At 48.9% G+C, this 71883-nt stretch overlaps 2 protein-coding genes and 1 long non-coding RNA gene across 8 annotated transcripts; all 3 read left to right on the top strand.

The window, feature by feature from the left end:
* The first annotated feature begins 19671 nt into the window (after window positions 1-19671).
* On the top strand, window positions 19672-19900 carry LOC122385993. The gene is made up of 2 exons (XR_006257310.1): window positions 19672-19721; window positions 19848-19900. It is a non-coding gene; the product is annotated as an uncharacterized LOC122385993 (long non-coding RNA).
* Window positions 19901-27255: 7355 nt separating this feature from the next.
* LOC122385992 (uncharacterized protein K02A2.6-like) lies at window positions 27256-29361 on the top strand. Its single transcript, XM_043374753.1, has 2 exons — window positions 27256-28160; window positions 28465-29361. The coding sequence occupies exons 1-2, from the start codon at window positions 27542-27544 to the stop codon at window positions 28767-28769; spliced, it is 924 nt and encodes a 307-aa protein (XP_043230688.1). The 5' UTR covers window positions 27256-27541; the 3' UTR covers window positions 28770-29361.
* Window positions 29362-43902: 14541 nt separating this feature from the next.
* LOC122385981 (FGFR1 oncogene partner 2 homolog) lies at window positions 43903-49656 on the top strand. Of its 6 annotated transcripts, none has more exons than XM_043374743.1 (6): window positions 43903-43960; window positions 45059-45213; window positions 46341-46448; window positions 46744-46914; window positions 47675-47815; window positions 48162-49656. In XM_043374743.1, exons 2-6 carry the CDS (start codon window positions 45079-45081, stop codon window positions 48774-48776), a joined length of 1170 nt encoding a protein of 389 aa, XP_043230678.1. In that variant the 5' UTR covers window positions 43903-43960; window positions 45059-45078; the 3' UTR covers window positions 48777-49656. The 6 variants fall into 6 exon arrangements, with proteins under 6 accessions (XP_043230678.1, XP_043230674.1, XP_043230675.1 ...); XM_043374739.1 differs by having other exon boundaries at window positions 43927-43976; XM_043374740.1 differs by having other exon boundaries at window positions 43955-43980.
* Window positions 49657-71883: the final 22227 nt, after the last annotated feature.

The following is a 71883-nucleotide window of genomic DNA, read 5'->3' as shown; positions in this document are numbered from 1 at the left end:
CTTTTGTAACTCACAGGTTGTACCTTTTGTGATTCCTCCGTACCTCCATGAACTACCGTGACTGGATCATTGTTATCAGAAAAAAAATGTAAGAAACAAACCTGTTTCAGATAATATTGTCTTTGCCCTAGGTACAGTCGTGTACAGGTTGATGGTCCCCTACTCTTTATCCACCGGGTTCCTATGGCTCAGCATTGGCAGCAGCCGCCTGGTACCGGTAGGCTGTGCCACATGACCCGAGAGTGAAGCGGCACAGCCTACCCACACTGTATGACACCGGCTCGGGTCGCCTGGTAGAGCGATTTGACCGGACGCTGCGTTACACCGGCTGGGGGGAAGGGGGGGGGGGGTAAGGGTCAGGCCTGTCTATTTGGCTCGGCTCGGTGGATGAGGCGGGCTGGAGTGTGGTGTGGGGCGGGGGTGATGTGAGGAGGGAGTAAGCGGACCTGGGGCTGGGTGTGAGTGGTCACTTGTCGCGTAGAACCGATCGTAATCCACCCTCCGAAAATTCGCTTTAGAGATATTCACAAAATCTCCCAAGTGGGGTGCGGAAGGACAGGTAAGGGTCCATACGGTCTCCTCATGAATTGCAGCAAAGAAAGAAAACAGACCTGTCACCAAATAATCTTTCTGAAAAGTGGATTAATCGCATAGCCTCGGACACAGAAATAAACATCCAGCACGCGAAGCGTCTCGAACCGGGCCTCTCACTACCGGTCAGTTTGACAGTCTAGCACTCCTACGCTGAGCTACACCGGATGGTGGCCACGGCTGGGGCAAAGTCTGGCCGGGCGGGCGGCGGGGCCGGGAGGTCGGCAACAAAGTCAATGAATGTTTTTTGTGGTTTCGGGTGCCGGTCGCTCTAGCTTGGTGAAATGATGATGGATCATTGGCAAAACTTTCAACGTGGAGTCCCGGTTCGAGCCTCATCGGGGCTCCGGCTACTTTTCCGAGTTAGGATCTGGTTTGATTTTAGTGGTTGCGAGCCATTTATACGGTTTTATATCTACATGTCGATTGTCGATTGATTGATTCATTCATTCATTCGTTCATTTAATACATGTCGACATTTAGCATACGAATTGACATCCAGGATCAATCCGATCAATCTACCATTTTCATAAGCGTATTGCCTAAATATCATGCATATATGTGGCACAAGACCTATGGTTGCCTCGATACCGTGCCAAATCACGTTTTGCACAATGCACAAGTAAATTATATTCGCTGGGTCTTCCGTGCATTGTGCTTAGCAAAAACAGGAATGCAATTGTTAAGCGACGCAAAATGTGCAATGCAGCAAGTGACCACACACACCCGCCCAGCCCCCATGGTCCACCAACACGCCCCACACCACTCGCCAGCCCACGCCAACCACCGAGACGAGCCCCTCCCCCCCGCGCTGGTCTGACGCGACAGCTGGTCTACAAAGCGCTCCACCCGGCGACCCGAGCCGATGTCAAACAGCGTGGGTAGACTGTGCCGCTTCACTCTCGGGTCATGCGGCACAGCCTACCGGTACCAGGCGGCTGCTGCCAATGCTGAGCCATAGGAACCCGGTGGATAAAGAGTAGGGGACCATCAACCTGTACACGACTGTACGACTCGCGCTTCAACCTATAGTAAAAAAAACAAAATCAAGGGATCGAATCAGTACCTGACGGTGTGTTACCGGCTACCACGTAAACAAATGATTATTTGCAAGCATGTACAAACATAAAATAGTGCAGCTTGAAACTAAGTCTGGCTTTTATACAGAATCCATCATGGTCATGGAGAGAGCATTTCTCAGTTGAAAATACGTCTAAACTACCAACACATTTCATACAAATACGTTTGGCTATTTCTCGGTTGAGCAATACATCATTAGAACCGTTTGCGCTGACAGGATTCAGCTCCCGGCCAAACAATAAAGCACAGAAACTGGCTCCGTGTGATGTATAGTCGTCTGAGTGTCGACACATAACGGCGCCATCTCTAAGGAGTCGGGACTCGACTGCAACACAACTCCTTATGGAGTCATTCGTCAAAGGACGAGATGTCGTTAGTCCGCGAACTCGCGTTTCCTAAAAAATAGCTTCATTATTACTCCGCAATAGAATGCTTTGACTGTTTGAGGCGGGAAAAACGTTAAATAAAAAGCATTATTTCAACTGGAAATCACTGAAATTCAGAATGTGTTGAGTGTAGTTACTTAGTCTAGCGGGAATCTGGGGTTTAGAAAAAAATGAAAAGATATTTGGAAACTTTGTGCCATACACACACAAAAAAAAAAAAATACACCAGCAGCCGGCGGATTCAGGGAGCAATCCGGACAAACTAGTATGTAAGTATTCACGGCAGTGTCTTCAGGTCATTCGCTGTTTTCCTCTCGTGAAAATAAGCCCAATTTACGTACTGAAAGCACGTGTTGGTGCTTCCACAGCGGCTAATGTATACGTTAGTGAATTGATGGGACCGCCAACCGTTCGTACCCTGACTGAACGAGCTTCGCGGAAACAAATATCAAGGGTGTTGCCTGTGACGGGGGAAAGCACATAGCATCCAATATTCAAGTGATAGGTCATTTACTGACTTCCCAGGTCAGGTCAATGACGATTTTTACCCCGCCGGAGGGGGGGGGGAGGGCTACCAACCATTTGTCATCTCGACCCTAACTGAGCTCGAACTTCGCAAATAAGGTACTGTACCGGGTGGCCCAGAAAAAACGTTCCCAACTTTGAATCAATATTTCTCAGAAAGTGATAAAGATGCAACACTGAAACTTCCAATAGTCAATGCGGCATATATTTTCAGTGAATGGTATGATTTTTATGTTATTCGGTCAATTAATTTTTAAACGGTTCGTGTTTCTAGCATGTCATGTAAAAATTACTTTTTTGCTCAGATGTTTACTAAAAATGTGAGTGAACGGGTCACTTCCATCTCGGCACCAGGACCTGCAGCCATGACTGCTACTGGCAACTAGTCTCACTCTCATTGATGGTTCAGGCCTCAGGGTGACACATTCCGTCTAGATTTTTCTTTATTCCTTCGATTTACTGTTTGATCTTCTTGAAGGGAGGGCGATGAGCAGTAACCCATGCACCGTGCCACTCCTTCTGCTCGAAACAGGACTTAGCGTTGAAACGAATGGCATCCATTAACACCATTTTGGCTCATTGTTTGAATATTTGGCACATAAGTGGGATACAAAAATATCTAAAATAACATCATACGTGCTGGTTTCATTCACGTGTTCTATTTTTCTATTTTTTCTAACATAGTACGCCTAAGCCAATCATCACTTCCGTTCAACATCGGCAAAAAAGCAAAAACGTCTTACTTAATTCAACATAAGATTGCTGGCTTGAAAATGATGGTACAGTGTTACAATTTGGCATGCCAATGCGCAAAGAAGTGATGCAAACTTGATGAAAATTTTGGCTCGTTATTTGCACTCAAATTTGAGATATACCGGGTGGGCCAGAAAAAACGTTCCCAATTTTAAATCAATATTTCTCAGAAAGTGATAAAGATACAACATTGAAACTTCCAATAGTCAATGCGGCATACATTTTCAGCAAATGGTATGATTTTTATGTTATTCGGTCGATTAATTTTTAAACGGTTCGTGTTTCTAGCATGTCATGTAAAAATCACTTTTTTGCTCAGATATTTACTAAAAATGTGAGCGAACGGGCCACTTCCATCTCTGCACCACGGCCTGCAGCCATGACTGCTACTGGCAACTAGCCTCATTGATGGTTCAGGCCTCAGGGTGACACATTCCCTCTCGCTTTTTTCCTTTTTCGGTCGATTTACTATTTGCTCTTCTTGAAGGGAGGGCGATCAGCAGTAGCCCATGCACCGTGCCGCTCCTTCTCTTCGAAACAGGACTTGTGTTGAAACGAATGACATCCATTAAAGCAATTTTGGCTTAGCATTTGAATATTTGGCACATAAGTGGGACAAAAATATTTAAAATAACAGCACACGTGCTGGTATCATTCACGTGTTCTATTTTTCTATTTTTATTCTAACATGGTACGTCTAAGCCAATCATCACTACCGTTCAACAACGGCAAAAAAAGCAAAAACGTCTTACATGATTCAACATAAGATTGCTGGCTTGAAAATGATGGTACAGTGTTATAACTTGGCATATCAATGCGCAAAGAAGTGACGCAAACTTGATGAAAATTTTGGCTCGTTATTTGCACTCGAATTTGAGATATAGGCCTCCAAAGTTCGGAACGTTTTTTTTGGGCCACCCGGTATATTGTTACGAGATTTAGCGAACAATTCGCTCAGGTCAACAAATGACGTCTGAGGTCAAGTCAAAGACCCAAAGTTATGTGTCCAGTCTTTGGCAAAATAGTCGCAGAGCAACGCTTTCGGCACCATATCGTTTTTCATCTTCAGCCATGATAAATGATATAATCATAAATCCACTTTGGCTTTTTGTTTAGGAAAAGTCAGTTTGGGTCTACGTCAGATCAAAGGCTCACTGAGTGGCTATGAAGCGAAGCCGATAAAAAAGTTGGCTGCGGATGGTCGAGTTGCAACTATTTTTAATGGGGCGCTAATTCTGAGTGACTGAACTTAGTTTGGTCAGCAGCTGTTGCTAAAATATATCAAACGACTTCACAGAATAAGTGGCATCATATGACGTCACGCAATATCCAAACCGGAAATCAAATCATCGGAGCTTGCAAATAGGACATCAATTTATGATGCCAGAGATGGGGTTAGATCGGTTTCGGAGCAAAATAAGCAGTTTCGTTGTCCCTGCCATTGACTTATAATAGTCAGGTCAAGCGACAGATTTGAATTCAGTAACTGACTCTTAACCTTCGCCCCAGTGGGGGGGGGGGGGCATATGTTACCACCCTGTCGCGTTTTTTGCGTGTGAATAAAAAACCGCGGCGCGTAGCGCCGCGCCGCTTGGGGTAGCTTTTGGTACATCAATTTTGGACAATGTGTGAAATTTTTGACCCCAGGTCATGTCAGGTCAGGTCACCAGGTCAAGTTAACTGACCAAGCCTAAAAAAAGTTTGCAATCATGTCCAGCCTGCAGTGTTTGTCAGAAAGGTTTTAAACTTGGTGGATTGCATGCTGTTATGAGCGCCTACAATTTGTATATCTCGGATTTTTTATATCCGTGACCTAAGGTCAGGTCAGTGGCGTGACCTTTCCATTACAAGTCAATGGAGAAAAATGAAAATGCCTCTAGATCCGTGTGTACGCATCGGAACAGTCCAAATATTTCAGAAATCAGAATCACAATGATTTAGTCCACTCGTGATGACCAAGGTGTCATTTTTGCTGATAGCCTCTAGACAGGTCATCCGAGGTCACTTGAGGCTACAAACAGTTTTGTGCCAATAACTCGCGATTGAAAAGGGATAGAACGCTGGGGATGGTCTCATTGTGTTTGTCTTGTTGAGACGCATCGACTGATATGCAACATGACCTTTTCCGGTAAGGTCATGACCTTGACCTGAGGTCAAATTTTTAAGTTGACCTTTCAAGGTCAACTTATAGTTCATTCGACGCGTCTCGGCGAGGGAAACACGATTCTGGCAATAGAAATGTCGTGGCTTTTTGTAGTCGAAAGTTATTGTCGAAAAACACTTTTCGTAAAAACAGCTATTTTTGGAGTTTTTGCCCTCTGGAGGCTAAACCGTTAACCTGAGGTCAATATTGATAGAAACCTTTTCAAAAGAAGAGTTCAAAAGCTATCGTTTGCTGTTCCATGCGTTTTTCTAGCTACCATAGTTCCTGAGATAGCGGCATGTTTTCTGAAAAATATAATGACAATTGGCAAATTTTGACCTTTGATGACCTCTGGTGACCCCAATATTGCTCTAATGTGAAAAATGACCTAAATACTTTCAAACGTACTGAGACCGCCACTGGGGCGCGGGTTAAAAAAAATCCAGCAAAGCGGATTATAAACAAGCAAGCCTTTGTTACGTCATTAAAGTTTCATTTCCCTGTCAGAAACTCCCTGATGCCGAGAGCAGAGCAAAGCTGTAGTGCATTTCGATCAGATAAAGGTTCACACATGACCTCATAGGTCTGCGACCTGACCTAACCTGAAAATGTAATTGGAGTCAAATGATCTGGCTTGAACCAAAGGCACTATATTTCAAATTTCAGACCTCTCTCTGTTACGCCGAACGAGACTACAACTGAAATGATCGACTCCGCTATCTGTGGTCTCTTTGGAGCAAGGGCGCACACAAGGGGGGGGGGCACACGGGCCCGTGCCCCCCCCCATTCGAGTTGGGGGGCCCAACTCGAAGGAAGGGGCCTATTTGAGGCGGCCGAAGGCCGCCTCAAATGGGCCTCTAACTAATCCTTAGATCACCGAAGACCGTGTACAAGGGGCCCTCAAATGGCCTTAAAGGGCCCTCAGATGGTCTCAAAAGGCCCTCAGATGGCCTCGAAGGGCCCTCAGTTAGCGTCATAGGGCCCTCATCTGGTGTCAAAGGGCCCTTAGATGGTGTGAAAGGGCCCTCAGATGACCTCAAAGGACTCTGAGATGGCCTTAAAGGGCCCTCAGATAGCCTCAAATGGCCCTCAGAACGTCAAACGGACGTCAGAAGGCCTTAAAGGGTGTCAAAGGTCCCTGAGCTGGCGTCAGAGGGCCATGCCCTTGCGTCAAACGGCTCTCCGAAGGCTCTAAAGAGTCCTTTGCTGGTGACAGAGGGCCCCCAGCTGGCGCCAAATGGCCATCAGAAGGTCTCAAACGGTCCTCAGCTGGCGTCAAGGGGCCCTTAGAAAGCCTCAAGGGGCCCTTAGAAGACCTCAAGGGCCCTCAGAAAGCCTTAAAGAGCGTCAAAGGGCCTTGAGTTAGCGTCAGAGGGCCCCCCAGCTAATGCCAGAGGGCCCTGAGCTAGCGTCAAACTTAAAGTGCCCTTAGCTGGTGTCAGAGGGCCCCAGTTGGTGTCAGAGGGTCATCCATTGGCGTCTAATGGCCATCAGAAGGCCCAAAAACACGATCCTCAGCTGGCGTCCAACGGTCCTCAGCTGACGTCAAGAGGCCCTCAAAAGGCATCAAAGGCCCCTCGACTGCTCAAAGGGCCCTTAGAAGGCCTCAATGGGAACTCAAGAGACGTTAAACGGCCCTCAAAAGGCTTGAAAGGGCCCCCTGCTGATGGCAAAGGGCTCGCACCTGAGTCAATAAGAGCCTTGTCAAAAAACGGACCTGAGAAACCTTGCCGGCCCTTCTGCGGGACTCCTACACTTACCTGAGTGGCCCCCGTTTACTGAGGGGCCCTGGTTATTGATGGGGTTCCTCGTTACTTAAGGGGCGCCTGGTTACCAGAGGGGCCCATGGTTACCTGGTGGGCCCCTGATCAATTGAAAACCCCTGGTCATCTGAAACGCCCCTGATTACCTATAGGGTCCCTAATCACTTGGATTCAGTGACATAGCAAGGGAGCGAGGGGGTACGTGCCCGTTCTCGGGTTTAGGGTTCCTTCGAAACCGAGGGGCCCTGCGGTGCCAGTTGGTAGCAGAGGGCTCGCGCTGGCCGCACTTCAACTCGGAAGGACACCACAAGGCTTGTGGGGGCACGTTATTGGCTCCTATGTAGCCACAATTATCTTCATGAAGGCCCAATGCCGGTTTCTGAGAGACCTCGCCGGCCGCTCAGGGCCCTAGTAACGGCCAACGAGGGATTGGCTGCTATGGCTCCACATCCGTCTGTGATAGACAGATAGACACACGGTCCACACCAGTGTTTCTAAAGGCACCCACAACGGCAACTGCGAGGCCCCTCGCCCCACCTCCAAGGGACCCCCACCAGCGCATCTTAACCCTATTCCTGGCGGGGGCCTCAGGAGCCCCCCCCCTGAGGTTTTTTGGTTATTTCTCCCAAACGCGTTGAGCTAGGAAGCTCAAATTTTCTGACTTTTCCTAAAAGGCTTCTACGCAACATGTCTGAAAATTTTGAGTTGATCTGACCTCAGGTCAGGTCACCAGAGGCGGTTTGGTGACCCTACCTCAGAAAAGTTTGCAATCACGCCAGAGCTAGAGTTTTTGACCGATCAATTTCTTCTCTTCAGGCTTTAGTTAGGGTACCAGTATGTGCAATTTGTATATCTCCGAATTTTGATATCGGTGACCTAAGGTCAGGTCAGTTTCGCGACCTCCCCATTATAAGTCAATGGGGGAAAAATCAACTCCCTGTTTTTACCACTAAAACGGGTCGGAATGGCCCCATATACCATACATGACTTCATATACGATCAACCTTCACTACCTTGAGGTCTGTTTTGATGTTGGGCAGCTGTGAGGTCATGTGACGTCATCAAAGGTCACCAAAGGTTTTTGGCCAATAACTCCGTACAGGAACAAGATACAGACGCGTGGATGGTCTCATTGTGTTCAGCTCGTCAAGACGCATCGAATGATATACATGATGACCTCGAGGTCATGTGACCTGAGGTCAACCTTTGACCTTGACCTTGCGAGGTCAACATATATATCATTCGATGCGGATTGACGAGAGGATCACGATGATGCCCTTAGTTTGTTCCTATTTTGACTAATTCGAAAGTTATTCGAGAAAAACTCTCTCCATATCTAGCGCCGCCATTTTGACTTTTTCGACCCCTGTGACGTCATCTTTGACCTGACCTGAAAATGACCTTAGTAAAAATTGTAGATCTTGACCGTGCGTATCCGATGCCGTTTACCGTTTGTCGCTATCTTGCTTCGTTCTCGAGATCTCAGGGGGGGGGCCGAATCGGCCCCCCCCCGCCAGTTTCTTGTCCCGGCGGAGCCCGCCAGGAATAGGGTTAACCCTCGCCGGACCTATTGGTTTTCTACATACGCGCCGGCCGAGGGGGGGGGGCGGGTACGACCCCCCCCCTCGCCGTTTCGCCCCTGGTGGAGCTAGCGCGTCGCGGAAAAAACGAGCGTGTGCGCCGTTACGAGACGCAGAGATTGGTACCCGATTTTAAGGTCCTAGGTCAACCGGTGACCTCTGAGGTCAGGTCAAGTGCCCCAAGGTACGGTTCAGTTTTTTGGTGAATAACTTCGCAAAAAACGGCCGCAGAGCGCCGATTTTGGCAGCATCGTGTTCGTCTCGCTCAGGCGCGTCGAATGATATACTTTTTGTCCGGGTCAGGTCAATTTGGGGTGTTGACCTCAGGTCAAGGTCAGGTCAGCACCCCCAGGTCACGAAGTTGGTCGAAAGAGGTCATGTCGCATATCATTCGATTCGGCAGGTCTTCCTGAGTCCGTTGGTGGCTTTCCCGACTCGCTAGCTCAATTTGATCAAGAGTTATTGACGAAAAACTAATATGACCTTGATGACGTCATAAATGACGTCACGCAAGGTCAACATTGCAAAAGTGACGCATCTAACCTTGCAAGGAGTGCATCAAATCACGATTCTGTGTGCTTGAGATAGCTGGAGATCGTTCCCGGCGCCAGAATAGCAGTTTGAATTTTTCCCCATTGACTTATAATGGTGAGGTCACGAAAATGACCTGACCTCATATGACCTTTAGGAAAAATCCGAGATATACAAGTTGTGGGACTCATAATGGATACTAGATCCTGCAAGTTTCATTTCCCTGTGACATCTCCTCTGGCAGTGAGGGCGTTGCGAAGTTGCGACATCTGAAGACCGTGCAGAGGTTCACTTATGACGTCATAGGTCAGTGACCTGACCTGACCCAAAAATGCGGTTGGTGTCAAAAGATCCGGCTTGGATCAAAGATCAGGTATGCCAAGTTTCAGCTCTCTATCGCCAGCGTGTTCGGAGCTATCGCGAAAAAACCCTATGGGGGGGCGGCACCCGCCCCCCCCCCCTCGGCCGGCGAGGGTTAAGGGCCTACATCGGCGGCTCTGAGAGTCCCCACACCGACGCCTTTGAGGGCCACGTACCAGTGACTCTGAGGGCCTCTTACCAGCCTCCGAGTGCCCTTGCCAGCCTATGACGGGCCACTTTTCACTTGCAGGCCATTTTGCAGGGCCACACACATGCCAATGATGGCCCCACCAGTGTCTCTAAGCCCGCAACGGCGGCCCAACAGTGTCTCTAAGCCCGCAAGACCCCGCAACGGCGCCTGTGAGGACCCAACACCAGCGCATCTGACGGCCTTTCACTGGCACCTCTGAGCGCGCCACACACCGGTGACTCTGAGGAGCTCGCTCGCTTCGCTCGCTCGTAAAATACCATGTAAATTAGGCATTAGTGTACATTAGGCACACTCCTCGGGCATAAATGATACTTTTGCTTGCCGATTTTCCACATTTTCTCATGCAAAGACCGTTTTAAAGAGACCCGTCTGCCAGTGAGACTGGACCCACCGTGCCTTCCTCCTCCCATCGAAAGGTCCTGGATACAACCTTGCCTGAGCTGACCCCGGGCCCCCGGGTGACTCGCGGGCCCGGGGTCCGCGAAAAAAAAAACATGCTAAAAAAACATGCTAGCGTAAAAATATATATGTTTTGAAAATTAAGCTGGTACCGAAATAATTGTTTTACCTACCATGCATTGACAAACCAATTGCTCAAGCTTCAAACCAACCGAAATATAGCCCCGTGGGCCGTATTTTTTTTTGGGGGGGGGGGGCCTTCGGCATGGGGGGCCCAGTTCGAAGGTCGTGCCCCCCCCCCATTCAAAAATCCTGTGTGCGCGCCTGCTTTGGAGGGATGTTTCCGCTAGGCTCTAGTCTATAGGAAACCGCTATGACGAGTCGCCACAAAATCAGGACAGCTTTTTAGTGGTCTTCAAGGAACAGACCCCCTCAATCGCGAGAGTCGAGCCCGTATTCGAATGGGCATATCGTCTAGCCAAGCTCACTAACTCCTCCATCCCCCACAGGAAGAACTGCGCCTCTCGAGGCTCTACTCACTGATTGTTGGAGCTCTCGGCGTGGTGTCGCCGCTCGCGGTGCTGCACGATCCCCATCAGCTTCATCCAGGGGTTGTTGGGGCCCATGGCCGTGCTGGCACCCATGCCGCCTGACCACATGGCTCGCCGCCTGTTCTGATCCAGTGGGTGTCACAGCGCGTCACTCTCCGGCCGTCACTCGACCCATTCCTTCCACCAGAGACGTCGCATCACCACCGTCACCGCCGCCGGCGTCGCCGCCGCCCCCGGCCGAGCAGGCGCCCGCGGGCCGGCCGGCGCAGAGCCGCTACTGCCCCGGGCGGCGGCGGCAGCGGGCGCGCGCGGCCGCAGTCGCACGCACCGAACCGGAGCGCTGGAAGGCAGAGCAGCCGGAGTGCTGGCACGCACCGATCGGTGGGCAGCAGAGAGGGAGAGAGGGGAGGAGGGATAATGTGTCGGGCATTGCGAAATACGACGCTTTTGATGAGATGAGAGAGCAGCTAAGACGCGGATGCTGTCTGGAAGGCATGCAAATCGTACGTGAACTTCTTTTGTTCAAAAGTTGTAACGTGGAGGCTCATGATATAAAACGTTGTGAATTTTAGACCAGTTGCAAATCAATATTTGCTCTGTACGCCATAAGTATTCGTCCTGTATGTACAGGTCTCGCGGGTTTTAGCGGTAGATTTTGCACCTAGAAAATTTAGTGTACTTCAGGCTATATCTTCGTCGTCTTAAGCTTTTAAGTGTTGAAGATGCGATCGACTTGTTGGGTAACAAGCCGGCCATGATCGTGTAAAATGGCTTCATCGTAGATCGATTAGTTTCTGAGATATAACCGGAAATGTAAAAGTGCAAAACCTACCGCTTAATCTCGCGAGACCTGTACATACCTATGATCCAGCAGCCACTCATATCCAGAACTAAAGCTATTTTTATAACAACTGCATAAAGACAAAAAGAAATACCCTACCTACCTACCTACAGACAAACATACACAGACAGACACACACCGACGAACCAAGAAACAGACAGTCAAATGTCAGTCGAACCGACAAACAGATGGATTGGCGAGACCATCGTGACCAGATTTCGTGACCGCTAATTTTCTAGCCGTGTAACATCTCTGAATTCGTTCGGTCAACAGAGACTGAACAAGTGACATGTGACCGATCCGTCCGTCCACGGCGACCAATCAATGCGATTCTAGGGACTACACTGTTCGACTGGCTTCTTTTAGGAAATCCCTTTTACACCAACCAGTTTGCACATATGCCAAATACTTGCCTTTTGTAAATTTCGTATGCGCACTGGCTTCTCTTTGAAGAAAGATGAACAAAGTCGTCACAAAAAAACGGGATGACGTCTGTCTGTCTGTCTGTCTGTCTGTCTGTCTACTAGTGTCTGTCTGTCTGTCTGTCTGTCTGTCTGTCTGTCTGTCTGTCTGTCTGTCTGTCTGTCTGTCTGTCTGTCTGTCTGTCTGTCTGTCTGTCTGTCTGTCTGTCTGTCTGTCTGTCTGTCTGTCTGTCTGTCTGTCTGTCTGTCTGTCTGTCTGTCTGTCTATCTGTCTGTCTGCCTGCCTCTCTCTCTTTCTCTCTCTCTCTCTCTCTCTCTCTCTCTCTCTCTCTCTCTCTCTCTCTCTCTCTCTCTCTCTCTCTCTCTCTCTCTCTCTCTCTCTCTCTCTCTCTCTCTCTCTCTCTCTCTCCAAAATAACTTTGAATGTCCAAAAATCTCTCGGCAGTTGTTGCTCTCCACCACAGATGCGTGCGGTGCCTACAAATCTCTCACAGCCTATTGAGGATGATGTGGTGACACAGCTGGGGCGAACGCACGGCACATATGTGAACTCAAGTGTTGGTACCGGTATGAATGAGCCAAAAAGTGGCAGAGATACCACGAAATATATATGTATAATGTAGGTTATAATTAAATCATAAGCATCTTTTGATAGTTTTCTCCAAGTTATATTGAATAATAAATAGTTTGGCTTGTTTCTGCCAATATTTCTGTGTACCTATGCTAACCATTCATATCAGAGAATATCTAACGTAACGCTGCCCCGCTTGCCTCACCATCTTCCCAGTTTCAGAATCCTTTATAATCTGACAGTCTTTTTCAGACGACGAAAAAAGCGCACCTACCAGGGAGGAAGCAGCGCTCCGTCTGCGCCATGGCACTGGTTCACCACTAGGGGAGAGTGGGGTAATTTGGCCGCTTTTTTTAGAAAACGATATAACTTAAAATTGACGACACATTTCTGCATTTTCTCAACGCTGGCAGGTGTCACATTCATTTTACTTTACTGGACAGTGAACTTGAAATGATAGAGTGATTACTTATATTGAAATTGTGACGTATTACAAAGGTCTGCAAGGCGGCCAAATTGCCCCACTAGCAGGGTTACTTGGCCGGGGGTGTGGGGCAATTTGGCCGGTGTTAGTTTGCGGTCGGGATTTTCTGTTATATTGCGAGTCAGCTTCAGATTCAGCAATGACGTGTGTCCTATGATCCATTTGCCGCATTTTAGAGGTTGGCTCAGGGGTCACAGGGGTCAAAATAGCCCAAATAGCGGCTCTAGATGCGATCACAGTTTTTTACGAATAACTTTTGAAGTAAGCAAGCTAGGCCAAAACTTCGAGTACCATCGTAATTCTCTCGTCAGTCCGCATCGAAAGATATATGTGTTGACCTTGAGAAGCCAAGGTCAAAGGTTGAACTCAGGTCACGTTGCATCAGGTCGCTTGACCTCAAGGTCACGTGATTTCAAGGTCATCATGCATATCATTCGATGCGCCTTGGTGAGCTGAACAGAATGAGACCATTTGTGCGGCTGTACCATTTTTATGTAAGGATTTATTAGCAAAAAACGTTTGGTAGCCTTTGATGACGTCACATGCTCTTACAGTTGACCAATCGGAAGTAAGGCATCATAGTAGTCAAAGTTGGTCATGAATCATGTCATTTATGGTACAATTGACCATGAAAACTCGGCCGTCCCAGCATAGTGACCATGAGCGCACCGGCCAAGTTGCCCCGCTAGTCCCGGCCAAATTACCCCATATTGTCATTCTGAAATTTTTTGTCTATGAAGTCATCATTGCTTTACGGAATTAGATAAAATTGCTCTTGGAACCACTGAACACCCCCAAGAATGGCGCTATAATGTCTGAATTCGTTTTTAGCCCAAATACTACATATTATACAATTTTGTAAACAGAAGTAAAAGTTACCATTTTCTAATGAAATTAACGTTTTATTAATTTGGAATAAAACTACGAGGGGCAAAGTTTTGACATTTGTCCTCCAGTTATTTCTACCCATGACAAATGAATAGAGACTAGATTTATTTCACTCACTTTTATTAGACATCGTACAGGTGGGGGCGGCCAATTTACACCACCGGCCAAATTACCCCACTCTCCCCTACTACTGTTAACGCCAGACCCCTTGAGACCCTAATTTTTCGCGATTACTTTTAAATGCGTGAAGGAATTGCAACCAAGCTCAGGACATGGCCGTTTCAAGACAGGCCGAAACTTTTACAATTTAGATATTTTATCGCCATTTCAATATTTCAGGCACTTGTCATTGACTCGTAATGTTAAATTTCGAGCAAGATTTTCATCCGGTGTGTAGAGGCTATCACCAGTCAGTCTGTGATACGTTATGACGTCACAGCTAAGCCCCGCCTCTGTGGTCTTGGCCTGCGGCGGTTTCGGGCCGGCGCGCGGTCACTCTCGCTGTGGCGGGGAGCGGGGACGGGCGACGGTCGAGCGGTGCCGAAAGCCGGCGGAGTTGTGCGTAGCGTCTTGGCTGACAGTGCCCAGAGAGCGACATGATGACTAAGGAGTCATAAATGCTCAATGCGCATTGCTTCTACAATGCTGATATGTTCGCTGATATTTTTTTTTATAAGCTGCAAATGACGGGCAGATGGCATATAACTGACATAAGGTTAGGAAATATTCACCTGTATTTAAAGCCTATGGCGTTGCAGATAATGCGATAATGGGATGTCGGATGTCACCAAGTAGCTGCCGATTTGTACATCGCTATGCAACCATCGAACAACGCAATAATAAGTTAATTGCCTGAGCTTCACATCATACGGCTCGCTCGTATTTCAAACAGATACCCTACATCGAAAATCGTATTTGTTAGGAATCGTTAACGTTTGTTCGAAGCACGACTGAGTAGTAGGTTGAGGAGTGATGGTCCTCTTGGTCCTATATACAAGAGTCAACAAGAGCCTAACATTTACTTGACCGTCTGCTGCAATTGACTCATAGCACGTGAAGCGTCAGCGAAATTCATAGTCCTTCACAGATGGCAGGGGTGTCGTTTGTACAGAGGTCGCTGATGGGCACGGGTCAATGCCGCAGTCGTGGGCGGAGCCTAATGTCATATGACGTAGAAAGCCTCTATCCAGGATGGAAAAACAGTTAACATTACGAGTCAATGACAAGTGCCTGAAATATTGAAATGGCGATAAAATATCTAAATTGTAAAAGTTTCGGCCTGTCTTGAAACGGCCATGTCCTGAGCTTGGTTGAAATTCCTTCACGCATTTAAAAGTAATCGCGAAAAATTAGGGTCTCAAGGGGTCTGGCGTTAACAGTAGTGGACGTCAAACCGCGTGGGACGCGACTTTTTCGCAATAACTTTTGAATGCGTTGCCTCTCAACAACGAAACTTCGGCATTGGACGTTTCAGACCCCGGCCTAATTTTTATTACTAAGGTTTTTCAATGTCCGATCAATATTTAGGGCACTTCCCGTTCACTCGTAATGTTAAATTTTGCTCCTGAAACTCTCTCGGTGAGCAGAGGCTACTCCACAAGGGGCGGAGCCAAAGTGTGACGTTGGAGCTAAGCTCCGCCTGGGCTGGCCGTTGCCTGAGGCGCTACCTGACCCGAGACCGGTCAGTCGCGGTCCGTAGGGGTTGGTACGCGGTGCTTCCTGCCAACACACCCAGCCGCATGGCGTACGTTATTCATGCTTGTCCTAAGGGCTGCAAGAATGTATTTGCAATGCGCCTCTTGTCGGTATTTAACCCTCGCCCGTATAGGGGGGGGGGGGGTCGAACGGACCCCCCCATGGTTTTTCGCGAATAACTCGCGTAAAAAGCAGCCGATCGCGACGAAACTTTCAGTACCCTCGCGTTAATCAATTTGACACCTACCCTGAAAATTTCATGACCCTGACCCCAATGACCTTTGACCTGTGACCTACTTTTCGAGACCATGTTTGGCCGGAATCGCGATTCGGCGTATGTCGGCTCGCATTAGCCGCGCGTTTGCAGTCTTTTCGTGGTTTCAAGCGTTCAAACATGTGATATGATGTTGCACCCATGCATTAAGGGGGGGTCAAGGTCACCTGAAGGTCAGGTCAGGTCATTGACCTTTGGTGACCTCGGTTCACTTTTTCGAGTTTTACATGTTTCTAGGCCAGTTTTTGGAGCTGAATTCGAATTTAGCAACCATATGAACATTTACGAAGTAGTTTTGGTGCCTTCGTAACATGTTACGAAGCTGTCAGAGGCGGTTGACACCTACTAGGAATACCCGGCAGGACCCCTACTGGTTGACCTGACCTGACCTGACCCGACCTGGACTAAATGCATAAAGACATCATCTGTGATCAAAACTAACATGATATTCGTGATCAGCGCCCCGAAAAACCCCATAGCAGTCACACTTTACGACGTTCGAACAGGTCCCGATTTTCCTGACTTTTGGGTCATTGACCTGACCTGCAAGGTCAACCAATGACCTAGGACCTTAAAATTAGGTATCATCGGCTTCCTCTCGTCACGGGCAACACGCTCGTTTTTTCCGCGAAGCTCTAGCTCGATCAGGGGCGAAACGGCAAGGGGGGGGGGGTCCAACGGACCCCCCCCCCTTATACGTTCGCGGCTGGAAAAACACCAATACGGGCGAGGGTTAACCCTCGCATGTGTGCGGCGTTTGCCAGCTTCTAATGTGTAGGGGGGGGGGGGTCGGTTGGACCCCCCCTTGCCGTTTGGCCCCTGATCGAGCTAGAGCTTCGCGGAAAAAACGAGCGTGTTGCCCGTGACGAGAGGAAGCCGATGATACCCAATTTTAAGGTCCTAGGTCATTGGTTGACCTTCCAGGTCAGGTCAATGACCCAAAGTCGGGAAAATCGGGACCTGTTAGAAAGTCGTAAAGTGTGGCTGCTAAGGGGTTTTTCGGGGTGCTGATAACGAATATCGTGTTAGTTTTGATCACAGATGATGTCTTGAAGCATTTAGACCAGGTCGGGTCAGGTCAGGTCAGGTCAACCAGTAGGCGTCGTGACGGGTATTCGTAGTACGTGTCAACCGCCTCTGACAGCTTCGTAACATGTTACGAAGTCACCAAAACTACTTCGTAAATGTTCAAATGGTTGCTAAATTCGAATTCAGCTCCAAAAACTAGCCTAGAAACATGTAAAACTCGAAAAAGTGACCCGAGGTCACCCGAGGTCACCAAAGGTCAATGACCTGACCTGACCTTCAGGTGACCTTGACACACACGGGAGTAACAGAGTAACATCAAATCACATGTTTGAACGTTTGAAACCACGAGAAGCTTGCAAACACGCGGCTAGTGCGAGCCGACATACGCGAAATCGCGATTCCGGCCAAACATGGTCTCGGAAAAGAGGTCACAGGTCAAAGGTCATTTGGGTCAGGGTCATGAAATTTTCAGGGTAGGTGTAAAATTGATCAATGCGAGGGTACTGAAAGTTTCGTCGCGATCGGCCGCTTTTTACGCGAGTTATTCGCGAAAAACCATGGGGGGGTCCATCCGACCCCCCCCCCCCCTACACATGCGAGGGTTAACCGTGAAGGAAGCCGCGATAAACTGCTCATCAGCCGAGTGTTGACTGTTCGCACTTCTATCAATGAAATATTTTCTTCGACTCGCTAAGAATGTCACCCAGATAGGAAGACTAAACGCGTACGCCAAATATTACGATGATTTAAGAATAACAGAAAATGATTAAATGATTATTTAATAAGTTTGTCAACGTAATTACGTAAATGAGATACATAATAATATAATATATTTACACAGTCAAGTTAATTTTTTAAATTAAAATTTTAATTTTAGGTTCTTGTAGATATCAAACCGCCAGGAACGTTAGTACACTTCGTGTTATCCTGCCAAGCCCTAATACATATGCCCCAACTTAAATGTTTCCGTAATGCACCGGTACGCATAGTAGGACAGTGGCCCAATATAGGGGAAACCCGGGAGGTATGGGCCGGTTTTGTGAAAAGGTAATTTTCTTCCAGTGGGCAGTGGTTAGACCCGGTTTTTCACTCTGTGTACGTGGAATTGTCTTTCGCCTGCAAAGTGTGCCTGATATTAAGCATCTAGGATCAACTATTTTGTCTCGAGATAGCTTTTAATAAATCATGCGCTTTTTCGATCCATCAAAATACACCGGCAGGTATGGGCCATGGCCCGGGAGGTATGGGCCGGTGTCATGTTTCATATTATTTTCTCGGCATTGAGAACAATACTCGTTAATTGGATCTACCTTGAGCTCTCTTAGAGCCCAGAGAGCTTATGAACCGCATAAGCGGCCAACAGCTTACTTCATGGAGGCCACTTGGGCACATATTTGTAAGCGGATTTCCGCTTACATGTTATGCGAGCGGATACTGGGCCTACCAGAAGTGAAAGTCGCAACTCTAAATTCGTCCGGCGCTGCAATAATGTCCTTGGTTTGTTGTCGCGTGTTTAGTTCTATTTAGTTATGATACTGATTTGTAATGACTATTTTATTATTTAATATTGTTCGGTACCAATGTTTCTTTAGTTATGTGTCATATTTCTTATCCGAAGAGTTTTAGACTTCCTGTAATGATTTTGTCCAATGATGTAGTTGCGCGCCACGCGAGAGCCAATCAGGTAATCGTTTATTCTGACCAATGAGAGAGCAGCCGAATTTCCGTTGAGCCCCCGTGACGGGGTTGCCAGACTTGGCGATATGTCGCCAATTTGGCGAATTTTGAAAGTCATTGGCGATAGAAGCACGGCGTTTGGCGATAGGCGATAAAACGTCAAATATTGGCGAATTTCCAGAGTTCATCTCCAAATCACCGAATATTATTTTAAAAAATTAACAAAACAAAGCAAAAAACATCGTTACGAAATATTTCGTAATCTGATTAATTTAATCTTCCAACGTTTCATATCAGACACTCAAATATAAAACGTTCCTGATGAAAATATCTTCTGGGGAGTCGTGAGATGACGACATAGATGACGACTTCACTGACATCCAAAGGTGAACGGCCTGAACATTTCACATCGCTGAATAAACGGCAAATTGAATTACAGTACAATGCCAAAAAAAACACACACATTTTAGACCCCAACTCAATATCTCAGAGACAGGCAACCGGAAAAGGAAACCGCTTGGTCGTGACGTGCCCAGGCTAAATTCATGAGCAAATATGCAATAACAAAATTGTTTGTCCAATCGGTCACCCAGGTATTGAAGGTGTCCCACTTCTCCCCCGGCCCCGGCCCAGTTATCCCCACTCTCCCCTATCTTCTTCTATTTTATTTGGCGCTGGTTAAGGTACGCTGTTATGTAGATGAATATGAGAAACGAGATAGGTAAATCGTGAACTTGGAAACGAATCGTGTGAACACGGTTACACGAACGCCAACTTGCGCTGCTACGTATGCTTATACAGTGCATCCTATTTGGCGAATTTTGGCGAAATTCAAGGGGCGAATTTGGCGATAAGGACCGTTCTGGATCTGGCAACCCTGCCGGGCCCCGTCGCGTCCAGCGCGGGAATTGGGTGCGCCGCGACATGGCGAGGATCGAGATGTGATTGGATTGCGCCTGCTTGAACGGTGGGTTTCAACGTTCGTGATAACTACTGTTTATTTTATTTCACATTCTCTAATAACGGGTTTTGATATTTCGTGCCGGCTTTGTATGTGTCGGGATTGTGACAGTTGTTTGTCTTTTCTTTCTAGGGCGTTTCAGTTTGTTTGTTTGTCTGCTGGATACACGCTTGGTTGGCTCCGAGTTCGGCGTTTGCCTCTGACGCCAGCGGCCGGGGATAGACGCTTACATCTGGTGGCAGTGATTGGAGGAAGTAATTGTACAGCAAGGGGTCCTGACTCCTGATCGGTATGCCGGGTGTCGGGAAATGCGCGACTGACTAGCCCTCGAAGCTTCACCACAAAAGCATCAAGGCTGTCATCTGTTGTGAGTCTCAAAGACCGGAGCTGGACCTGTGCCTCGACTTTGTCGCCGGAGGGGAAAGCCAGTTCCAATCTCTTGCACGCGTCGCCTACCTTCTTCTTGCACTCGGTCGGGAAGGCATCGTAGGCGTCCCTCGCAATTCCGGACAAGCACAGAGGCAGCAGAGCTACTTTTTTATCGTCATCCCATCCTTGTAGGACTGCAAACGTGTCAAAGTCCGCGATGAAACGAGAGACACTGCCCTTACCGGCGAAAGACGGCAGACCGACCGATAGTGACTGCGTCGCCATGCTGAATGTCAAATTTGGCACAGTTCCAACGGAAAAAAAATCGGTGATGTAAGGGGAACCGCAGAGTCGTTAATACGGAAAGTAATTCAACAAGTTACGCTAAAATTAAATGCTCAAATTACTGCGAGAAAGGCGATGGAAAGGACGCTTTACAATGGAAAAAGAAATCGTAGAGCCAGTATTACCTCGTTACAGTGAGACCGGAACACTTTACCAGCAACCAACATCACACCTTCCCAAACCAAGCACATACATGACACACAGTATCAATGAAACACCCTTGTCACCACTCATATCCCCAACCACCAACTGTTTATGTCCACGTCGGCCCAGTTTGGCACACCTCAGCTTCAAATGTCCACGTGCGTCTTCATAAGGGGGGGGGGGGTAGTGCGCGCATTGTCACCGGAGAATACCACGCACGGCGTCCTCGGCAAGGGGGGGGGAAGCACCTGAGTCTCCGGGGGGTCAGAAGGTGCTCGTGTCCGCAACAGGGGGGAGTGCACTCGTCCCAGTCTCCATCGGGAGTGGCCGGTAGTCCTCGGACCGCGAGGCAGGATTACCCGCTCCAACAATGGTCAAAGGGCGATCGTTTAGATCGGGTGACACAAACGTTCAGGCACATCCCGCTATCGGATAAGTCCGAACTGGATAGGTCTCACCGGCGTGTAGACGTTGAGCAGTCAGCTGTCGCGCTCGGAGAATCTTATACTGACGCCAGGTGTAGGCCGTCGAGCTCGGAGAATCCTACTGACGCCAGATGCAGGCCGTCAAGCTTAGGCCGTCGAGCTCAGAGCATCCCACCGCTGCCACCAGATGTAAGCGTCTATCCCCGGCCGCTGGCGTCAGAGGCAAACGCCGAACTCGGAGCCAACCAAGCGTGTATCCAGCAGACAAACAAACAAACTGAAACGCCCTAGAAAGAAAAGACAAACGACTGTCACAATCCCGACACATACAAAGCCGGCACGAAATATCAAAACCCGTTATTAGAGAATGTGAAATAAAATAAACAGTAGTTATCACGAACGTTGAAACCCACCGTTCAAGCAGGCGCAATCCAATCACATCTCGATCCTCGCCATGTCGCGGCGCACCCAATTCCCGCGCTGGACGCGACGGGGGCTCAACGGAAATTCGGCTGCTCTCTCATTGGTCAGAATAAACGATTACCTGATTGGCTCTCGCGTGGCGCGCAACTACATCATTGGACAAAATCATTACAGGAAGTCTAAAACTCTTCGGATAAGAAATATGACACATAACTAAAGAAACATTGGTACCGAACAATATTACTGTGGACGTCAAACCGCGTGGGACGCGACTTTTTCGCAATAACTTTTGAATACGTTGCCTCTCAAGAACGAAACTTCGGCAATGGACGTTTCAGACCCCGGCCTAATTTTTATTACTAAGGTTTTTCAATGTCCGATCAATATTTAGGGCACTTCCCGTTCACTCGTAATGCTAAGTGAAATATCAGCCCGGATGGCGGCTATCGTCAGGCTGCTCGCGAAGCCCCGCCTACTAACTACGAATTCCCTGCCATCTACCGTTCAGACACGACTGCCATCTGTCGGTCGATCCTCACTCAGAACCGGTTCTGCATGCTGCGTGCGTCGGGTCTCAGATGGGCGGACATCTCGAAACCGAGATTGTTCAGTATGGCCTTTTACCAGGTTTTTTAATCCGAGAAAAAACGAGATTGTTCAGTATGGCCCTTTACCAAATTAACTATACGAATTATTGACTTAGCAGCAGGGATGCAGAGCCTTGAACATTTGAGTCAGCTCCAGCTCCGGCTCCGGCTCCGAGTAAAATGGCAATACGGCTCCGGCTCCGGCTCCCACTCAGGGCAAAATATGACGGCTCCGGCGGATCCGACTCCCCTCCGGCTATGCGTACCGGTGCATTACGGAAACATTTAAGTTGGGGCATATGTATTAGGGCTTGGCAGGATAACACGAAGTGTACTAACGTTCCTGGCGGTTTGATATCTACAAGAACCTAAAATTAAAATTTTAATTAAAAAAATTAACTTGACTGTGTAAATATATTATATTATTATGTATCTCATTTACGTAATTACGTTGACAAACTTATTAAATAATCATTTAATCATTTTCTGTTATTCTTAAATCATCGTAATATTTGGCGTACGCGTTTAGTCTTCCTATCTGGGTGACATTCTTAGCGAGTCGAAGAAAATATTTCATTGATAGAAGTGCGAACAGTCAACACTCGGCTGATGAGCAGTTTATCGCGGCTTCCTTCACGGTTAAATACCGACAAGAGGCGCATTGCAAATACATTCTTGCAGCCCTTAGGGCAAGCATGAATAACGTACGCCATGCGGCTGGGTGTGTTGGCAGGAAGCACCGCGTACCAACCCCTACGGACCGCGACTGACCGGTCTCGGGTCAGATAGCGCCTCAGGCAACGGCCAGCCCAGGCGGAGCTTAGCTCCAACGTCACACTTTGGCTCCGCCCCTTGTGGAGTAGCCTCTGCTCACCGAGAGAGTTTCAGGAGCAAAATTTAACATTACGAGTGAACGGGAAGTGCCCTAAATATTGATCGGACATTGAAAAACCTTAGTAATAAAAATTAGGCCGGGGTCTGAAACGTCCAATGCCGAAGTTTCGTTCTTGAGAGGCAACGCATTCAAAAGTTATTGCGAAAAAGTCGCGTCCCACGCGGTTTGACGTCCACAGTAAATAATAAAATAGTCATTACAAATCAGTATCATAACTAAATAGAACTAAACACGCGACAACAAACCAAGGACATTATTGCAGCGCCGGACGAATTTAGAGTTGCGACTTTCACTTCTGGTAGGCCCAGTATCCGCTCGCATAACATGTAAGCGGAAATCCGCTTACATATTTATTATGGTTAACTCAAACATGTTCCATAAGACAAACAATATTTTTCTGTTCAAATGCACTCTGTAGTTGTATTTTCGAGCATGCGCGACAAAAAAAAAACTTATTGAAGAGGACATTCAAAGAAAACATCATTTTATTGATGGATCCCTGGAGGTGGATGGCCCGCACCTCCCGGTTAGGACGCCAGAATGCGTGTAGCATCTCAGCTAATAATCTTACAAGAAAGCTTCAAACTGTCTATCCAGTCTTAATTTGCATGCTTTAACCCTCGCCTGCACATGCAATTTTCCCATCCACTCCCATCCCATTTCCCATCCCATCCAGAACGCACATGAGGGGGGGGGAGGGTTGCCACCCCCGCGCTATTTCGTTCCTGTCGGATATAGAGCTTCGCGGTAAAGAAAAAAAAAGATTCTTTGGGAAGAGACTAATCCGGTCCCGTTGGACGCCCCTGCCGTTCGGCCCCTGATTAACCCTCGCTGGCACAAGGGGGGTTGATGCAACCCCCCCTAAGGTTTTTCGCGAATAACTCGCGTAAAAAGCGGCCGATCGCAACGAAACTTTCAGTACCCTCGCATTGATCAATTTTACACCTACCCTGAAAATTTCATGACCCTGACCCAAATGACCTTCGACCTGTGACCTCTTTTCCGAGACCATGTTTGGCCGGAATCGCGATTCGGCGTATGTCGGCTCGCATTAGCCGCGCGTTTGCAAGCTTTTCGTGGTTTTAAACGTTCAAACATGTGATTTGATGTTGCTCCCATACATTAGGGCGGGTGTCAAGGTCACCTGAAGGTCAGGTCAGGTCATTGACCTTTGGTGACCTCGGGTGACCTCGGTTCACTTTTTCGAGTTTTAAATGTTTCTAGGCTAGTTTTTGGAGCTGAATTCGAATTTAGCAACTGTGCTGGTGTCCCCGCCTCCATTGTGCGTGGTGTGCCGGTGTGTGCCCGAGTTGAGTCCCTGGAGACGCCACTGCCGTGCCCTGCCCTCCGGCAGTCGGCCGGCCGGCTGGGTTCCTGGTCCCTTGGTGGTCAGTTGGAGCGGAGCACCAATACACGCCGGAACGTTACTACCGCGTCTCACATGGCGCAGCCGGCAGGATAGTGAACCGCGGTTTTAAGTGATAAGTGTTGCGGAACCGACGAGTGACGGCGATGTCTCATAACGGTGAGACTGTGGACGTTTCGCGGAGTGGTGTCGTGGCTCCAGCTGCAGGAGCTGGCCCGACGTGGGCCGGCCGGCACGCGCGACCGGACAGGCTGGACATCGCCAGCGACCGAGGCGAGTTATTTCACGTCTGGCGAGAGCGATGGGAAGATTATGTGCTGTTGTCTGGTCTGGAGCGGGCAGAGCCCCGCATCCAGATAGCCGCTCTCCGAGACTGCCTCACGGACGACACAATCAGAGTGCTTCGGAACCTGGAGCTAAGTGAACCCGATCGTACTGACGTGAGAAAGTCCATCGAGGCTCTAGAGAAATACGCGAACGGCCAAATCAATGAGGTCGTTGAGCGCAAAAAGTTCAACGAACGGGTACAGGAACAGGGCGAATCCTTTGATGACTTTTTAACGTCCCTTAGAGAACTCGCCCGCAGCTGCAATTTTTGCACTGAATGTCGCGATTCGCTTATAAGGGATAGAATCATTATGGGTCTGAGGTCTGCAGAGACCGTTCGATGTCTGTGTGCAACACCGGACCTGTCTCTGTCGGCCACTGTTACTGTTTGCAGGGCGCAGGAGGCGGCATCTCGCGACGCACGGGAGCTGCACGGCGGCACTGCGGACGGCCCGTCGGCCCTGCAGGTGTGGTCGCCCCGGGGCGCTGGCGGTCCGGCCGCCTGCACTGGCTGCGGTCGGCGGACGCACCGACCCGGCCAGCGGTGCCCCGCCCGCGGGCTGCGGTGTCGGGCCTGCCGGGGACCGGACCACTTCGCAGCTGTGTGCCGGTCGAGGACCGACGGCCGGCGGAGCCGCGAGGGGTCGTACGGACGGTACCGATCCCCGCCGCCCCGGGACCGGTATCGGTCCCCACCGCTCCGTGATCGGTACCTGTCATCTCCGCCGCGAGACCGGCCTCAGTCTCCGAGAGGTCGGCACATGTCGTCGCCGCCCCGAGAGGTGTACCGGTCACCATCTCCCCGCGATCGGCACCGTGCAACGACAGGGGATCGTCGCGCCTCTCGTAGTCGCCAACGGCAATCTCCAGACGGGTACGGCCGAGTCCGTTTCCGGCGGGATGGTGAAACGGCGAATCACGTGGACCGCCGAAGCCCCAGCACATCGGCTATCATCGCGTCTGCATCGGTACAGGGTGCCCCGAGGGTGCGGGTACGCGTAGAGGCGTACTACTCTGCTGATGTGGACGCGCTGCCCGACACCGGAGCGGACATCAGTGTTGGAGGTATCCAGTTCCTGGACGACATGAATGAGTTCCCTGAGAACCTTCTACCGCCCAACGAACACCCGAAAGCAGCTGACGGAGCCACCGTCAAGTCTATCGGCATTCTTCCCGTTCGTATCACCCTGGGTGACGTCACGGTTGATGACGACATACATATTCTTCCGCGCGTCACGGGTCTGCTGATGTCATGGAGGACCACCCGCCGGTTAAACATTATTCCAAAGGACTACCCGCGTCAAATGAACAGCGCGACCTCGACGCCCTACGTCAACAGCGCTGGTTCGAGACACCCGGCAGCTCCAGACGACAGCAGTACGACTGCTACCCCGGTCTTTGAAGATCAAGCGAGCTCGACCGGAGGGCCGCGCGGCACGGCCACGCCAGCGCCATCTACAACGCAACCCGACCGCTTTGTGGCGACATCTGTGCGGACGGAATCCGCACCGCGCTGTCGCCAAGCTGCACTGCCATCTACATCCCAGGTCAGGGAAGAGACACTAACTCCGAGCACTCACTGTACGACCAACGGTCAGATAGCCGCTCCCGAGCACCGAGAGGAGCAATGTGCCACGAAGATCCCAGACCTCGTGCAGGAATTCCCCACTGTGTTTGATGGCAACATTCGGTGCATGCCAGGAGAGGAGTACAAGATCCATCTCCGTGAAGATGCGGTGCCATTCTGCGTCACCGCGCCACGACGGGTACCACTGTCGTATCGTGACCCACTGAAAGAGGAGCTGAAACGGCTTGAGGACCAAGACATCATCTTCCCGGTGACGACTCCGACTGACTGGTGCGCACCGATCGTTGTCAGCGCTAAAAAGGGAGGCGGCATCCGGCTTTGCGTGGATCTTTCGATGCTGAACAAACACATCCGTCGAGAACGCTATCAATCACCGACTCCAGCAGAAGAAGTAGCATCCATTGTCGGAAAGAGGGCCAAATGGTTCACAGTGGTTGATGCTGCCAAGGGATACCACCAGTGCCCGCTTGCGGAAGAAAGCAGGTTACTGACAACTTTCATCACACCGTTCGGGAGATTTGCCTTCAAACGCGCCCCGTATGGTGTCTCGTCGATCTCCGAGCATTACAACCGGAGGATGGACGAGGCACTGCAGGGAATGCCCGATAACTACCGGAAAGTGGTAGATGACGTCATCATCTTCAGCAGCACACTGGAAGAGCACATCCAGCACGTTCGGGAGTTTCTGTCTCGATGCGAGGAACGAGGCATTTCCCTCAACCTGGGAAAGCTCCAACTGGCTCAACGCTCCGCAAAGTTCGCCGGCTTCATTGTGACACAAGAGGGGTACAAGCCAAACCCGCAACTGACTCAAGCTCTATCTGCGTTCCCGACTCCGCGTAACATCTCTGACTTACGCGGATTCTTCGGACTCATCAACCAGCTGTCCCCATTTACCGACAGTGTAGCAGAGCTAATGGAGCCGCTTCGTTCTTTTCTGAGTCCAAGAACCACCTTTCTGTGGGAAGAGCACCATCAGCGGGCGTTCGAGAGAGCGAAGGAACACCTTGCTTCAGTGCCGACTCTCAGCTTCTTCGACCCCACCAGGCCGACGATGCTCGCAACCGACGCGAGTCGCAAGAAGGGTCTGGGCTTTGTTCTGCGACAAGCTGACAAGGATGGGCGATGGCACGTCATCCAAGCTGGATCACGCTTCCTCAGTGATGCCGAAACGCGGTACGCGACCATCGAGCTTGAGGCGCTCGCTGTATGCTGGGGCCTACAGAAGTGCCGCCTGTTCATCGGAGGACTTCCGAGCATCGAAGTAATCACGGACCATCGTCCTCTCGTACCAATCCTCAATAGCAAGACGCTAGACGAAATTGAAAATCCAAGGCTGCAGCGTCTCAAGTTACGGATGAGCGAGTTTGGGACAATCTCAGCAAGATGGGTACCGGCCTCCCAGCACAGCGCTGCAGACGCCCTGTCTAGGAACCCGATCGAGCACCCAAACGAAGACGACGAGTGTGGAGAGGATGCAACGACTTCCTGCATCCAGTCTATCGTCATCAGTGAACTCAAGGCCCATGACGTCGACATCAGTCTCAAAGAGGTCCGGGAGGCTGCTGCTGCGGACCACGAGTTCCAGCTACTGGCAGAAGTCATTCGGAACGGCTTCCCTGACAGTAAATCAGAGGTTCCAGAAGCCGTCAAAAGGTACTGGCCAGTTCGAGATCGCCTGACAGTGGACGATGGAATCGTTCTTTGTGGATGCAGGGTCGTTATACCCCCATCCCTGCGGAAGAGAACGCTCGCGACACTCCACGCGGGGCACCTGGGGAGAGAAAGGACAATTTCCAGAGCAAGACAGATCGTCTACTGGCCAGGAATGAATGCTGACGTCGATCACGTCACAAAGTCGTGCGACCGCTGTCAGAGTGAGCTCCCCTCCCAACAGCGGGAAACGCTGATCCAGCACGAGCTTCCAGGACGACCCTTTCAGCATCTGACTGTCGACATTGGAAGTCACGCTGGAGGTAAATATCTTGTTGTTGTGGATGGGTTTTCTGGATGGCGTCATGTAGCATACCTCGGCTTACACTCGGGCACAACCAAAGTCATGTCTGCATTGCTAAATGTCTTCCGACAAATCGGGGTTCCCGAGGCACTGTGGAGTGACGGGGGCACTGAATTCACATCATATCAGTTCCGAAGTTTTCTCAGAAAGTGGGGCATCAGTCACCACACATCATCTCCCCACTATCCACAATCTAATGGACTCGCCGAGTCTGGAGTGAAGGCTGCTAAAAAGCTATTGAGAAGGTGCTGGGACTTTCGCAGGTGCAGACTGGACGAGGACGCCTGGACGAGAGGGATCCTCCAACACTGGAACACGCCCGGTAGCTGCGGAGTGTCGCCAGCTCAGCTCGTGTACGGACGACCGATCAGAGACACTCTGCCATCACACCCTGATCTCTACAAACGGCAGCCCCCTGAGGAGTTCGCTGACCGACGGGAGGAGTGCCGTCGTAAAACTAAGGAGCGCTACGACAGCCGAGCACGGGATCTCCCCGAGTTCCCAGTCGGAACCCATGTACGGGTGCAAGACGTCCGCACCCGCCGGTGGGAGAGGTGCGGCACAGTGACTGACGTCCTACCGTTCCGGAGGTATCGTGTGCGGTTTGACGATGGCGGCAGTGTAGACCGCAACCGGTGCCACCTTCGCCGGAGGTATGCTGTTGTTGAACCGTGTCTAGCGGAGAGGAGCGGTGCATCGGACAACTCAGGTCCGACCGGGCAGCGTCGCGCCGAGGTGCCCAGCGGAGGCCGACAGCCGCTTCAGGGGACGTCCCGTCTCGCCGAGGAGCCGCCGCTCCGACGGTCGACGCGGACGAGGAGACGGCCGAGGCGTCTGATAGAGGAGATGTAATGATAGGCTTGCGTGTGCGCAGCGTGATGTTTCTTTTCACTTGTTAAGTTATTTTGTTGTTATTTTGTTGTCAAGTTGTTTCCGTTGTTACGTTATGCTGGTACTTACGGCTGTAATATGAGCTCAGGTGGGACCCCTGAGGGGAGGGGAGATGTGCTGGTGTCCCCGCCTCCATTGTGCGTGGTGTGCCGGTGTGTGCCCGAGTTGAGTCCCTGGAGACGCCACTGCCGTGCCCTGCCCTCCGGCAGTCGGCCGGCCGGCTGGGTTCCTGGTCCCTTGGTGGTCAGTTGGAGCGGAGCACCAATACACGCCGGAACGTTACTACCGCGTCTCACAGCAACCATTTGAACATTTACAAAGTAGATTTGGTGTCTTCGTAACATGTTACGAAGCTGTCAGAGGTGGTTGACACGTATTACGAATACCCGTCACAACCCCTAGGTACCGGTTGACCTGACCTGACCTGACCCGACCTGGTCTAAGTGCTTAAAGACATCATATCTGATAAAAACTAACACGATATTCGTGATCAGCACCCCGGAAAACCACATAGCAGCCATAGTTTACGACTTTCTAACAGGTCCAGATTTTCCCGGTTTTCGGGTCATTGACCTGACCTGGAAGGTCACCCGATGACCTAGGACCTTAAAATTGGGTATCATCGGCTTTCTCTCGTGACGGGCAACACGCTCGTTTTTTCCGCGAAGCTCTAGCTCAATCAGGGGCCGAACGCGAGGGGGGGTTGTACCCCCCCCCCCTTGTGCCGTCGAAGGACGCAAAATGGCCTGTGCCGGCGAGGGTTAAGCTAGTTATACCCAATTTTAAGGTCATAGGTTATTGGCCTTCCAGGTCAGGTCAATGACCCAAAAGGCGGAAAAATCGTGACCTGTTAGACGTTGCTATTTACTCGTATTTCGAGGTGCGGATCACGAATTTCACGTTACTCTTGATTACAGATGGGGTCTTCATGCACTTAGGCCAGGTCGGGTCAGGTCAGGTCAGGTCAACCAGAAGGAGTCCTGCCAGCTATCCATATTAGGCAGGTGTCAAATACTACTGACAGCTTCGCTTCGTACCTAACATGTTACGAAGGCACCAAAACTACTTGGTAAATTATCAAATGGGAGCTAAATTCGAATTCATCCCCAAAAACTACCTTGCAGAAACATGTAAAGCTCCAAACTCGAAAAGTGAACCAGGGTCATCAAAGGTGAATGATCTTGACCTGACCTTCACGTGACCACGATTCACGTGACCTGACCTTCAGGTCACGTGTACACACGTGACCTGACCCTAACACCCACCATAATGCATAAGACGCGCATCATTTCACATATTTTATCGTCTACAAAAAAGCTGGAAACACGCGAATAATGTGAGCCGACAAAAGCTGAATCGAGATGCCAGCCAAACATGTTCTCAAATAATAAGTCACAGGTCAAAGATCGTTTGGATCATGGTCACGAAATTTTCTGAGTACCTATAGGTATGTACAGGTCTCGCGAGATTAAGCGGTAGGTTTTGTTTTTTACATTTCCGGTTATATCTCAGAAACTAATCGATCTACGATGAAGCCATTTCACACGCTCATGGCCGGCTTGTTACCCAACAAGTCGATAGCATCTTCAATGCTTAAAAGCTTAAGACGACGAAGATATAGCCTGAGGTACACTAAATTTTCTAGGTGCAAAACCTACCGCTAAAACCCGCGAGACCTGTACCTATGTGTAAAGCTGACCAACTCGAGGGCATTTTAAGTTTCATCGCGATCGGCCGCTTTTTGCAGGAAATAGTTGCGAAAAAACGAGGGTTTCCGTTCGAACCCCTCATAAGTGTGATCCCCCTTATATGTTCGACTCCCCTAGGTACCGAAAAACATGGACAAAATTCAAGGTCACATTCTGACCGGAAAGACGATGTCGCATATCAGTAAATCTTTACCCTTTGTTGTTTTTGTTGTACAAGATGTCCAATGTGTCCATAGTCAAGGAATTTCATCAGTTCAGCACAGTGGCGGATCCAAGGGGGGGGGTCACATGGGTCATGGCCCCCCCCTTGAGGCTCGGGGGCCCAAAGACCTGCCAGGGGCACCACCGGCCTATCAGGCGTATCACAGTCCTGACAGGGGCACCACAGGACCGCCAGGGGCACCACAGGCCTAGCAGGGACACCACGGGCCTGGTGCCCCTGGCCCTGACAGGACTGTAACGCCCCTGACAAGCCTGAAGTGTCCCAGGCAGGCACGTGGTGCCCCTGACAGGCCTGAGGCGCCCCTGCAAGGCCGGTGGTGCCCCTGGCAGGCCTGTGGTGTCCATGGCAGGCCTGTGGTGCCCTTGCTAGGCCTCTGGTGCCCCTGACAGGCTTGTAATGCCCCTGGAAGGACTGTGGTGCCCCTGGGCCCTGACAAGCCTGAGGTGCCCCTGACAGGCCAGTGGTGCCCTTGCTAGGCCTGTGGTGCCCCTGGCAGGCCTCTGGTGCCCCTGACAGGCTTGCGGTGCCCTTGGAAGGACTGTGGTGTCCCTGGGCCCTGACAAGCCTGAGGTGCCCCTGACAGGCCCGTGGTGCCCTTGTTAGGCCTGTGGTGCCCCTGGCAGGTCTCTGGTGCCCTTGCTAGGCCACTGGTGCCCCTGGCAGGCCTCTGGTGCCCTTGCTAGGCCGCTGGTACCCCTGCGCCCGGAGAGGACTGGTGCCCCTGAAAAGTCTGAAGTGCCCCTCGGCATGCCCGTGGTGCCCCTGATAGGCCCAAGGTGCCCCTGCGAGGCCGGTGGTGCCCCTGGCAGACCTCTGGTGCCCCTAGCAGGTCTGTGGTGCCCCTGGCAGGTCTGTGGCGCCCCTGGCAGACCTGTGTTGACTGGTGCCCCTCACAGACCTGTGGTGCTCCTGGGCCTTGACAAGCCTGAGATGCCTGGCTATGACAGGCTCGTGGTGCCCCTGATAGACCAGTGGTGCCCTTGCTAGGCCTGTAGTGCCCCTGGCAGGCCTCTGGTGCCCCTGCTACCCCTGCGCCCGGAGAGGACTATGGTGCCCCTGAAAAGCCTGAAGTGCCTCTCGACAGGCCCGTGGTGCCCCTGGGCCCTAACAGGCCCAAGCTACCCCTGCGAGGTCGGTGGTGCTCCTGGCAGGCCTCTGGTGCCCCTGGCAGGTCTGTGGTGCCCCTGGCAGGCCTGTGTTGACTGGTGCCCCTGCTAGGCCGCTGGTGCCCCTCACAGGCCTGCGGTGCCCCTGGAAGGACTGTGGTGCCCCTGCCCCTAGGGGTGCTCATGGGCCCAACAGGCCCGTTGTGCCCCTGACAGGCCTGTCGTGTATACTTGCTAGACCTGTGGTGCCCCTGCTTCCTGGCAGGCCTGTGGTGCCCCTGGCGGGCCTGTGGCGCCCCTACAAGGCCGTAGGTGCCCCTGACAGGTTTGTGGGGTCCCTGGAAGGACTTTGGTGCCCCTGACAAGCCTGAAGTGTCAAGGACAGACCCTTTAGACGCAGGGTCAAGTTCGTCGGACTGACAACGATCTGCTTACCTGATAACGTTCCTGGTAAGTACTCACTACTCAGCGTCCACAACATATATACACATAGCACATTCATATATACTTGCTTACAATTGGTAAATGTGGTTGTGTTGTGGCTAAGAGTTAAGATACTGACTAAAAATAAAAAAATAAAAAGAAAAAAACTGAAAATGGGGGCACCACCAACATGAAGTGGACGAAATCCGTTGAGTTTTTAATTTTGGGTATAGGTAGGGGCACCACTTCGATTCATGACCCTCCCCTTGGAGTTTTCCTGGATCCGCCCCTGGTTCAGCATGTACCCAACATTCAAAAGTTATTTATGATGAATGAAATGAAGAGCTCCTGTGATGCCTACCTTTAGGTCTAAATGAGCTAGGGAGTGTCAGGTTGAGGTTTCCAATCAAGTATTTGATGCTTAAATGATCATATTAGACGGATAAGACTTATTCTCACTATTTTAGCCGACATTATTTTTGGTTGATTTTTAGGTCGGTTTTAAAAACATCAGAATTTACTGATGCAAAGGCGGTACCAGTTTCACATACCTACCTTTATTTCATGACCTTGAAAATGTTTTTTTACTAGTTTTCGTTTGGGGAATATTTGTTTCTGGTCCCTAAAAAGCTGTTTCTGGCACCTAATTGCTGATCAGCCCCAAAATGCTTACTCGACCCTAATATCTGAATTTGGCACCTAATTGCTTCCACACAGCCTTAAGTTGCCAGATCGTCTAGTTGAACTCCGTATTCGCTGTTTGCTGATTCAGCACCAAAACCAAAACATCCAGCACCTATTTTATTCCACGTTTGCCTACCTAATTCGCGTAATCTTCCTGATTTTATGTATCCTAACAAACATGAACGTTGCATTCGGTGATGTCAAGTGCCATTTTCGCCAGTGGAGATAATGATTAATGCCATTTCTAGCCAAAAGAGAATCACTAGCCAGCTATGGTGCAGCATAGCAAGACGCTCCCATACCAGCCCGCTATGTAGAGATTATTGCACCCTCAGCCATTTTAACGTGAAAAGTTTGGATCCGTCACTTCCAGCCAGGCTCTCAGGTCATAAACTGGAGTAAAGCAAAATGTCAACTCTGAACAGACATGCCACGCAACCGGCCCTCTTTTCAATAGCTTTCTGCAATCATCGTCTGACTCCATCTCGATCAAACGCAGCATCCGGTTTCTACAGGGGCGTTTGACTGACCGGCCACACAATAACCAAAAACAAAATCAAAGTTTCATGCACACATAAGTAAGAAACGGATGAAAAAGGCACAACCACGGCACAACTCTGCGCGGCAAACAACGGACAATAACCCGGTTTACATAGCATATTTGACGAGGTTCTAGCTCGTTAATTTGGCGATAATTTCGATGCAGTGGTCTTCAAATATTTAGAAGGGATCATTTTGTAAATTGTTCAGCACCATTGGCATATTTTGCAACATCACGGACGGAGATATAAGCTTGCAACAAACCTTATGTAAACGCGTCTAATGTCCCACGCAAGATCTCGCGTTTCTTCAGCGGCCTTGAGGCTTGAACGGAATGCGTATTTACAAATTGCAACCGAGCTCCGCCGTAGTGTATTTTATTTCCGCCGTAGTGTATTTCAGTTGGGGTATTTTCTACCATACATCTGCCTGAGCTTGGGGTAATTATAATTTGTCGGCGACGTTAAAAAATGATGCACCTTTTTTCGCAGTATAGGTTATCGCATGTGCATATTTTTGTCTTTTTGGTTGCGCTTTTCCCTCGCCCGTATAGGGGGAGGCGTTGAGCGGACCCCATCGGTTTTTCGTGAGTAACTCGCGTAAAAACCGTCCGATCGCGACGAAAATTTCAATACCCCCGATTTTATCAATTTTACTCCTGCCCTGAAAATTTCATGACCCTGACCCAAATGGCCTTTGACCTGTGACCTATTTCTCGAGGCCATGTTTGGCCCGAATCGCGATTCGGCGTATGTCGGCTCGCATTAGCCGCGCGTTTGCAGTCTTTACGTGGTTTCAAGCGTTGAAATGTGATATGATGCTGGTCCCATGCATTAGGGTGGGTACTGGGTGTCACATGAAGGTCAGGTCAGCTCAATGACCTTTGATGACCTCGGTTCACTTTTTCGAGTTTAACATGTTTCTAGGCTAGTTTTTGGAGCTGATTTCGAATTTAGCAACCACTTGAACATTACAGAGGGTGTAACGAAATTATCCGGACATCTTTCTTCCCGCTGTAATTAAAAAGCAAAACATTCTGGTACTTTTTATTTTGACTGAGCATGTAGCCACCTTTCATAAAAACACAGTGGCGAATGTTTTGGAGCATTTCAGCCAATGTATTCTCCAGCACACTGGCTTTGATGCGGACCAACGCCGTCTAAACCTGTGGCAGCGGTTGGGCGATGCTTGTGGCGGGCGTCTCTTCAGTCACCTAAGCCGTAATCGCCACGCCATATGTGGAAGGCTTTTGGTGTCAATACATACATACATACATACTGAACAAGAGCCCACAGGTTTTCGATTGAATTGGGATCGCGACTTTTTCCAAGTCATAAGCGTTAGCCCAGAATGATTGAAGGTTCTATCGGCATCACTTCCCGTTCTTTTAGGGACTTTTAAGTAGCGCGCCGTCCCGCATGAAGACAGCGTGGCTTGAATCAGGCATCAGTGCGCGTTCAGAAACCGAGCCCTCAGGCGCTCAACCAGACGGTATAGGAGGGCCTCCTATACCGTCTGGTTGAGCGCCTCCGACTATTCATTGGCCAGTATGTTTCTCCGGTAATACTTGACGTTGATGGCGGTATTTTGTGACACTATGTTCTATTGGAGGATCGCTAGGCAGCTGAACATGCTCCAGTTCTGGATGTTGTCCGGATGTTTGACGGCGGCGAAGGCCAGCAAGTTCGAGCGGCTGGCCGCCCATACATGGCCGATTTGACGGTTCAAAGGATAATACAGCTCGAACGGCTACCCATCCAACCAGACCACCTCACCCTTATCATTCTTCAACCAGTGGACGCGATCTGGCGTGAGGCGAAAGGTGGTGAACTGGTTGTTTTCCCGTCAGTTTCGTTGTCTTTTTCAGTTTGAAGGGCACTAGAACCAAGTTAAAGGGCGGGTAGCGGTAAACCATGATATGGGATCTCATATTATCTGACTTGGTAAGAATTCGAGTCAATTTGCGGATTGATTGGTGCCGTTTCCTTGCCGCTATCTTGATGACTCTCCTCACCACTTGACAAAGGGCGGCTTTTGTGGTCGCGACTGGGCTGAGTCTGCCACCTAAGTCCCAGATTATTACACCTCAGGCAGATGTGCAATTGGCTGCTGCTGATGTCCAGCTGCTGCAGTGTCCCAAAATTGAGTTTCGTCTTGGGTGTCAGAGGGGAAAAATACCCACCAAAAAGAGGGGAGAGAGTGGAAAACTGCTGATGTGATTAGATCCAAAAAGAGTGAGAAACGACAAAAAGCATGCATTTTATTCTAGGGTGTAGAATGTTGGACGCTAAACCGGTCATCCACACCACTGCTCTTTCAATAGGTAAAAATATAGGTTTTCTTGGTTGGGAGTGGAAATTTTTCTTAAGAATTGGTGGTGAGAGTGGAAAATGAAATTCATTTGGATGTCGTTTCCCACCCAAGTCAACAAATTTTGGGACATTGCTGCTGGCAGACCAGCTTCTGGCTCATGACGCCGTGGATGCCGCCATGCAATTTTACCACGAAAGGAGAGATTGTATCCCTTTCTCGCAACTGCCTTGGACGAAAACTACCATGTGAACCCGTCTGTGAATCGACTCCTACTCAGAGCAACAGTCACATGACAAGGTCAGGTCACTGCTGAGTTGAAAACCGATAGCAGAGGCACGTATTCATCCAATATTCCCACTTCTAACATCAAAGGATTAGGAAACTGTGCAAACAGATATGGCGAAAAAATAGATGTCCGGATAATTTCGTTACACCCTGTACTGAAGTAGTTTTAGTGCCTTCGTAACATGTTACGAAGCTGTCAGAAAAAAAGCGTTCTGCCCCTCCAACTTTTGCTTATTTGTAGAACTTCGTTGCTTAGCAAACCACTATGTTGTTCGCATTGAGGAGCTTTGAAATTTATGTGTAATTCAAAATGTTAGTTCTGTAATTAAAAGAATTGATTCAGTGTTGCACATAATCTAACTTAACAACCGAGCATTGCAGGTTTGACAGCTTTTTGCCCCACCAGCACCACCTTCGCTGGAAAAGCTCCACCCTTGCCTATAGGGCAAAACATAAGGGACAAAAAACACAAAACAAGACAGATAAAAAACAACACAAAATGAACTCATTGCCTAATGAAGTTCAGTCTGGAGCAAAAACATAGGTAATAGGCATCTATGTCAAATTAGAATGAAAGATTAAAATCAACTTGACCAGGTTTTACGGTCTGACCTGATCCTGACTGCCTTACTTCACCTAACCCCAATTCAACCTAACCTACCACAACACCTGCAGAGGTACCTTCCTGGAAAATCACGCCCAGGGAGCCGGGAGGTGTCCAACTTATTGGAATATTACCATGATTGCTTGTCAAAATGTGTGTCATCATGCTCTTGTTTGACAAGTGATGTATAATAAATGTGACATTCAAAAATGACCTCCTGACTGTTGACTGTTGAGTGATTAGAATCTTCAAATAATCAGGGTACAATGCTGTGCATCATAGTGCACACTAGTCATGTTGTTTTTGTGTAGGCCCTCTGCACATTATTGTGTACACTGCCATGTGCACCTTAAGGAAAAAAAAGTGACTAGTGGTGCATAAAAAAGGTTGTGCAATTGTGAAGTTCATGCCCTTGGTCTTGCTGGATCCAAATGCCTATAGCTATAGCAGGATCAGTGAGGGTTGTAGACATGCTGCATACACTGTGAATTGAAGATATTGGCACAAAGTACACCCGTAGGTAATTACTATGCTTAACACCTAATGTAAGAAGCAACATAAATGCCCAGATGATACAGCAACAGCTCTCTGGTCAACATCACACAAATTTATTGACATACTTTGCAGGTACATATTTACATTCATAGCAAATACTTTCGATTTGATTCAATAACTAGGTGCTAGTAAGCTTGCATTTTTGTAGGTACAACAATGAACATATATTTAATCATAAAAAACTTTCTCGTGGCATTAATCACATACCTTTTTACCGAACAAGTACCTATCTACCATGCAATGATTCTAAATTTTGTCCGCAATGTACCTATATCTCAACTGACACATTGAAATTGAAATACCCTAACAAAACCTAGAACTGTACAAAAGGAGAATGCAATTCTACAAGAACTATGAAGTTCTGAAGTTATTCTCACATGCTGGAATGTTGAAACTCTACTTTTGTCGTCCATTTCCACGTTTCATTGAGCAATCATATAGAACTGTTTTCGCTCTTCGGTCATAAGCTTTTGCATAAATCTTGAATTTTTACACATCATCTTGAACCATGCTCCAGTCTTTCCAACAAGGTACTATGGAACATCAAAGCAATTTTGATTTGTTGCAACAGCTTCAGATCATGATAGGCTTGAAGTTTGTTACACCATTTGCCAGACAAACCTCTACAAAATGTGTATCAATTCCCAAACTAAGCAATTGATTATATCAGTATTTGCGGTTTCCACACAATGTTTCATAATATTATTCGATTTTTATATCAAGAAACCCAAATAATCCACAAACTGTTATTGAAACACTCCCACTTCAAGAGTTCACAGCAATACAATACAAGTTCAGAAGCAAATAAACATTGCGCCAGATTTCGTATGAAACGCGCCATCATCCTGAAGTTTCTACCACAGACGGTAGTTCAACCGCAGCCGTAGTGCGAAAACCCCTGCCCACCTTACCCCACCGCGGAGCTCGGTTGCAATTTGTAAATACGCGAACGGAATGAAAACATTACATTTCTTTTTTTGGAGCTATTTGATGACGTCAAAAAATGCAATACCCGTTTTAATGGTGAAAATCGAGACAATTACTCACAAAAATGTTTCCCTTTAAGCATTACAAATAAATACTTTTAAATATTAAAATGACATTGTTTTTTTCGAACAAATCAATATTATTTGCTTACTTAAACGTCATATACAATGCTGAGATCACTACGGGGCTGTCTTAGAGTGTAGCTGCACTGGCAACCTTTAGGCTAGACTCCAGGGGTCATTATACCAGAACAACATGATTCTACCAGCCAGTAGTTCATTTTTCTACTAGATTGGTGCTACGCTCAGCATTTAGGTGCCAGATTCAGAAAAAAGAGTAAGGCGTACCGATGAATAGGTGCTAGAAACAGCTAATTAAGGTCATTTTCCATGATTGGTGCTGGTATCCACCAAATAGGTGCTGAGGACCAATTTTGGGGCGAGTCAGCTTTTAGGTGCCAGAAATAGCTTTTCTGGGACGCAATTAAATGGCGTCCTTTTCGTTTAGGGGTTTGTTAGAACCAAGGCTATATAAACCAGGTAGAACGTTCCCGTCGAAAAAGTGGTGACAAGCGATAATTAGTAGCCGCGACCCTCACTTGTTCAAAACTATATCCGCAAGCAGCATTTACAGGCTAGCGGAAATCGACCAATCGGCGTTCGGCAATACTCGACGCTGATTGGCCCGATGCTCGTGACGAAATTGCGGGGGACTGTAGCTATTCCCCTATGGCGTTTAATAGACTTACGACTTTTGAAGGGGATTTATACCAGTTTTTGTTGGGTTTGAGGCCATTTTTGAGCTTGGATATTCTTTCTGTGACTTTTGACTGTGTAGTAACGACATTTAATCATAACATTTCTATATACTACCGGTGTCGCATCGGCCAAAAAGACCGTAAGTACATGGGATAGACGGACCACTGCTGATGGGGCCACACATGTCGGCGTGTGGTCATCGGAGGTCCATGAGGGCTCGATATAGGCCCTTCATGGGTCGGTATAGGCCCGGTGGGTCCAGTGCAAGCCTATCAGGGGCCGGTGCTGACCCAACAGCTGGCCCAGTGGCATATAATGTAAGGCTGTTTAGGGACGTTGAGGGCTCATGGGGGCCATATAGGACCAATAGGGACCACATCAGTCAATCAGGGGCCATTTAGGCCAATAAAGGCACTTCAGGGGACTTGAAAAGGTCATTCAAGAGCCGTGGTGGGCCCATGAGGGGACGGCATTGGTCCAGCAGGTGCAGTCAGGGATGTTGTACGGGTTTCTCAGTGGCCCATTTGGGCATATCAGTGACCAATTTGGACCCAGCAGGGGGCTTTGTAGACCTATCAGGGGCTGGTGATGGTTCATCAGGGGCCAGCGTTAGTCCATCGGGGCACGGCATATGCCCATCAGAGGTAATTGCGAGCCCACGCTGAACAATGATGGCCCTTCAACGGCCCCTAATGGATCTACATTGACCCATGGGCCATGATGTGTCATGTACCTATGCCCCTATGACAGACCTACTCAGACCCCTGATGGACATTCCCGGCCTCTGATGACCCTATACTGAATGCTGATGGGGCTCTAAGTTTCTCCAATAACCCTTCGTCAACCCATTATTACCATACGCTGGCACTAGGGGCCCCACATCAGCCGCAGGGCAGTCCGTGCCATGACAGCATGTCTTTTCGGGCGATATTACATCGGTAATATTTATCAAAATCATGATTTTATGGTGTCATTATATAGCTAACAGTCATAAGAAATATATTTCATCTCGAAAACAGCTCCAAACAGCATATAATTTTAAAGAAACTCCTCCGAAATCCAAAAGCCTATTCGGGTCCATAGAGAATAACTGCGGTCCCCCGCAATTTCGTCACGAGCGTCGGACCAATCAGCGTCGAGTACTGCCGAGCGCTGATTGGTGAATTTTCCGCTAGTGTGTAAGTACTGCTCGCGGAACAAGAGTTCGTCGACAATCCTCCACAAACGTCTGTCACCATTTTTCGTAATGCTAAACAGCCGGAGCGTACCCCCCTGGTTAGAACGGACATGCCTAAGAGCTGGACTTTTTGCACGCGTTCCCCGCCAGGGGGCGCCACTGAGGAAGCACCCTCTGACGTCACGATAAAACTGCGCGCACTGTGCGCACGGTTCTGTAAGCAAGTAATATAGTGGTGGTTTCATGGTGGAAATTGGAATCACTGTATATTTATATACACTGTGATTGGAATAAGTATTTTCACGTTGTAAAATTTCAAGCCGTTTTTGTGAAATTAATTAGTAAATTCATTTCAAAAGTATTAATTTGAAGTGTAAAAGGAGAATAATTAGAAGAACATGGATATTTTTGTTCCAATAGCTTATTATGTGAGACATGATCGGTACTAACGGGTACTTCTAAGAAGTTAGTGAAGAAGTACCAAACAGCCTGCTCGGCTACGATCGTCAGCTGTCCTTTGGAGCTGGACTTCAACGCTGTAAAAAAAATATGTGCTGAATTAATTTTTAGTTTCACCAAAATATAAGCAATTTATCATTTCTTTTTCACTTTTGTAATTATTGTTGAGTGAAGAGACATGTTGTTAGCTCTGACAATATAAATTATTAATTAAAAAAACGAAATGCGACGGTAAGTATCTGCTACTAAATTATCACTTTAACCAAATACATGGAGAATCTTGCTACCATTGCTTATAAAACGTTCTTATCAATACACAAATGTTTTATTTTAGACAAGAAGGATTTATTTGCTTAAAGTCTTGCGTCATGTGCTACTGCTTTGATTCCAAAGACGCTCTCCGGGTCGGGGTAATTTAGTTCTTCATCGATCGATAAGAGATTTTGATTCCATTGATATCCAAATTGATAAGCTCGGCACCATGGAGTAAGGGCGTCCCCACAGGAGTGACGCAGGAAATATGAATGGCGTTTACACCGACAGTAGTTTCCCACAGCCGGCAATGGGAATCTCCTGTCGGTGTAAACGCCACTATAGTCCCATCCAGCTCAAACACTGGGGAATATCCCCGCACTTTTGAGGACGGAAATCTATGGACCTGCTCGAAAAATAGTGGATAAAGTACGGCGAGCTTTCAGTTTTATGGTTGGGTCTCCCTTCCGAGGCACATATTTACGGGGGATATTGGGTCATATTCCCCCGGCGTCCTGATGATCGGCGCCCAGCTCAACGTCGAAAGCGCCCTGATACGCGGCACTGCTATCTGTGAAGGTGCCCAGGCTGCTGCCGCTCGAATTTTGGTCGCCTCAACTTAATAAAACCTCCGTTGATGCCATCTCAGTTTCCTCGAGGTCAGGCAACCTTCACACGCCGTTGGCTACCTTGGCTGGCCGGCGACTCGTTCCCCTCGTGGCGACGCTCTTGACATCCAGTCAAAAGTTGGAGTGGCTGCCGGCTGGCGCCCCCAGTGGGGGCCGGGGAAGGGGCAGTGGGCCTCCACGTTGCTCTCTTCCCGAGCCTATGGTGACTTGGCTCAACTCTCCTCAATAGAATCTGGATTCTGCACGCTGTATTAACATGGGCGTAGACACCACTACGGACAATACGGACAGTGGGTGTGACAATCAGTAGTGCCATTCATATAGAGGGTGTCATATATGAGCGGAGAGGCAACAGTACAGCTGAGCGGAGAGACAACATTAAAACAACAGTACAGCTGGCGTTGCATGGAGCTGCAGGCAACCGGACAGCGGAGGCTTGCGAAAAATAAACAATTCGTCACTTCAACGTATAAACAATAGTAAAAGCAACATAAACACATATTCTCATGGTCGAACCCATGCACTAGCGGCTCACGGCGGGCACAGGCACGCAGTGCGGTAGCGGTACCGGATCACACGTCATGGGCGTTGTCTCAGCATAGGTTGTTCGCAATCTAGTTGAAGCCTAAGAAGACGGCCAGTGGGGTCTCACTGCTGCTGAGGCGACCTCGGAGACGATGCGTCGCCCCTCCTGTCGGCGACCTGCGGTGAGCAGGACTCCAGATAGCTGGCTGGCACGTTGCCGACACTGCCAGATGCTGTCAGCAGGCCTCACTGCTGCAAGTGATGTGCAGATGGACGCCAGGTGACTTCGTCTGCAGGCGATTCCGGAGACCGCGGCCTCACCAGGCAGTACCACCTGCATCGCCATGTCGGTGTTTCTAGAAATGGAAAAATAACAGTATTGGTGAAGGACAAGCAATACAATGTATTCTGTTTTCCTCTCTTGCAGGTATACGTAATCTACAATTATCATTGTTCCTATTTCATTCAAATGAACCTGAAAATTCCATATTGGTACATTGGTTGACTAAATTTGTGTAGTTGGGAACAGGGGCGACGCCACGTTGCGACGACTGGAGGGGACATTGACCATTTTGGAGGGGACGAGGACCATTTCAAGTCGATTCTTTCCATGCAACGCCATAGGCGTAACGCTAAAATTTTAAAAAGTGGAGGGGACGAGATCCCCTCCGTCCCCCCACCCTGTGGCGATGCCCTTGGTTGGGAAGCAGATTGTTTGAAATACATGTTTGGCTGAACAGTGCGGAAAATATTTCATTGATCACTATAGCTGCAACAAAAATACTGAGACAGAAAACATTTGCGCTTACCTGGCTCCTTAGTCAGTCCCGCACAACGGAAGTGGTACCATTTATCGCAGCCGTCGCATCCGACCATTGGTGCTGCACTGATGCTGCTGCACTCCCCACATTCCCAGTAGGTACCTTAGGAGCGTCTTGGCTGTGAAAAGATTACATGAGTCATGGCGCATACATGAATAGTAAGATGTTTTATATGTTTAACATCGCATAGCAAAGACACAACAGCTGGGAGTCAAGTGTAAGCCAAAGTGTAAGCCCTGCCATGTTTTGCAGACTGGATTTTAAGCAAGAAAAGCTTTGCTAAAAATGACGCTTGACGAAGCCTCATCCTACTGGGCTGTCTGACATGTCTCCCTGTAAAAAGCATGTGGCCCTTATATTGTATATATGATGAATATGTTAATAATGCAGAGAAAACACAGTATAAATTATACCCAACGTTTCATCTTAATCGACTTTGTCAAGGGTGTTTGAACAGCTTGAGATGAGTGAAGTGTAAGGGTACCTAGGTACATCTGAAAATAAACTGAATCTGCGTTCAATAAACATTGATTTTGATAATACATTTCACAAATAAACTGCTAATAACAATCATACTAAAATAGCACGACAGATAACTAACAATCGCATGAAGAGCTTCTTGATTCGCCTTGACATTGTCGTCCGAACGAATGTTGTCTGAAGTTACACATTTGTCTTTTCTGCGCAGCATTTGTGTTTGCCATTTACCGCACCAAATGTTCGCCAGCGGTGGTGACTTTTCCTTACCTGCTCACGAAACGTCACACACGACATGACGTCACCCGAAGACGTCATCAAAAAGTCCAGCTCTTAGGCGTGTCCGTTAGAACTTGGGTTTGTTCGTGTCATTAGGGAATGGTATCTTCATTATTTGATTAAAGGAAACATTTATTTTATTCATTGTTGCTCTGGACAATAACAGTCTAAAAATTGCAATGAGGTGTCTCGCCTCAGCTTGGTACTGAATTCTGCAAAGAATCTCGGTACCATGGACGTATAAATAATCGTCGTAAATCATATCAATATAGTCGCATAATCATATGATTATAAATAACGTATAAATAAATGCATAAATAAACGTTTATTTATACGTCCGTGCTGGGGTTTGGCAGCGCAGCAGTAAGTCCTAGCTAGAATGGCTAGAATTCAAATTAACTCACTAGTTTTATCTGAAATTAAACCAAGTAATTCCAGCTTGAAATTATTAAAATTTTGCCCAACAGTCATATTACCCTAGGTGTAAGCATTTAAAACTGGTTTTGCCAGTTCATAGATGTAATTTATTATTGGGTTCTTGATATGATTGCGACCGTGTCTGGGAGGTCAAGTAGAGGGTGGAGGTATTGGTATGGGATACAGTTATCTGGGAAATCTGAAAGTAAGAGTTAATTGTTGTGGTATGTTTTTTGAACAGCTCAACAATCTTAGGATTCAAATATCAATGACTGCTGACTGTTATTAGCATTGGTATTGGTATCAACTACCTATCAAATCATGAATACCGCAATAGTTTAAAAACCTTCTCCTCGGTCACTCATTTTTCAGAATCCTATTCCGTAGTGGGAAAAGATATCTTGATCTTCCACTTTGATCCATGAATAATTCTCCTAAGGGTGTTTGAGATAAATTAGCACATAAGCAACTTTATTGAAAATGCTTGGTATCTCAATATCTCAATATCTTTGAATGTAGTATCCCTATGTAGTATCCCTATCATTCATATGATCGCTCCAGTCATCTCCTGAACCTGCAAAAGATGGTCTTCACAGTCTCTAAACAGACATGGGTGCTGCTCTATACAGATCAAGAATATTCCAACTGGTTTTGAAGCCAGAGAGGAAGGAAAACGGTCATTTTGTACTAGACACCCTGTATATTTATACATTCTGACTTCTGACTTGGTTTTCTGTTTTCAGAGACAGAGTTGTGGATAAAGATGTCACTCACAATGCAGAACATAATAAGTGATGCTCAGACATTGTGTACACAGCTTAAAGATCATGAGTCACTGGCAGACCATCTGATTTCCCAAGCTCAATGCCTCTACAAGCAGGTGGATGCCATGAAACAGGTAATTAGCATTTTATTTATTACCTACTGTATCCAATCTGATATGTGTATGTTGATGACAGTGTGTTGACAATGACGCCATGTTATGGTTCATTGTTCATTTTGGTGCATTGGTTAGCCTATGGTTCATTGTTTGCTTACTAAGAAGTATGGTGATTAGTAGGCAACTAGTTATATGTAATAAAGTCAGAGATCTGACCTATTGATGCTCTTATCCTATTTTTCCCTCCTCACAAAGTGCCTTTTTCATTGAAAGTCATCAGCCAGACTTCAAAGTATGATGAGTAATGTCTTTGAGGTCCTGGTTGCCAAAACAGTAGCCATGTCAGAGCTAATATCTGCTCACTGTATAGTTTGTCATGCCTCAATGGCTGAGTGTGTTCCACACAGGCAAACAACGTTAGGGCTGCTGTGCACCTGACAGTAAATTGTTGGTCCATCGTGCTGAATTCTGTATAGTCTGTCTTGGACATGTGCAGTCTTTGAGCCCTGTAAAGTCTCTCTTAGCCCTGTGAGTTTGTTTTGGCCCTGCACAAGTGCACATTCTGTATGATCTCTGTGCAGTTTGGCTGAATTCTGTATAGTTTGAAGTCAGTGTCCCAAAATTGCATTTTGGCTTGGGTGTCAGAGGGGAAATTGCTTTCCAAAAATGGGGATAAGAGTGGAAAATAGCTGGCCAAGGTGAGGCCCAGAAAGATGGGAAAAGATCGATAGCATTAATTTTTATCCATGCGTGATAAAATATGAGATGTACAACGATTATCCACGCTAATGCTTTTTCTTCGTAATATTGGGAGTGGAAAATTGCTCTTCAAAATTGGAGGTGAGAGTGTGAAATGATATTCATTTGGATGTCGTTTCCCACCCAAAACAACAAATTTTGGAACACTGTTTGAAGTTGAACTGACCCCTCACCCTTGTAGTTAGAACTGTGTCTCAACATAACCTTGTCTGGTCTACTGCTGTGTATATGTGTTCTGTTTAGTCTAACCTAAGTTATGGAAGTCCCTTTGAGTCATGCATAGTCAGACTGAACCCTAAAATTTGTTCAAAACTTGCTTAGTCTGGCTGGGCTCTGCACAGTGTCTCATACTGCAGTATGTGACCTGTGTCCCGCCCTGTCCTCAGTATGAGGAGGAGGTCGGTCAGCTGAATGAAGTGGCTCACCAGAAGCCACGCGACGCGCTCGTGCAGGGAATCCAGCAGGAGAACCGTCATCTTCGGGAGCTGCAGCAGGTCAGTGCGGAGTCGGGCCAGTGTTGCTGGACACGATATTCCTCGGTAAATTAGATTAATAGAAGACTGTGATATGGCTGAAAAAAACCTGAAAAGCTTGGTCTTCTAGATTCCGGGCGGGACTCGTGACCAGGACCTTGCGACAGTTGAAATGTTCGCTTTACACATAAGTAGTCGAAGCCAATATCACTGCACTGCTTGCTTGTTCATTTGCTTTCATGATAGTTCCCAGCCGAAGTGACCTCTGTCAGCCTGAAACCATGCGTCTGCTGACCGTGTGCCGATGTCACCTCAGGAGAACAAGGAGCTGCGTAACTCGCTGGAAGAGCACCAGAACACGCTGGAGATCGTCATGTCCAACTACCGCAAGCAGGTGACGCAGCTGATGGAGATTAACAAGTCGGACCGGCAGCTGCAGCTACAGCAGCAGCGGCGCGGTCAGGCCGGCGCCGGGACATGCCAGCAGGTGAGATGGGCGCACTGACAGAGAGAGAGAGAGAGAGAGAGAGAGGTGAGGTAGGGAGAGTGTATTGGTGGTGGGTGACTGACGGGATAGATGACAGCTGTGAGGAGCCAGCATCAGCTGACTGCGCGGATATGTTGGTAGTTGGACTGTAGACGCTGCTACATCTCATAAAGGCATAAATGGCTTTGATTCTAACTTTGGTTTTGTTTATTTGTGTTGTTGGGTTTGGCTCTTTCGGTCTAACAATACCATTTTAGAGCCGGGAGGATGACAGGAATTAGGGGGAGACATTGGTCGGGGTGGGCACCCTGGTGACTCGTCGGGGCTGAGCTTGTCCAGTTGGACAGGCCACGCGGCCCCCATAACACTCACCGCACCCGGCTACTGGCGTGCTCCTATGGGAGCTTCCCGCATGGGATAAAGTTGCCCGTCCAGCCCGGAGCAAGGGGTTGAGGCGTGGAGGAGAAGGATTTGACTATCTTTAGGATGGAAATGACGAAACAGTGTGAATGAAAACGACGGAACGTACTAACTTTGGCTCCATAGCCTACCGTACAACGTCCTAGGGAGAGGTGGTATCGTTAAGTCTGATTTATCGGTGGTTTCTCAGTCCCTTTGCGTTTCTCCCCTTACTGTCCCGAGCCGTCTACCAACCGGTGTCCGTTTTGACAGCCAATGACTTTACCATTGCCTGGACTGACACTGACATGCGAATATCCAGAGTGATACTGACACATCCCTTCCCTACCACTCCTTACAGTCCCCGGACACGGCTCTCCTGCAGCTGCAGTCGGACAAGATCCAGGAGATGGCGCTGGTGATGCGGCGGGCCGTCGAGCTGGATGAACAGAGCGAACACCGGGCTCAGGAGACCATCGCCCAGCTCAACAGGGAGAATAAGGTAACCTGGGGTGGAAGAGTGGTGGTGTAGCACGGCTGTTGGTGGAATGTAGGTAAGATCTTGAATGGGTTTCTAGGAATGAAGCTGGATTGGTTGATCTGCTTTTCGTTTTTCCTGAGCCCACTAGTCCAGGATATGTGTGTGGTCGTCGATTTTTCCGCCTTCGCCTTATAAACGGCCCGAGGAATGTGGGAGCTGCGCTGTCCCTCGCCAGCCCGAGGAATATGAGAGCTGAGCGGTTTCATATTCTGTCGATAGTGTGGATGATCTGTTTGACTCGTTCCTTGTCCAACTGATGCGTGTGTAATGTATGTATACTGACCTCTCCCTCCCGTCCGTTCGGCAGGGTCTGCGGGAGCTGCTGCGCGTCATCTACAGCTACAACTCGGACCGACTGCCGCCGCCGGGCCACCCATCCCCTCAGGTGTCCGCCCCCGTCGACCCCGACTCGCCCGTCTCCCTCCCTGACTCCCCGTGCTCCCAGACGGCTCGCCGACCTCCCTCGGCTGACAGCACCTCCTCCGGGAGCGAGGGACACTTCCAGACGGTGCGGCGTCGACCGGCCGCCAAGGGCGCAGCGGACTCCCCGGCCTCCCCCGAGGGGAAGACAGCGCCGGGAGCTGGCTCGCCGGGGGAGGTTAAGGTGCCGCCGGTACCGACCAGCGTGCCGCCGAAAGTGCCGGCTCTAGCGGCGCGCTCGCCGGCGACTGTGAGGGCAGCGGCGGTGACGGTGCGTCCCCCCGCTCCCAGCGGTCCAGCGCCGACCCCGGGTGCCACTCCGACCCAACAGGGAACGGCTGAGCAGAGCCTGTCTCCGAACAAAGCTGCGGTCTCACCGGCTACCAAACAATCACCGGAGAAACAGTCATCTCCTCAGAAAACTGAGACGTCCCCAACGCAGCGACCGGCTTCAGCGACTGGCTCGCCTCAAACCGCAGCAAACCCATCGCCGTCGGAATAGATCCAATCATGGAAGACTGAGCTACAATCGGTGCATGTTCACGAACTTGTCAATACTCCGTGAAACAATCACCGGCTTCACAGCGGTGGTCTCCACTGCTTGCTCGGCACGGACCGACGTGGCTTGGGGCGGTGTGGATGTTTTAAATCGAGTCAGACGATATGTGGGATGGACGGTGAGGAATGGCGGATAACATGTATGGAGAACTGTGGTTGAGAGATTGGAGTAACCTCTACTTGGATGCGGAGGGAGAAGAAAGTACGAGGGAGTGATGAGCCTGTATGGGTCTGTATGTGATTGCTGTAAGGCGTGTGCGGTGTGGTACGATTTTGTTACGGTGACGACTGTTCAGGCGAATGATATCTGAGAGATTAATTGAGATAATCGTAGCGGTCACTAGCGTTTGCACGTAGGCGATGTGAAAAATGCTCTCTGTGTTGTTCAAAGCGACTGGATGTTGTATGCCACCGATTATCCGAATATTTTAGTCCCAGCCAACCAATGTGTACAAAATTGAACTGGGAACCAGAACCATTTCCCTGAGCAGCTACTGAAATGAAAAGCAAAATGGTCGTCGGAAATTTTCTTGCTGAAGAATGCTTTTAGTGGGTTTAACTGCCGATGCTGTGCCAGCAGGCTGGCTTAGAATCGAACTTCGTCATGCAATCAATAGCGTGTGCTGAATATTTGAGTTTGTATCAACTTATGTCACTGAAGTGCTGTAAGCTGTCAAAAATTACCCTCGCACTACATTGCTTGATTGCATATTAGTCCAACTCATTTACTGGATCTATGTAAATCCCCAGGAATTGTGTGCTCACAAGTTGTATTCCTTTGTCAATATCAGCGCTATAAAATATATTCACTTATCGTCATTAAAGTGTGAGGAATATTTTTAAGGGGTGCGGTAGCAGTATATGAACGATTCATGTGATGCGATGCTAGACGCGACCACCAGACATCAGAGTTGGAGGTTCGAACTTTGAAGAACAGTTGCGCCTTCTTGCGATGTGATACTGCTTGAGTTTCGAAACAGGTTACATTTGAGTTTCAACATTGACATCGGAAAATTATTTATTGGCTCTAAGAATTGGCACTGTGCGTCGCATACCATTCATTATCAGCAGAGGCGACAGGTTGTCCCGGTTATAAGGTGGTGCTGATATTTTTAGATATTACCGCTAGGTGTCTCTGTACAGCGGCGAGACAGATGGCGCTGGCGTTCTGAATCTCCGGAGTCGGCGAATCGTTACCTGCAGTCGATGTTCAATGGCCGCACGGCTTCGAGACTAGGAATTTGGACGATAGAGACTTGTAACACTTGAACGTGATTTGTCGTATTGCCACACCAAGATCAGTATTCAAATCATATAGAAGCAATTTCTGATTTTTGCCGCCAACTAAGAACAAAAGCTGTTACTGCAAGTCCCAAAATAGCGATGCCTGTCAATTTCACGTCTCGGTACCGTCTATGCTCAGTCACGTCCCATTCACCTAAGACGCTATGTAAACAAACTAGCCATTGGTGAACATAAACAAGAGGCACTCATTACCAGGTCAGCGGACTTTGTGCATGTAGGTACTGGGGCGTTCCACGACAAATCGACAAGTGCCCTGCACCCTCATATTTTATTTTTTGCTTAGAATTGGTCTAATGGGTTGTGATGGGCGGGGAAGCCAGCTGTGGCAAGGATTATTTTCTTCGAACAACGGTTTCCGAGATATAGCCTCGGGCAATTCTTGGAGTTCGCGCTGCAGCCCTATGTTTGGCGGCCTATAACTCAGAAACTATTGGCTTTTTACTATCAAAACGTTATATGGTTCAACTCACAATCAACCAACAAACATTTTGGCTATCTCGGATTTTCAATTTTTGAAAATTTTGATCACGTGACCTTTTGTCCTATTTCTCGAAGAGTGACCTTGATATTTTCCCCACTGAAAGTTGCAATTTTGTCTGATGACGATTAAAGCCTTGTTAATTGTCATTCATATGCGATAATAAAAAAGTGGTTATCGCCCTGCGTTGACCTCAGGTAAGGTCATTTTTATGACCTGTCCATTATTACGAGCGGGAGCGACAGCGAGATCTCGAGAATAAAGCAAGATAGCGACAAGCGGTAAACGGTAAAGGGTACACACGGATAAGGTCTATAATTTTTACTGAGGTCATTTTCAGGTCAGGTCTAAGATGACGTCACAGGAGCTAAAAGGAAGTCAAAATAGCGGCACTATACATATATATATGAAGTTTTTCTCGAATAACTTTCAAGGTATCCCAGCTAGGAACAAACTAATTGCACCATCGTGATCCTCTCATCGATCCGCATCGAAACATATGTTTGTTGACCTCAAAAGGTCGAAAGGTCAAAAGTTGACCTTAGGTCACGTGATCTAAGGTCAACTTTTGACCTTTCGACCTTTCGAGGTCAACATACATATGTTTCGATGCGGATCGACGAGAGGATCGCGATGGTGCTATTAGTTTGTTCCTAGCTGGGATACCTTGAAAGTTATTTGAGAAAAACTTCATATATATGTATAGTGCCGCATTTTGACTTCCTTTTAGCTCCTGTGACGTCATCTTTGACCTGACCTGAAAATGACCTCGGTAAAAATTATAGACCTTATCCGTGTGTACCCTTTACCGTTTACCGCTTGTCGCTATCTTGCTTTATTCTCGAGATCTCGCTGTCGCTCCCGCTCGTAATAATGGACAGGTCATAAAAATGACCTAACCTGAGGTCAACGCAGGGCGATAACCACTTTTTTATTATCGCATATGAATGACAATCGATAAGGCTTTAATCGTCATTAGACAAAATTGCAACTTTCAGTGGGGAAAATATCAAGGCCACTCTTCGAAAAATAGGACAAAAGGTCACGTGATCAAAATTTTCAAAAATTGAAATTCCGAGATAGCCAAAATGTTTGTTGGTTGATTGTGAGTTGAACCATATCAAGTTTTTATCATAAAAACCCAATAGTTTCTGAGTTATAGGCCGCCAAACATAGGGCTGCAGCGCGAAATCCAGGAATTGCCCGAGGCTATATCTCGGAAACCGTTGTTCGAAGAAAAAAATCCTTGCCACAGCTGGCTTCCCCGCCCATGACAACCCCTTACACCAGTTTTCAACGAAGAATAAAATATGAGGGTGCAAATTTAATTTTTTATTTGTTGATTTGTCGTGGAACTGCCAGATCGTTGTTATAAAAGGTCACGAGTAATGGCGGGTTAAGCCCGCAAAGCTGCATTGCCGTCGTGGCTTTTCACAATGAAGTTGACTATAGATATTGCCCCGAATTATGTGAGCATACGAAAGTATATACACCCGCTCACCGACAAAACATAGTGTGGACAGTGGACACTGCGAATAGAGCAAGCATAAAGGCGTTAATGTAAGTCACCGCGCATGGATCAACCAACGTTTAAAATACACTCAGTAAGTCAGTAGGTGGTAATTGCTACGTATTGCGGCACTTATTAAGGTAAATAATCGCATGTTTATAATTCCTGCCTGGCCATCAAATAAGACAGCCCGGTATTGTCTTCTGGTGTCTAAATTAACCAATGAAATGCGGTTGGCCGGACCATCTTTATGCAATCATTTTAACCGCAATGGAGCTCACCACATATGCATTTTTAGCTTGAATTACATTGGTAACGTCGAGTCGTATAACGCCCCATAAAGCGTGATCTATTGGAAGCCTTTCAGTTTGATGAGCATCGCACCAATGCACGCGGGAAACCAGAGTAGGTACGGGCCAGTTAAACGTAGCCGAAATGCGATCTGACTCGTAACAGTGATATAAGGTATATGATATGAATGCGCTCAATGCTGGGCAAGGAGCACGCGCGTACAGAGGGACATTGAACCTAAGCTGCTTGAGCCATAAATTTACGGATCCTGAAGTTAATGGCTTCATAATTTGTTACGCTTAGATTTAAATGTTCAGCCAATAATGGTTGAGAATAAAACGGCTCTGAAGTCCGTTGAAGTCGTTTTGAAGTGGTTTCAAAGTCTTCAGCTAACTCATTTCAGATACGCAGTTGATACCTATTTGAGCATATCAAACTTTACTCGAAGACGTGACTCAAGGCAAGTGTGTGGGCATTCGGGTTGTTAAATAATGCGCCCAGTTGTGGTTTGACCTTTGAGTTTAAAGTAAGATCTCAAATGTTCGGTGGAAGATTCCCATTTGTTTCCTTCATTTGTTCTTATTTGTTCCAATTTGTTGCCTTTTTAGTTTCATTCGTGGATTTTGTGAGTGAATTGAGTGGATTTTGAGATTGGTACGACGGAGTCTTTCCATAAGAGAAAGGAAGCTTTTGCCGGTGGAGTTATTCTTATTCCTATCAACCCATTATTACAAATTTAAGAAAACACTTTTCGTATTTTTTTGCGAATGGTTTCTCTTCCTGATTCCACGAAACACATTTATTCGAAGTTAATGTTTCTGTATTTTTGGAGTTGGCATGTGCAGTTGCATAGGTATGGCAAGTGTAATAGTGTGCGATGGCTGATGATTTTTGTCAGTTCGGTAGACGCTAAGATCTCCGCCCGTTCCACATACCGTTGTGCCCGAGGCGCTGCGTTGGCGGCTGTGTGCGGTCGCAGAGGGGCGGCTGACCCCCACCGGGCGGCCGCTGACCCTGGCTGACCTTGGACCTGCCCTGGGGGCGCGTCACGGCAGGGGTCGCGGCGTGGGCCGGACGGAGGAGCGGGGAGCGTTGGATGGGCTGAGGGATGGCAGAATGACAACACCGTGTCAGGACTGTCAGCTGCGCTGACAGAAACTGACAGGTGACGCCGACGTATGATACCTGCCTGCAGACGGCAAGGGGTGGTGTAACACTTTTGACTGGGCTTGTCCCTATGTTAACACTTTTCTTGTTTTCATTTGCTTAGAGTTTGAGCAACATTTGCAAAGTATCTAATTCGAGACGCAATTTGAATGTTTATAAACCATAAAGGCATATGTTTTGTATTGACTTATTTATGCCACAAGAAACATTGAGTATTATTGCATAAGCTATTGCATCAGGTGTCGCAGAAAACATATGGTAGCTTCATAATTTATAACGAGCTCCAGCAGCATAAGAGAGTTGGAAAATGATGACATACATGAATTTGAAATACTTCATTGGTTCGTCCATTTTAAGCCATGTGCCACGTTATCCCCGGCCCTCCCCGCCTGTCTCTGCGCTCGCTCTGTCTCCTCTGCGTGCCATCATGACTGGGGCCTCGCTCTGTGCGCCCGTTCCCACAGACTTGGCCATGGTGACCGGCCAAAGGCAGAGCCAGCGTGGGCCACCGGTGGCTCGACAGATTCCAGCTCCCTCGGGACGACATTCTTAGCATTGAGACGGCGCCGTCGGCCGGTCACGGTCCGGTTAAATATGGCCGGCCGGAGCTGACGCCATGCGTGGAATGCACGCCAGGGAAGCGGTGGGACTGTCCGGCGGGGTTGGTGGGACTATCCGATGGGGATGGTGGGACTGTCCGGTGGGGTCGGTGGGTGTCTGGTTGGACTGTCCGGTTGGACTGTCCGGTTGGACTGTCCGGTAGGACTTCTGCTCGCGACACTGTCCAGTGAGGCTATGAGACTATCCAGCTTGATAGTATTAGTTAATGCTATTTTTCGTTTCACCCAACAACCACAAAGAAGTGGATATTACGACGGGAAGTGAAAAAGAGTAAAAGACACAAGTGCTCACCATTCGCACATAATTTTCATACCATAACAAAATCGTTCATTTTCAGTGCGCATTGTCCAACGAAGCGACTACAATCATCTATCATCTAGTTAATGCACGATGGGACTTTCCGGTGGCAAATGCGGATCCGTTCGATGGAGCTACTGGAATTGTTCAGTGTGCGGTGGGGCTTTTCGGTAAGACTTCCCCATGAATGGGTGTGACTTTCTGGTGTTATAGCGGTAAACGCACTGAAAAACTGAAGATGTGGAACTTCGGCCTTCACTCCTTTGTCACTACATCAGTTGCGTTTGAATGCTGGCTCAGGGAGACCCTTGCTTTTCTCACATAATTTGTTATTTGACCGGTAAAGGTCACATGACGCTACTGTGAACTGTATTATTCCCGTGGTTATTCCACTGCTCTATTTCGATATGTAACCACTCATCATGGGGGTGCTACCAATGTGAAATTCCGTGAAGCAGGCTCTCACAATTTGACAAGTGAAAAATGTAACTATGCGGTGTGCAGCGGTTGCTCCAAACATATCAAGACTTATTTTCTGTAATTAGTAAGCTGGTTATCTGATCCGATCATCTGGTCAATTGTGCAATGGCTCAAGACCTCAACGATACGTAAATCGGTATGATACGTTTGAATGTGGGAAAAAGACAAGCTTATCCTGTTCGTAAAATCGACTGGTTGGCATCGCACGTAACATGTTCATTTTCCGCGAATGCATCAAACACAAACAGGCTGGCCCAGAGGTTGAAATTCAATATGTGCTCACAATGAATATTCCGAATTCCAAGCGTGATAGCATTTTAATTGATTGCTTGAAGTATGCCATCGAACATTGCTCAACCTCGAATTGATATATTATTTAAAAAAAAGCAAACCTCTTAGCTACTTAGGCGGTGATCCGAAGCATCCAAGCAGAAGCAGAAGCTGAAACTGGCTTTATTACCCAATAAGGCACGTAACCAGCTACGTCAACCACACGGACAATCTTTGAAAATCCCGTCTTTAAGTCACACATTTGAAGCTGTTTCGACTCAAACAACGCCCATTAGAAGATGATATGATTTAATCAAGATTTAACCGAAGGTTTGTTGTCAATAGTTAAAACACTATTCTTTAGAATTGTGTTTTTCTATTGAAAAACAAATCTGAGTTCCCTGACAATTTGGCAAAAGCTGCCTGAGATAAACTAAGATGATACGACCGGATGAATTTTCTGAACGACCAGAGAGCGCTCTCAGCAGCGTAACTACACCATTCTCTATTCAATCAATCCACGCGTGTCGCTTGCATGCTGTGGTTATGAGTGATTTTCTGTAATCCCTTGGCCTGGTTCCGGGTCGGAAGAGTCTCGGGAAGTCGGTCGGTCGGAGGGGCAGACTTCCAGACTCATATGAGACAACCAGATTAGGGCTTACGCTATAGTCGGCGGCCGAGATTGCGAGGACGTCGACGGTAGCGTATAGGGGAGTGGGGGAGGGGAGATATGAGGACAGCAGTGAGCACTGATGTCTAGAGACGCGGCTGATGACATGCTGATGTGGTTCACGCCTCATGCTGCATGCAGTTCCCTTGTAAGTCTAATCACACAGAACAAGGAAACAGGCGACCACAGATGCGAGCCTCGTGCTGAGGGCGCAGGAAACGATTTTATCTGACCCGTTGTGATAGCTACTGCCATGCATAAAAAGAATAAAAAGAGCATATTCTACACCAGAAAACATGAAAACCTTACACCAGAAAGCCTAACGCTTCGATGGAGAACATGATTTATAATCCCATACTAAAAATCACAGAGTCAGTGCTCGATGAATTTGTTTTAGCGTACTCAGCTTCCAAGTTTGTAATGTACTCAATTATACAGCATGCACCTCTTGCTAGCTTATAATTTGTACCACCCGTTAAAACAAATAGATGAAAAGGCTCAAAACTGAAGTGAACTAAGTGTCATTTGCCACTCGGGCTGGCGAATTGAGATCGGTGGCATAAGCAGTGCCTAATGGCAGCTTTGTTGGATCCCTGGTAAGTCTCTCGTCTGGATGTAACATGACTCCGGTGTTCTCGTGCATGGGATCCCCTCTCTGTCTGTGCCATGACTCCCTTACCTGTCTCTGTCGGTAGTGGGCCCTCCGTGTCTGTCTCTGTGTGTCTGTCTCTGTCGGTAGCGTGGCCCCGGGCCGCGTCGGCCGGTCATCGTACTATGATCTTATCTTCCAACCGGTCAGCGGTGAGGGGGCACTGATCCCAGCACGCCATAGAGCACGTAGGCACTTATGCGCTAATCTACGTGCAAAGTACACACACTGAGCACTGCCCCTGCAATCTGCATGGTTTGCGTGAGTTTCAGACACGCGCGCGGGGAACACAGAAGTTCCTCCGCCCAAAAACCGAGCTGCTACGAGGCAACTTTGCGTGACGTGCTTGTGGTGCACTCTGTTTGAAAGAGTTCGATTTTTACAGTGTGACTGAAGAAGTTGCTGCCAACTTACAGATTTCATGTTTCAACACGGCATTAATAGGAAAAGGGGACTGTTGCTATGCCTGATAATAGTAACAACAATAGGCTACGAAAATGGTATGTCACCACACGACAGTTGAAGCAGTGGTAGGGGGACTTCAACGTCGACACACGACAGTTACACCAAATGGTCCGAGGACTGACACACATACAATAATACAGACACACGACAATAACACCAATCGTACACACGACAGTTACACCAAATGGTCCGAAGACTGCAGTGTTAACACACGGCAATAACACCAATAGTACGAAGAGTCAGTTTCCGTACTGCAGTGCGGAGACTGCAGTACGTATCAAACTTATGTTGGTATCTGATACACACGGCAGTAACACCAATATTGCCGAGACTGCAACCCTAACACACGACAGAAGCACCGATTGTACGGTGACTGCAGTGCGACACACGACAGTAGCACCAACGTACAGAGACCGCAATATTGGCACACGACAATAACTCAATGAGTCTGAGACTGCGACATTGACCACGGCAGTAGCATCGATGATATTTGGAGACTGCAAGACAACCAAGGACAGTAACACCAATGGTACAGAGACTGCAATAGAACACCAATAGTACGGAGACTGCAATATTGACACACGGCAGTAGCACCAATATGGTATGGAGACTGCAACATCACAGGACAATAACACCATTGCTACGGGTCTGGCATACGCAATGCTACGAGGCAAACCCACGCGTGGATTGTCCATTATTGTAATACATACATACATACAATACCTACATACAAACGCCAGTAGTGAAGAGACTGTTATGTTACTATAAGTCAGTAACACCGGCGCAGTGGTACGCTACAATTTTGTGGGAAAAGTTCGGGATAATTTCCAGGCAAAAACTCACCAGCTCCAACCGTTCTCATAATGTTTACATTCGCTAAGCCCCAACACCAGCATCCTAACGACCTCGGTAGCCGTCGCTTCCTTTATGGTGGCCGAAGAAAGGCAGCGCCTCCTCTGCCGCACGCTGGGGACTTCTGTCTGAATGGCCGCTCATTAATCATCGGCAAGACGCCGGCCCCAGCACGCTCCAGTTCGCAGGACGCCATTTTGTCCCCGACACCACCGAGCTGGCGGCTATTCAAAACTGTTTACGGGTCGCTGCGCTGGCAAAAAGCCGCATTGAAGACGATCCGCGGACCTGGAAGATGAAAAGAAATCTTCTCCAGCTGTCGCGCCGGTAGTGCTGAGGTAGACGACGGCAACTATTGACAGATGACCGATGGTGACAGATGACAAACAGAAATAGATAAATGACAGAAGTCAGGAATGCTGGCTTCTGTGCAGGGATGGACGACTGAGCGAAGTAAGGTGTGGTGTGAGGTGGCCTTGATTTTAACATTAAAAGATTACATGAGCGTGAAATACGCTCTTTGACATTTTATGAGTAGGTAGCAAGACCCATTCAGCGAATAGAACTGTAAAAGGACAAGTTTTGGTATCCTTTCCAAAATCAGGACTTTGCTTCCCCGATACCGTTCAGGGGCGTGTTAAAAGGGATTTCATGTTTTTATGCATTTAGTCTACTGGCGCTGTGGAAACAGGCCTCTTATGGCGACCGATACTTTCAGCATAGTGAACTACAGGCAAACACTAAACACGCCTCTGACAAAGGTGGGATGAAGGGGGCCACCTGGCTGCGTGAATAGCTTCCTCCGCCCGCCCGGCCTGCAGCGGTATCTGTCAGCGCCCACCGCCCCGCACCGCCCCAAACCACCCAAAGTACCGCCCCGGCCCGCCCCGGCCCGCCCCCGACGCCCGGCCTGACCGCAGAGGTGGTGTTTAAAGCGTCGGACGCCACCGCAGCCGCCGGCTCTGGCCGTCAGCACCGGACGAGAGCGATGGATTGGTGGGAGGGTGGCTATGGAAGCGGGTGGTGTAGCTTTTGCAATGGTAGAGGGGTCGGGAAGAGGGCAGCGCTTGCTCCTGACCGGAAACATTATGATTGATATAGCTAACAAAATGCCATGTTCGTGTCAAGGCATGTGTGTAGATGGGGAAGTTCAAGGCCCATATATTGACGCAGATAGCAGCAGTGATGACAATTGGGAGTTGACCCTCGTTCTAAAAATAATCCATTGTCCCAAGTTACATGGCGCACTTGTTTTTATGAAGTCTGTCTGTGCCTGATGAGCACTAATTTTGACTTATGTGGGTCTGTCGAGAGACCGAGCGTCACCGCAATAAATTATGTCACAAAGGGTTTTACATGGTACAGATTGTATCAGAGGGCACAAAAAGTCCTCGACCACCTCGACCAATTAGATTTCCGCCAAAATTACGGTGACATGTTATCACAAGTTGAGATCAAGGCAGCAATTTCATATTTACTAGACCTCTAGCTTTGTAAATGACTCAGGTAAAGCGAAGCTGCTCTTGAAAGCAGTGATGAGCTTTGACTTCCTTTCTGCCTTTCGCGAAAATGTATCGATGTAGTACCAAATTTTAAGCGCCAGCTCAAAAGAATGGCTTTACACCTTTCACAAAGTGTTCTGCTCTCCAGAAATGCTGCGTCAGCTAGCAGTGACCTGGCATGACGAGTCTTATGTGCGTGTCCGGCTTTTTGCATGTTTTCTGAAGGACATCTGTCTCATCGTTTAGCGTAATGAATGACACCGAGGTTCTTCACAAAGGAGTTAGCTGTGGAGTGTGACTATCACATCACAGCAGGTAGAGCACTCTGGTAATATTTACTGGTAGTGGTTCGATAGTCGTGGTTCATATGAATCGTTCCAGCAGCTTCGAATCCAAGTTCCAACTCTGAAACAGTAAAATAAGCTAAGCTTGCAAAAAAGAAGCGTTGTATGCGTTGCAACTGATAATTATTTATGGGTATATCTGAAGTTTCACTCCAATAATTGTCTAAGATGAACACATATCGGCTCGTGCCGTTCGTATTGCAGCTGCAGTGGATGACAGTCACCAAATGTCAAGCCAGCTCAGTTTCCCATTCCCTATATCAGCAGACACCGTGCGCTTTATGCCTATAAGCAGGTACCGCCAGGTCAGCCGTGCCCGCATATATCTCCCCCACACTGACCGGGGGAGGGGCGGGGGCAGCCGACAGGCTCTGAACCGCTCGCCGTACCGTGCCGACACCTCATCTCGCCGCTCTGATTTGTGGTTCTATTACCTTCAACTGTGCACTGGCGGCCGGCAGTGCACGCGCCGCGCCGAATAGCGGAGCCGTCGCCCGATAAATCCGGGTCACTGTACTGTACGGACGCGCGGAAACCAGTCGTGCATGCAGCAGCATGGCCGAACGTTTATGGAGCGGCACGCTAATGTTGGATACGCTCAAAAATAAAAAAAATCTGGCGAAAGACGGAAATAGGTGTGCATGTGATGTGTGAATATCGAAATGTGTGGTTCCCCGTTTTCTTGTTCGGCGGCTCCCGTAGTCGGCTCCTCTTTGCGTTAGATGAACAATAAAAAGCAGCGTAAGGAAGTTTTGATTCTGAAATACAGCTCGTGTACTCTGTATTTAATAAATAAAAAACGCATGCTTTGAAAACGTCTCCACGAATCTAGGGACGTTTTGCAAGCGTGTACAAATGTCTGTTGGAACGCTGAATCGGAAGGGTTCTATATGGTTTGCATGCACTTGAATGAGGTCGCCTTCCTTCGCCGAGGCGGCCCAACACTCAAGCTTATCACACCAATAGCCAATTCTGAGCATGAGGGCTTTAGTATTGAGTACAGACACAGCTCACACCGATCATCGTTTTCCTGCACTGCTCACGTGCGGTGATTGCGGGCGCGGTCTCATAAATCGTACCTACACCGGTCGCGTCGTCCGTCTATCCCGGCGAGTGACGTACGGCACCGGCCCGCAGAGCCCCGACTCTCAGCTGGAAGCCGCGCGGCAGAAGGTGCGCACTGCGCCGCGTTCTGACACACGGCAGATGCATGGCGCGGCAGTACATCACGTCAATAAATCGTGGCCACTAAATCGCTAAACAGGCCGATGAACTGCCGCGACACAAGGCGGGGTCGTTGCAATACTGTGCTGCAAAATGGCCATCCCAAAGGTGGCCGATGACTCCTTTGCGCCAGGCTTGCCTCCTCTGAGCCAGACTAGCCCCTGCGGCCTGTTCGCCTCCTCCGTGCGCCGGGATCGTCTCGACAGCGGCGAGTTCGTCGCCCGCGCGGCTGGGCGGCGTTGGGGGATCTGTATGATCGAGCTCATCAGGGCGGCGATTCAGCGTCGGACGTGGCCGCGATTTACTGCCGTTTGATAGCCGAGAGACGGTAAGGACCGCAGCGGGGATCAGACAGAGGGAGGAGAGGAGAGAGAGAGAGAGGGAGAGAGAGGGGAAGGAGAAGAGACCAGTCACAATAGTGTGGCGCAGGCTGGGATGCTGCCTCACCTGCCTCTCCTGCTGCACCTATTTTCGTAGCTGACAAAGCTGTAGTCAGACAAACTGACCGCCATCAAAGCATTATTACTTTGTTCTATATTTTATATGTGTTTCAAACAGATAAAAACAGCATTTGACATGCTACAAACATTACTGCTAAACACTTGACAACCGACATGGACTGGACAGTGGACATTGAACAATGAACAAATGACCAGTAATCATTCGTGCTGGTTCTAACTATATATCTCGTATATCCCAATCCAATCTAACATCCGTGGCTACAACTTTTCCACGTCCGATGTATCCCTCGCATCCCATCTCTCGTACACTCATCTGGTCTCCAGGTGCTCCCCACCCGCCTGCCCTGTCCTGTTGGCCACCCCAAGCTGGTAGGCTCTGCTGTTTTTGTTACCCTGCACAGACATCGGAGCCAACCGTGTTATGATTGAGGGCGAAAAACGAGCCAACGACCAGGACCGAGCACCGGCGCTGGTGCGGAGCACAGCTGCTAGAGCTGGCAGAACACAGAGAACAGGGTGCGGAGCACAGGTAGCAGAACAAAGACTACAAAGACTGCATAATGCCCATTGCCAACACTGTAGATTTTGGCAATGAGCACACGGTGATATCAGGATGGTCCTTTTTAGCACTAAAACGCTTGCATGCATTTCTTAGAATTTGCTTCCTCTGACCCCGCCAATAGGCCAAGAGAGAAAGGAAGCTCTTAGGTGGTGAAATAGGACAGTGCAGTCATTTGCACGATAAGTGATGTGCAATGTACAGTGTACAGTCCAACTGAGGAGTCGCCATGGCGACACGCTCAAAATGGCGGCTCTGAAAGCAAAGTGGTGTAAGGTCAGATTATTCCGCCTGATTTCGAGCGCAGTACAACCTTGTCGGATATTTAGGCTGTTAGTTTTACATGTTTTACGTTGTCACTAAAAGTAACACACCTATACTTGTTCAGCAGTGCCAAGTCTACTTGCATACCTAACAGCGACATTCGTGGGGCTATCGTGAAATTTCGTAAGCGGGAACATGTGTTTTGGGATAGGTAGGTATTGGACTTCACTTTTTACATATGCATCGAGCAAGAGAAGCATTTGTCTATCAGTCACAGTTTATCATGCACATTGCAAATTGGAGCTGACTTAAAAGTTTCTCTTTGCCTTGATGACGCACACCCTGGAAATCCCGCGAAATTATCACTTCCTACTTTCATTTTGCTTTAACATGGGTGGTATGATGCCTCATCTGGCAGAATGCTTACACCGACGACTGCATAAGACGTATACCTATTCACAGTCGAATTTCTTGGTTCCTGTTTGCATGACATGCGATACATATCATATGCCATCCCGTCAGGAATTCCCTTATGTATTTCGACTCAATCTTCCAACCAGGAACCATATCAGCCAGGCCAAGCCACAAACATCTCGTCAAAAATGCTCCATTCATCCAGCATGGTCCGGGTTCACCGGATCCTTCATTATGTGGTATAGTAGAGGTGGGACTTTGCGCGCCTCCGAATTCCGAAATGTTACTATCTTGACGATAGTTCACGTCCGACAGGACATGGGGTTTACTTTTCACAATGCCCTCTAAACGTCATGTGTATTATGTAAATCGTCACAACCATCAGAGACTAGAATCTTCTACGAGCATCCGAGTGGCAGAGGGTTTCCCCCACGGTCAGCACAGTGACTAAGGATCTTCCTCGTCACATTCAGGGTGCCACAGGACTTCAACGGCAAATCTCTGTCAACCCTCCTCCCTCGCTCATCTTTTAAGTCTCAGGCTAATAAGCTCGACTCAATCCGTGCTCAACAGGGCTATTCACCGTGTGCTTGGTATTTTTGTAAGTATGCAGAACTCTCCGTGAAGGTGCTCGCCCTAAGAGGCTCTCACATTGAGCTCGGCAGAGGCTCTTACCCTGAGCTCTTTGTAGGCTAGCGCTCACCCTAAGCTCTCCCGACCGGGGCCGGTGGGGCCTCAGTCTGCACAGCCAAGCCTTCCGAGAGCCGGGTCACACCACAGCGGGGGCCGCCGCTCCAAGGCAAACAAGCAAAATATTATTGACGCTGGGTAATAGATTGGGCGGCGGCGTGGCCGGCCGGGCCGTCGAGCAGCATGGGGTCCCGTGATGCAATGGGATAGCAGCTCGGCGCGGCGCCGTGCCGCCGGCCATAGCAGCCGTAACTGCCCCACAAATATCCGTCTGGCTGACAGCAGGACGGTTTCGGACGAGCTCAGACGGCCGCTCCGGCCTCCCGACGGCGCGACGCTCCGTCCGCGCAGCGAGACGAATCATGGGCCTGAATCGGCGAGCAAATTTATTTTCGCTATCAAATTTCCAGTAGTCGGAGCTCGGATTGTGTCCAGAGTCGCAAATGACGTTTACTGTTTAAGCCGTGTAGGGTTTGCAATGTGCATGACAAGGAGTGGAGGAGGCCGGGATGAGGGGCCGGTAGGGGTTAGAGAGAGAGAGAGAGAGAGAGAAGAGAGAGAGAAAGAGAGAGAGGGAGAGGGAGAGGGAGACCGCTGTACGGCTAGGGCACCTTCACACACTCATAAACTCATTTTTAAACATGTTATGACTCATAGATATTCTTTTTCTTTTATTTCATGTGTCCGTATGCATTCCTCGTCTTTCTATCACCTTCCTTCTTGCTCTTTCTTTCACCTTAGGTATTATAGTTTATACCACTTTATAAGCTGTTTGTTACGGAGCGAGCGAAGCGAGCGGAGTCTTACGTAGAATAGCCAGGCCTTATAGGCCTGGCTACACTATGCGTTTTCTTGGTGCGTTTTTTGCGTGTTTGCGTGTTTTGCGTGATATCGTTCTAGAAAAAAGAACGACATTACGTTTTTGTGATGTTTTTCACCTTAAATTTTAGTTACATAAGAGTTATATTAGCTTTTGTATATAACCAAAGTAAAAATTATATTGTTTATAACTCTTTTCCTAGAACGATATTACGCAAAACACGCAAACCTGCAAAAACGCACGCAGAAAACGCATAGTGTAGCCAGGCCTAACGGAAATTTCTGAGTATGAGCGGCCGGCCGGCCGGCCGGCCGTGCGGACGCTTTTGCGAGGCTTATATCTCAGCAACCACTTGACCGATTTACACGCGGTAATTTTTGTAGGGTAGCTTCATTCCTTCTACCAAGTATTGGACTATTCCCGATGCATGTGGGTGGCCCCTTATGCACGTCCCACGTGCAAAACGAAGAGGTGTCAGTTTTGTAATTATTGCAATATCTTGGTAACTACTTGGCCGATTGCGCTGAAAGTTGGCATGTAGGTAGGCACCCACTAGGCACTGCATATACATGTGCCAGAGTTAGGGTACTGCAGCACGTGCGCACGTGCAGGGGTCGTTTCCAGATCTCGAGAACGGCTGGACCGATGGCGCTCAAATTTGGTACACGGTTGGGGACCAGTTAGTAGGGTGCCGTGCACAAGTCAGTTGGGACCCATTTTGCACGTGCGCACGTGCAGGGTGCCGCTCCCAGATCTCGAGAACGGCTGGGCCGATTGTGCTCAAATTTGGCACATCGCTAGAGACCGGTCAGTAGGGTGCCGTGCACAAGTCAGTTGGAGGTACCCCCTCGAAATTTCGCACGTGCAAGACTCGCCCCCTCGCTCGCTCCGTTAGTCGCCCCAAAAGGCGCTATACTGGTATTATATTTCCAGAATTATAACATTAACTTGAATGACTCTCATATTCGAAAATTATTTGAAGTTTAAACGACTACACAAGGAAAGCACATCCTTGTTTCCGTCAGCGCCCCAGAATATAGCGACCCCTTTCCCATCTATGTGGGTTACTCTGTGCCCATGGGGTAATCGGACCGATCTTACCCTCCCTCACCCACCCTTCCTCTCACGGGGGGCACGGGGCGACCATCTCCTCCATTTGGCGCCGCGGCAATAACTTGTCTCCCAGATGGCCCCCACATACCGTACCGTCGCCCGGCAGCGATCATATCACTACCGACCATCATGTAGTACCCGACCCTCCCGGTCAGCGACTATATGGACCGGCCGACACGGCGGGGGCAAAAACAGTCCCGTCGGCCAGTCGCAATCTGTTCACCTCCCGGGACCCGGCCGGTGTCCGGCGCCGCTATTTTAGGACCGGAAGTGGTGCTGGGGGCGGAACGGTTGCGCGAAAAACGGTTGGTTCGAGGCTACATGGCATTGTATATTGTTACATGGCATTGATAAGACATGCAAAGAAGGATAGTAAGCACATAAGTCGTTCGACTGGCCACTGTGGAGTAAAAAAATCGTCAATGAAGTTGCAGTGGCAGAACAGCTGTTATGAAAATTACGGTGGCATTCACGTCAGAAGGATAAAGTCTTGTCTCGTAATAATCTGTCGATGATGTTTGCGTCTCATTTACCCTGTCCTTTCTCCCCCCTCCCCTCCCCCAACAGAAAATGCATAGCAGAGCCGCACACATTCAGTGACCTGTCGGTCAGCTTAGTCGCCGTTTTCTGTCGATCCAACGTCCCTACAAAAACCAGCCCGGTGAGTGGGACCGTGCGCTGTGGCGGCCACAAAGGGCACCCACACTGCCACGCTCAGTCAGACCAGTGGACCGTCTGCCGACCAGGAGCCGACCTCCGTCTGCTCGCTATCAATTTGGTCCGAGCGGACCAGGCCTGGCCCCAGCGGCGACGCGGCCGAGCAACAGCAGGGGGCGGCGGTAGTTCGCCGGGTGGCCGCTAGGTGGCCAGACATTCCGGCCTCACGGCAGGGCGCCGCGCCGACTCGGGGCCGGCTGGTCTGTGGCGTCGGCTCATGGTGGCTGGGGCGGCGGTGGATGGGAGCGACCAGTTCATTCTCTATGGTCAATTGATGTCTACCTAAAGGGTAAACTGATGGCTATTGGCTATGCCTACTGCTTCACAAGGCAGTGGACACATGTCCAAAGGGGAACTCAGCTCATCGGCCGAGATTTTCTGGAACTTACATCGGAGAAATTGGCATGAACATAAAAATAAACTCAGCGGTTTGTGAAAGAAGCGCAGATAAATGAAAATGCGTGCTTGAGGCATGATCTGCCTGGTAATGCTAGCATCCGTTTGCGGTTTTTGACCAATAAAGGCCTGTGATGTGTTTAATAACTACCTACAATAACTACCTGACCTGTATTTGATTTAGCATGGCAGGTTTCACAGTCGAGCTTGCCGAAGTCCTATTCTGTAGGTAGGTATGGCCGTGTTTGTGAATACCAAGGCGCTAAATCTTAACATGCAATCCATTGCATGTGTTGTGTTGATTTGAGTATAAGTTTGTTCGGATTGATTTGTTGCAAATATAATTGATTTGTTAAATTATTCATGGTCTCACGTTTGCGTTTTTTTTTTTGGCATTCAAAGGCAAAACCGTACCTACCTAAAAAGGATAACATGAAAAATCATCCAAGCGAGGTTGTAGGTAATTGTGCTCTTTCTTCGAGCTCTCACAATACCATCGCACATTTAAATCTAGCAAAAGGTTAGAACATTTTCAGCGTGTAATATATAATATGCGCATCACCTAATAACGCATTGTCTGGAACAGTGCAGTCTTCCGCTCGCATTTAATCCAAAATTATTCGTGTATTTTAGCAACAATTCCTTTGTTCACCTTTCGACTCTAAATCGTCTGGATAGTTAACTAGTCTCTTTGCCCGTTTCGTCCCTCCATTTTGTGCCTCCAGCCGAGTTTGCAATGACGCCATGGCGCTATTTTACCGGACGTTGCACTCGCAACGCAAGATGGCCGACGCGCTCAAATGGAGTTAAACATTATCATCACCAACTGCAATTGACGAAATTGGCTTCGTGCGGTAGAGTACTGACGGGATATTTAGGGCCACCGGTTCGTTTGGCTCACCCGTTAGCATACAAAGCGCTGCATTGAGAGATCTCCGATGTCCCTTCTATGGGACCATATACCACAGTAGCGGGCGGCGGGCGAACGTTAGGTTCTGCGTCACTCAGCGTTATGGCGCCGTTCGTCATAGCGGGGAGTGCCGCCATGGCCTGTCACTGGCCTAGGAGTGCCGCCAAGGTCTGTCACTGGCCGGGGTGTGGCGGTATGGTCTACCATTGGCCTGGCTGGGTTGCGGTGTGGCCTGTCACTGGCCTGTTACTGTCACATTCCCCTATATGACCGACGTGCCCTGCCCAGAATCACTTCGCTAAACATAATCAGTTTACTGGTCTGAAAAGAAAAAGAATAAAAGTGAGTGCACTTTGAACGGCATTCTCGAAACTATATTTACCATATTATCCATGATCCATGACATGTGTCGCTCAGTCATGTCATGCCATTCTCTACAGTGTAGACCAGACAGGAAGACAAGCGCACACCCATGCGAGTTTCATCCCCACTTCTTTGACCCGGTATATAACACACGGTAGCCGTACTCTCGCCCATGATACCGCGCGGCGCGCACCATACCGTCTCAGTGGGCCCTCTCTCCACAGCTCCAGCGCCGCTCAGCCCGGGGGCACCGCTCCACCGACCGGTGTCAGTATAACTTACTGTCTGCCGGCGCGGCGGTGCACCGGCTAATGGGAGACTTGACCTCTGGTCACCACGGGGGCTCCATAGTGATCAGCGCAGCCACCGGGGTGATACTGCAGAGCGGACGACTGCACAGTGAACAGGGAACAGTGAACACTGCACACACACTGATTGGCGGATTAGTGCGGGCTAGTTTAGCGTCTATTTTTCCTCTGTTAGATCCTTTGCTATATGTCCTTTGTATGTCTCTGCGACTAGTTAATTATAATTTGGGTACGAAGACGAGCTGTTCATACAGGTCGTGCTGATGCAGTACCAAGTACCAACCACACTTAGACTTTCTGTATACAAATAATATCCGACACAAAAAGGAACTGTTGACTCGTCTCTTGGCAAAAGTGATCTTCAAACAAGCCCTCGATATACCGATTATGATGCATTTGTGTAACTAACTGAAGTGAGTATTAGCTCCATCGTTGGCAGCCTCGCTGGGCGGCTGGGAGGCACGCTCCCTCCACCACGGGATGGGCTTTGAACAGCCTCATTCGTTGGCCACTGCCACATTCAGTTATCGCCCCGAACGTAACAGCTTCGGCGAAGCGGCCGGCAGCCAGTTTATGAGCTCTTCGCCGGATTCGGTTGGTGAGAGTTCATCTGGAGGCCCCTCAGCCCCTGTCCCGCTGTGCCTGTCCCGCCGCCTGTCCCGCCGCCTGTCCCACCACCTGTATCCCGCCGCCTGTCTCTGCTCGCGCTCTCTAATCTCTGCTATGCGTGACAAATACCTCACGCAGCGCTCTGTTATGATGCTAATTGGCCGGGTGTATGCGACGCCGGCTCTTTTTGCGGGTCGATTTGCATTAGGGTTTCAGTGAGCAGCGCCACATGAGTACGACGCTCAATGGTTTACTTAGCATAATCCGACGGTGCGGTGGCGGACGCCTATTCATGTACACGGCACGTGGGCTGGGCTGGCCGGGGGCGGCACTCGTGCGCGGAGAATGTCTCCGAATCGCGGCCGACTGAGGACTGAGAGGAGACTGAGACAGACGGTCCCGGCTCCGGGAGCTCACAGCCGGAGATCACCGGCTCCTGAAGATCCAGACGGCATCTCCGGGCTTTTCCGGCGAGCTTGGGTCGCCCATTTTCTCGCGTCGCTGGCTAATCGGCTACTGCCGGGTCTAGAACTAAGATTACTCGGCTTGGAAGCTTTCGACGAAGTGCAAACCACTGGGATTGGGAAAAGGCTTGGAAGTCACATACCCTTGTGATATAAGGTTGGCTAATGCTTGAGGACAAGGACATATGTAAGGCATTTAGAGTGTGATATTTTTACAGAATAATGCTCTTTTTTCCAGCATCATCATATCAGTATGTGACATATTTTCCTTATTGGCCTATGTACTCAGAAACAAAGTAGATATAGTACCTAAATGTTAAAAAGTTCGATGTCTGCAGGGCTATTCTTTCCCGTGAGCCGTGCTAGAAAAATTAGATTCGGCCCAGCTTCTACCATCATCGTACTAGAAGGCCATGTCAAAACATTCGCTCTAAAAACCATGTTTTGTATCACGAGACCGCGCGGGCGGCCTGTTGTGTGGACCGCTCGACTGCTTTCATCACACCCTCTCCCATCTGTCCTCGCCTGCTGCTGCCACCGCAACCGCCCGACCCCCCGCCGTCCTCTGACCTCATTAATTATCGGCTGACAAACAGCACGGCCGAGAAATGGCCGGCCACGCCTATCACCTGTTGCACCCTGGCTGCGCGCTGGACCACTTTCTCCGTTCGTGATCGTTCCTTTACCCAGCCGTCCGTCAGAATTTCACAGACCATCTCCTGTGTGTGCCCAACTCTCGGTGAGTTCGTGGCGCCCAGTTGGATACGCCGCGGTGGGCTATGTTTCGGATGGTGTCCGTCTAATGCTGATCTCATGTCCGTGAGGTGGTAATTTGAAACGGTCTGATTTTCTTACGGACGTTTCTGGACTGCGTTTCATCACAGCTGTTGCTTCAGAAAATGGCCAGAGCCCTGACATGCGAGGGAGTTTACAATTTCACAATTCAATAGTTGCTTTTCGAGAACTGGATGTTTGTTTTGCGAACACACGTTTTATTTTATTCGACGCTACTATGCACAGCGAATGCTGGGAAGTTGAAACAAAGATGCGCGTCCCTCATGATTAAACTATTGATAAAAAGAGTGATATCACATGGCTCAGCTATCAACGACAGTTGGGTGGCCATCAGTAGATATCAGCACCCAACAGCCTCACATTTAATTTCAACCCTTTTCCACCTACCTCCTACAGAATGTTCCCAATTACCGATTTGGCACGCATTTTCAGCCTTTGTCCCTAATCCCCGGCGATTCGGACTCATCACCTGGCCGTTTCTCGCGCAGTTGTGGCTGCGTTCCCTCCGCTCCGCCGCTCCCCAGCGTCGGCCGACCTGCCGACTCCCCGCGGTCCGTCCGACCGTCTGACGGGGCTCCCCTCCGACTCCCCGGCAGACTCCCCGCTGTATGCCCGGGAGCGCCGGTCCGGCCCGCATTCCAGAGACCACGCCACCGCTGCGGCGGCCGTCAGCCGGGCTGAGTTGGACGGAAGTGCAGGGTGGGGTGGAACAGGGCGGTACGGGAAAGGTAGAGCATGCTGGGACAGGACGTGATAGGAGCCAGGACGGGGATAGGAAACTCTGTGGAATGGGAAAAGGCGGATCGCGAAGGTCTGAGCCCTGAGGAAAAGGCATTATGATGTGGCGCTTCTTGTCCCGCTGAGACACCGTGAAACGTTGAGTGTTGGTTTGACTAAAGTGCGAACTTTCTAAGCAAATTCAAAGGAGCTGGCGGTCATATGGATGCCAGAATACTTACCAACATCGCAGTGAGCTGCGATTGCTGCTGAATGTACACCGCGTTACACCTCGTCGCAAATACTTACAAATATGCACGACACAAAGAGCAGCCAGAACAGGAATCACTCTTAGCTACACGCCCCGCCAGGTCGATGTATTTGTCGCCCATCAAGTGCGTCCTGTTCTGCTCAGTGACCGCTGAGCCAGAGGCTTGTCGCCGCTACCGGCTCGGTCGGCGTCTCAAACGTGGCGCACCGGACGTCAGTGCTCGCCGCAGAACCGGTGGCGCAGTGTCGGGCCCGGTCAGACCTGGTCTCGGGGCGGCTCGGGCCGGTCGGCGTGCCTCTGAAGTGGGCCGCCAGTGCGCGCCGCCGTCAGCGCGGCCTCTGTGATGGATGGAACCGGCTGACGACTGTGACGAGCGAGCCGACTGCCGACCGAGAGCTGAGTAGCCAGCGATCCGACCCAACGAGCGACCCGACTGCCGACCGAGAGCTGAGTAGCCAGCGATGTGACTGCCGACCGAGAGCTAAGTAGCCAGCGAGCCGACTGCCGAGCGAGAGCTGAGTAGCCAGCGATCCGACCGAACGAGCGATCCGACCGCCGAGCAAGAGTCGAGTAACGACTGAGCTAGAAGACTGCCGAGCAAGTGAGCCGAGCGTCTACCGTCGAGCTACTGAATGCCACCGAGAGTTGCTGTCTGCTGAGCACGGAAGTGAGCAGTGATGAGCACCGACCGAGAGCTAAGCAGTGAACATCCGCCGAGCGAAACTGCTGCCGAGCGAGCATCGGTGGTCACTATGGTGACAGCTATTTTCTGATTTTTTGAAAAAGCAAAAAGGCAGTTCATTTTATGGTTCCATATAGCATAAAAACATCACATGCAAAGTTTCATCCGGATCGGATGATATTTAACCGTGCCTCCTCGAACTTGAATGTATACGTTTTTATCTATTGGGCCAGCAGTGTAGACCTTTCTGGTATGTAAACCATAAGCAGTGTTTCTCAGCTATTCATAACGATGCAATCATAAAACAAAAGACTGTGGTACAGGAAAACTAGTGACGTATTTTAAAACGATTAAAAAAAACTGAGATAAGACT

The sequence above is a fragment of the Amphibalanus amphitrite genome, unplaced genomic scaffold (genome assembly GCF_019059575.1).
Source record: "Amphibalanus amphitrite isolate SeventyFive unplaced genomic scaffold, NRLGWU_Aamphi_draft 000236F_arrow, whole genome shotgun sequence".
Classification (NCBI taxonomy): Eukaryota; Metazoa; Arthropoda; class Thecostraca; order Balanomorpha; family Balanidae; genus Amphibalanus; species Amphibalanus amphitrite.
The sequence above is the reverse complement of the archived record's forward strand: the minus strand, read 5'-3'. Positions and strand labels throughout refer to the sequence as shown.

Coding starts and splice junctions, on each gene's coding strand:
- LOC122385992 (XM_043374753.1), top strand. CDS start 27,542: ATGAGCGAGTTTGGGACAATCTCAGCAAGATGGGTACCGGCCTCCCAG. Junction 28,161..28,464: donor CATTGGAAGTCACGCTGGAG/GTAAATATCTTG, acceptor GGACTTTCGCAG/GTGCAGACTGGACGAGGACG.
- LOC122385981 (XM_043374743.1), top strand. CDS start 45,079: ATGTCACTCACAATGCAGAACATAATAAGTGATGCTCAGACATTGTGT. Junction 45,214..46,340: donor AGGTGGATGCCATGAAACAG/GTAATTAGCATT, acceptor CCCTGTCCTCAG/TATGAGGAGGAGGTCGGTCA. Junction 47,816..48,161: donor AGCTCAACAGGGAGAATAAG/GTAACCTGGGGT, acceptor TCCGTTCGGCAG/GGTCTGCGGGAGCTGCTGCG.